We start from the raw sequence: 72,089 nt of genomic DNA on the forward strand, positions 1-72,089 counted from the left end.
CTTGGCTAGGGGTGTGGCAAGTTCTGGAGCACAAGTCTTCAGTGATATTGCTGGAATATTGTCAGGGCCCTAAGCCTTTGCAGTATCCAGTGCCTTCAGCCGTTTCTTGATATCACGTGGAAAAATAAATTTAAAGGCATATCCCCTCATGTGACAGTGTCACATGAGCTGGGACATGTCTATGAATTATATTAACAATTTCTATTGATATTTTAAAACCTTCATGATACTTCATCCCGCCTGGGCTGCTCACCTGCCCGTCAACCTTACAGTTGGACAGGCAGCTCAGTTAATTATTTGATTGGAGTTTAAATAGCCTTAATCGGCATTTGACAGTTTAGCGGGCGGGCAGCCAACTCTGGTACAAACTGAATATCTGAATGATGCGTGCGGTGACGTCGGGACACACACCTGATGTCACCACGCGTCATTTTACGCGTCAGTGAGTGGGGCCCGCCCCCACTCGCCGACTCAAAGATTCTGCCCATTTTGTTTGAAACTGAGGTGGTTCAATCTGAAGCCAGGGTGTTACATTTAAACAAAATAAATTATGAAGGTATCAAGGGGCAAATTGTCTGAAGTGGATTGGGAAAATACTTTAAAAGGTATGACGGTATATAGGCAATGCACAATCTTTAAAAATTATTACACAGTTTACAGCAACTTCATATTCCTTCAAGGCACAAAAACCCAAAAACAAAAGTCAGTCAACTGTGGGAACAAAGTAACTTCAAGGATTGTATAAGATTTAAAAGAAAAAGCCTTTAAGATTGTCAGAAATATTACTGAACCTGAGGATTGGGAGGATTTTAGAATACAGCAAAGGGGGACCTAGAAAATGATATAGAAGGGGAGAATAAGATATCGATGTAAACTAGCAAAAAACATAAAAGTGGACTGTGAAAGCTTCTCTCAGTATGTAAAAAGGTAATGTTTGGCTAAGACAAATGTGGGTTCATTACAGGTAGTCAGGAGAATTTATACTGCGGAATAGAGAAATGGCAGAGAAGCTAAATGATTACTTTGTGTCTGTCTTCACTGAGGAAGATACAGGAAATCTCCCAGATTTAGAGATCCATGGGACTAGGGAGAATGAGAAATTGAAGGAAATTAGTATTAATAAGAAGGTCGTATTGGAGAAATTAATAACACCGAATGTTGTTAAGTCCCCAGAACCTATATTCTACCACTCAGAGTGTTGAAACAGAGTAACTATGGAGATAGTGGATGTATTGATGATCATCTTGCAAAATTCTATAGATTCTGGAATGGTTCCTGCAGATTGGAAGGTAGTAAATATCACCCCACTATTTAAGAAGGGAGGGAGAGAGAAATCAGGGAACTACCGACCTTTTAGCCTTACATCATTAGTAGAGAAAATGCTAGAATCTATTCTAAAGGATGTGATATATGGAGGCTTGGATAATAATGAACTGATTGGGCACAGTCAACATGGATTTATGAATGGGAAAACATGTTTGATGAACCTGTTCGAGTTTTTTGAGGATGTTTCTCACAGAATTGATAAAGGGAAGTCAGTGGAGGATGTATATTTGGACTTTCAAACTGCTTTTGATGAAGTCCCCCACAGAAGTTTGGCTAGCAAAAATTAAAGCACGTGGAATAAGAGGTAATACTGACATGGATTAAAGATTGGTTAACAGGCAGAAAGCAGAGAGTAGGAATAAACATGCCATTCTCACGTTGGTAGGCCGTGACTAGTAGGGTACTGCAAGGATCGCTACTTGGGCTCCAGCTGTGCACAATATATATCATTGTTTTGGATGTGGGAACCAAATGTAATATTTCCAAGTTTGCAGATGGCACAAAGCTAGGTGGGAATGTATGTTGGAAGGAAGATGCAAAGTAGCTTCAAGGGGATTCGAACTGACTTAGTGAGTGGGCAAGAACATGGCATGTGGAATATAATGATGAAAAATGTGAGGTTATCAACTATTTGGTACGAGGAACAGATATGCAGAGTATTTCCTATATGGTGAGAGATTAGAAAGTGTAGGTTTAGAAAGGGACCTGGGTGTCCTTGTCAATAAGTCACGGAAAGCTAATATGCTGTATCAGTAATGGAATATTAGCCTTTGTCAAAGATGATTCAAGTACAGAAGTAGCAAAGTCTTGCTTCAATTGTATAGAACCTTGCTAAGACCGCACCTGGAGTAGTGTGTGCAGTTTTGGTCCACTTACTTTAGGAAGGATATTATTGCCATTGAGGGAGTGCAAAGAAGGGTCACCAGACTTGTTTCCGAGAGGGCAGGACTGTCCTATGAAGAGAGATTGGGGAAATTGGGCCTGTATTCTCTAGAGTTTCGAAGAATGACAGGTGATCTTATTGAAACATACAAGATACTTAAAGAGATAGACAGGATAGATGCAGGTAAGATGTTTTCCCTGGTTGGAGATTCTAGAACCAGGGGACACAATGTCTAAATAAAGGGGAAGCCACTTAAGATCGAGATGAGGAGAATTTTTTTTTACTCCGAAGGTTGTGAGTCTTTGGAATTCTCTGGTGCAAAGGGCTGTGGAAGCTCAGTCACTGAGTATGTTTAAAGCAGAGATAGAGAGATTTCTAAGTACCAATAACATAAAGGGATATGGGGGTAGTGTGGGAAAAAGGCATTGAAGTGGATGATCAGCCATAATTGTGTTAAATGGCAGAGCAGGCTCGATGGGCTGAATGTCCTACTCCTGTTCCTCTATTCTCTCCTCTAATAAATCAAAAAACTGCCATATTAAACAATGAAAATACAATATTTAAGTATTAAGATATATGTTGGAGTAATTTTTCAAAGCTCTCCTGGTGGAAAGTTTCAACTGCCATATATATTTTAGATATCCAGCCATACACTGCACATGGTTTTCTGACCATTTACATTCATCATAGAAAAGTCATGTTCAGCACAAGCTCAAGCTTCTACTATGGAATTGTGGTACAGATCATGGCCTTACTGACAGTCAGCGGATAAGAGTCAAGGGGCTGGATGACCTACTTCTGTTCCAGTGTTCCTATAAGCATAATAACTTATCGAGCGGTTGCCATAGTAAAATGTCCCAAGGCATTTCACAAAGGCGTCAACAGACAAATTTGCACAGAGCCACATAATGAGACATTAGGATAGGAGTGTCTTAAAGGAGGAGAGGGGAGTAAAAAGGCAGAGATGTTTGGGGACAAAAGTTCGCTAGAAGAAGTGTGAGATTAGAAAATCAGCCTGATAATTTAGCCTTATCATATCATGCTTCTGCTCCACTTGAATCCCCTCCCTACCTTCTTTATCCAACTCCATTATTACATTTTTCTATTCCTTTCCCCCGCATGTGGCTGCCTCTTAAAAGTATTTTTACTATTCACCTCAACTATTCCTTGTGATAGTGAGTTCCACCTTCTAACTAGTCTCTGGGTCAAGAGGTTTCTCCTGGCTTAGACTTTTTAGTGATTATCGTATTTATGACCGGTAGTTATGGTTCCCCCCCACCACAAGTGGGAACATTTTTTTTATATCTAACCTATCAAAACGTAGGCAACCTTTCACATTGTCAGGTAGATGCACCATCATATCATTTCTAGGCCCATGGGTCATGAACCTTTTACTTGTATTCTACTGAATGTCTTTTGCGAGGTCAAGAAAGCTGTTAAGCTTAAATTATCAGGAAAAATTTCTGCACGTAATGTTCAGAAAGAAGATAACACTGAATCCCATCTCTACCACCTCTCACCTTCAGCAACAGTCATACAAAGTATAAAATTGCTGACAAACTATCTTAGAATTTCCAACAGAGATTATGCCTCTGCTTTTGAAAGAGTTCTGTAACAATTGGGGTCATTGTCAAAGATTTCTTCTTATCTCAACTGGGAAATGACTAAGCAATAATGGCTGGACATCTCTATTATTTTTATGTGTGAAATTGGTCACAGTCTTTACTTGAAGGAGAAAAAAGCTAACTTTAGTTTCCTAAAAGTAATTGGCCATAGTACACAGCTGGAAGGGTTATCATCAAAAATGCATTAGGGAGGCAAACAGTTCTTGCCAGAGAACTTCCCTCAGCTAATGCACATGTTTCCTGTGTGTCCTGAATAAGGCCTTTGCCCACAGCAAAAATTGAAAGCATTTACAATGTCCTTCAAAGTTCTGTAATTTTCACAAAAGCAAAGCATTCGTTACTTTAGCTTTCTTGGTCGGAGCTGGCTGAAACTTCCCTTCAACGACCCAACATTATAAGATACAATAAAGTGGAAGTATGAAAATAAGAGGCTTGATTTTTGTCTGGCCCTAATATCTCAATGTAAGGCACGTGGTATGATTTTAGCAGAACTTCTGCTTGCTGCATCTGAAAAATGCAGCATTGCAGATTTGTTTTTAATATGTTCTCAGGATATGGATGCTCCTGGCAAGACCATATTTATTTCCTATCTTGTTTGCCAAATGGCTTGCTAGGCCTATTTGGAAATCATCAATAGAGCTGCATAATGTGGGACTGAAGTCAATGTGCAGGTCAAATGGGGTAGGGGTGCCAAGATCCCTTCCTTGAAGGACATTAATGAACAAGCTGGATGTTTACAACAATATAAGGAAATAGCAAGATATGAATTATACACAAATGGACTAAGGTCCATCTAATTCACCTTCCCCCATCCTGGCAGTCACATGATATAATATGATGGAGTTATTTCCTAATTATGACAATCAAACATGATCAATTAATCTACAACAAACTCAGGCATGTAACAGCCCAGGATGATGTAGTTATCTCTCAGAATGACAGCCCATCTAGTGTCCCCTTCCATAATTCATTTGGTGATTGCACATGTGTGAAAATGTGGGCACGGCCAATCTGGCAAATCAGTTGACAAACCAGTTGGATCATCTCAGGCCTGTGTTCTCCTTTGGCCCAATAACCACTCACAGACTCACAATCACTTCATCTGGTCCAATCACTGAGTTTTTAACCAGATACATTAGATTGGGTAGCAGAGTAATACCAGTCAGCCACATTAATTTAAGGTAAGCTTTAAGAAACCTTAAGACATTTCATATTATGAAAGTTGCTGCTGTTCTGCACTGTGCAGTGAGAGCATGTTCTGTAATGATTTTGGATATTGCATCTTCAGTTAACAGATATCAATGATTTAGATCTTGGTGTGCAGCAGACATTTTCAAAGTTTGCGGATGACACAAAACTTGGGAGAATTGTAAACTGTGAGGAGGACAGTGTAGAACTTCAAAAGGACATTGACACATTGGTGGAGTGGGCAGATAGGTGGCAGATGAAGTTCAATGTGGAGAAGTGTGAGGTGAGACACTTTGGTACAAAGAACATGGAAGAGACAATATAAAATAAAGGATACTATCCTAGAGGGTGTGTAGGAGCAGAGAGATCTGGGTATATATGTACATAAGTTATTAAAGGTGGTCAGACAGGTAGAGAGAGCTGTTACTTAAATATATGGTATTCTAGGCTTTGTTCATAGGGGCATAGAGTACAAGAGCAGGGAGGTTATGATGAACTTATTTAAGACACTGGTTAGACCTCAGCTGGAGTAATTTGCACAGTCTTGGGCGCCACACTATGGGAAGGATGTGAATGCATTGGAGAGAGGTCAGAAGAGGTTTATGAGAATGGTTCCGGGATGAGACACTTCAGTTACGAGAAAATATTGGAGAAGTTGGGGCTGTTTTCCTTGGAGAGGAGAAGGCTAAGAGGAGACTTGATAGAAGTTTTCAAAATTGTGAGGAGTCTGGACAGAGTAGATAGAGAGAAACTGTTCCCACTCGTATATGGATCAAGAACCAAAGGGCACAGTTTTAAACTGTTTTACAAAAGAAGCAAATGTGAGGTGAGAAAAAAGTTTTTCACACAGCGAGTAGTTAGGGTTTGAATGCACTGCCTGGAAGTGTGGTGGAGGCAGGTTCAACTGAGGCTTTGAAAAGGCATTGGATGATTATTTAAATAGAAACAATGTGCCGGGTTATGGGAAAAAGGCAGGAGATTGGCACTAAGTTAAAATGCTCAGAGAGCCGGGCAGACACGATGGGCCCAATTGCCTCCTTCTACACCGTAACAATTCTGTGTAGTAAAGTTGTTGCCAGTCATTTATTCTACTCATTATACTTTAAATATAATAAATCGTTTTTAGAGTTATGGGATGATAGGTCAGCTTGGCCAAGTGGAGTGTACATCCTGCGGTATGTGTGAAGTCATGAACGCACCACGTGTCCCTGACAAACATCTGTAGGAAATGTCAGCAGCAACACAAGCTTGAGCTCTGGGTTTCGGAACTTGAGCGGTGGCTGGAGTCACTGTTGTGCACCCGCAAGGCAGAGGACTATATGGATAGCATGTTTAGGGAGGTAGTCACACCACAGGTCAGAAGCATATAGCCAGAGAGGGAATGGGCAACCGCCAGGCAGCCTAAGCAAACCCAGGTAGGTAGTGCAGGAGTCCCCTGAGTCTATCTTGCTTGCTAATTCATTTTTTCATTTTGGATGCTGATGAGGGCAATGGTTCCTCAGGGGAGTGCAGCCAAAGCCAAGCCTTTGGCACCACAGGCAGCTCAGTGTACGGGAGGAGAAGGAAGAAGAATGGAAGGGCAATAGTGATAGGGGATTCCATAGTCAGGGGATCAGACAGGCATTTCTATGGCAGTAAATGTGACTCCAGGATGGTGTGTTGCCTCACTGGTGCCAGACTCAGGGATGTCACGGAGCGGCTGCAGCACATCCTTCGGGGGGAGGGGGATCAGCCAGAAGACATGGTCCACATTGGTACCAACGACATAGGTAGGAAGAGGGATGAGGCCCTGAAAGCAGATTTCAGGGAGTTGGGAAGGAAGTTAAAATGCAGGACCTCAAGAGCAGTAACCTCAGGATGACTCCCAGTGCCACATGCTAGTGATCATAGGAATAGGAAGATTGATTGGTTAAATGCGTAGCTGGAGAACTGGTATAGGAGGGAGGTCATCAGATTTCTGAGGCATTAGGACCTATTCTGGGGCAGGTGGGACCTGTACAAGCTGGATGGGTTACTTCTTAACAGGACTGGGACAGATATACACGCAGGGAGATTTGCTAGTGCTGTTGGGGTGGGTTTAAATTAGCTGGTCAAGGGGGTGGGAACCTGAGGGGTGGCCCAAATTGGAAGAAAGTAAAAGTTGGTAACAAGGAGTAGTAGTGAGACTGGAAGGCAGGAGAAACAAAGCAGAGCGCTGAGTATGCTACAAATGCGGAATGATGTCAAAGAGACAAAGTTAAAGGCACTCTACCTGAACACGTGCAGCATTCACAATAAGGTAGATGATCTAAAGGCACAATAGAGGTAAATGGGTATGATATAATTGCTAATATGGAAACATGGCTGCATGGCGACCAAGGCTGGGAACTGAATATTCAAGGATATTCGACGTTTAGGAAGGACAGTCAAGAAGGGAAAGGAAATGGAGTTGTGCTGATAATAAGGGATGGGATCAATGCAAAAGGAAGGGAGGATCTCAGATCAGAAGAACAATGTGTGGAATTTGTTTAAGTGGAGGTAAGACACTGCAAAGGGCAGCAGGCATGGGTTGTGGTTGTTTATAGGCCATCAAACAATTGTAGTAATGTGGGGCATGGTATCAATCAGGAGATGAGAGAAGCATATAGCATGGGCAATGGACAGTAATCATGGGTGACTTCAATCTGCATATGGACTGAGTAAACCAATTAAACACTAACGCTGTGGAAGACGAATTTCTGGATGTGTTAGGGATGGTTTTCTAGAGCACTATGTTGAGGAGCTGACTAGAGGACAGGCTATTTTAGATCTAGTATTATGTAAAGAAAAGAGCTAATTAATAATCTTGTTATAAAAGAACCTTTAGAGATAACTAACCACAATATAATAGAATTTTACATTATGTTTGAAAGTGAGGTAGTTCACTCTGAAGCAAGGGTGTTAAAGTTGAATAAAGGAAATTTTGAAGGCATGAGGGACAAATTGGCTGAGGTGGATTGGGAAAATACATTAAAAGGTACATAGGCAATGGATAGTTTTCAAAGAACTATTACATAGCTTAAAGCACCTATACATACCTTCAAGGTGCAAAAACCCAAAAAAAGTCGGTTAACCGTGGCTGACAAAGGAAATTAAGGATTGTATAAGATTAAAAGAAAAGGCTTATAAAGTTGTCAGAAGTAATAGTAAACCTGAGGGTTGGGAGGTCTTTAGAATACAGCAAAGGATGGCCAAGAAACTGGTAAAGAAAAGGAAAGGAATATGAATGCAATCTAGCAAAAAAACATGAAAACTGATTGTAAAAGCTTCTATAGACAAGTAAAAAGGAAACATTTGGATAAGCCAAATGTGGGTCCATTGCAGGCAGAGTCAGGAGAATTCATAATGGGGAATAGGAAAATGCTGGAGAAGCTAAATATGTCTGTCTTCACTGAAGAAGATACAGGAAATCTCCTAGATTTAGAGATCCAAGCGACTAGGGAAAATGAGGAATTAAAGGAAATTAGTATAAGTAAGAAGGTCCTATTGAAGAAATTAATGGGACTGAAAGTTGATAAGTCCCCGGGATCTGATAATCCCAGAGTGTTGAAAGAGGTTGCTATAGAGATAGTGGATGCATTGATGATCATTTTCCAAAGTTCTATAGATTCTGGAATGGTTCCTGAAGATTGGAAAAAAGCAAATGTCACTCGACTATTTAAGAAGGGAGGGAGAGGGAAATCAGGGAACTATGGACCTATTAGCCTTACATCAGTGGTAGGGAAAATGCTAGAATCTATTACAAAGGATGTGATTTATGGATACTTGGATAATCATGATCTGATTGGGCATAGTCAGCCTGGGTTTGCGAATGGGAAATCATATTTGATGAACTTGTTGGAGTTTCTTGAGGACGTTACTAACAAAATTCATAGAGAAGAGTCAATGGACATAGTATACTTGGGTTTTCAAAAAGCTTTTAATGAGGTCCCTTGCATGAGGTTGATTAGCAAAGTAAAAGCACATGGGATAAGAGACAATATGCTAGCATGGATTAAGGATTGGCTAACAGGCAGAAAACAGAGATCAGGAATAAACAGGTTATTCTCACGTTGCAGGCTGTGGCAATGGGGTACCGCAAGGAACAGTACTTGGGCCCCAGCTGTTCACAATATATATCATTGATTTGGATGTGGGGACTAAATGAAATATTTAAAAGTTTGCAGATGATACAAAGCTAGACGGGAATGTGTGTTGTGAGGAATATGTAAAGCTGCTACAGGAGGATTTGGACAGACTTAGTGAGTGGGCAAGAACATGGCAGATGGAATATGATGTGGAAAAATGTGAGGTTATCCACCTTGGTAGAAGGGACATATGTGCAGAGTATTTCCTAAATGATAAGAGATTGGAAAGTGTAGATGTACAAAGGGACATGGGTGTCCTTGTCCATAGGTCACTGAAAGCTAATATGCAGGTGCAGCAGGCAATTAGGAAGGCAAATGGAATGTTAGCCTTTATCGCAAGAGGATTTGAGTATAGCAGTAGTGAAGGCTTGAGAGCAAGATGGTGAATTGAAATGGCAAGCAAAAGGAAGGCCGGAGTCATACTTGCGGATTGAGCAAAGGTTTTTCACAAAGTGGTCACTCAATCTGCGTTTAGTCTCCCCAGTGTAGAGGAGACCAGCAGGAACACATGTGCTTATACTGGAAGTTCTGGCGGAGGAGATCCAGACAGAGGAGGAAGGGTGTCCTGGTACCTGCAGTGGGTGGGGAATGTCATATCACCCTGCTCTCCCTCCTGTCCCTCTCTCCTGTAGCAGCTGGTGGGGCTCTTCCAGGCCTTATGTTCTCCTTCCCTTTCTCCTGTAGGTCAAGAGGGGACCTCTCGCAAAATGACAATGGCCAAGTACTCCCTTTTTCCTGGCGAGTCCAAGAAGGTTCCAATAAGGTGGAGCAGCCCAGCGCTTACTGTTTCTAAGTAAAGTTGCCAGAGAATTGCCAGAATAATTGCTGCTGGAGTATTGGCGAAGTCTTAACTACGTGTCTCAGAAAGGCACTTGATGTGTTTCAGAGGTCACCAACTCAAACAACAAGTGAACATGAAACGGTGAGTATCCCGTTAAGTAGAGCTTGAAATGCGCATCAACGCCTTGTTCACTACCAAACAGCTGGTCATGATTAGGACAGTATGTTAGGATAATAGTCACCAAAATGTTGTACAGTCTCTGTAAAGGGCACATGCAGGCAATTTAAGCAGCATTCTGCCTCTTATGGAGCTTCTGGGTGGTAAATCCTCTCATAGACTTCAACTTATTTACCAAGAAGGCATCTTGCGCTAAATATTGGTTAAACTGATGTGTCAGCTCAATGCCCCTTCTTAGACACCACAAAGGATCTTTAGTCCCTAGATGCGCTGCCAAAAATTGGCCCATTTTAATTTCGAGGTGTGTTAAAAAGCAAGTTGCTATTGTTATTGTCCAACACAGCGCATCCTTTTTTAAGTGCTCCAGCACTTTGGCCGGAATTTTCCAACCCCTCATGCCAGTGGCATCTTCCGATTCTGCTAATGTGAATGGAGATTTCAATGGCTCCCTGGCCCCCGCTGCGGGGGGTGGGCAGGGAAATACAGACTTTTATCTCTGATGATAAGTTTCCGTACGTTCTCCATCACTCATGTTAAATTAAAGGATTTGTAGTTACCTGGGTTTACCCCTCCCTCTGTGTTTTATATAATGGAGTGGCATTCACCAATCCAAATATATAGCTGCTAAATATAGAGAGCTTGAAAATTAAAACTAATGCAACTTCACTTTCTGCACATATTTTCTATTTTTAATACTCTAGGTAGAAAATATCAGGTCCTGGAGATTTGTCTCTCTTGAGTCCCATTATTTTCTCCATAAGCAATAATTTATTTATAATAAATTCAATGAGTTCTTTGCCTTGTCTTATTTTTAAGCTCCTGCCTACCACTGAGATTCTGTCCATTTCCTCCATTTTGAAAACAGAAACAAAAGTCTGAATTTTTGCTCCTGAGGCAGGAGTGCCGAGTTGGGAAATTTTCTGGCTTGCCAAACCTGCCTTGGGAAAAAGTGCCCTGAATGGTGGGATCTTTGTTCTGGGCGGTGAGAGTGGGAGTTGTGGTGTGTATACTGGAGTCAGTCCCACTGTCCCGGAACACAGATAGGACGTGGTCGCAGAGGCTACCGAGTGCTGAGGTGGGCTGATTAAAAGGTTTGCCTCAGTTCTCTGGGACCTTTTTCAAGCTGTGTTTTTAAATACTGGAGCATCTGGCCCTCACTCCTCACATCCCCTTATCCCCCCATCCCCCCATACCCTATCCATGCCAACTCATTTCCCCCACCCACTAGGCCTCTCAAAGGCCATATGCCAACATGGTGCCAGCTCATGCCAAATCATGACCCCCCCTCTCATCCTCATGTCCCCTTAAAGCTACGAGGCCAAACTGGTGCCAACTCATGCTAATCCACACCCCCCACCCACCACCTTTTGCCCTTACATCTCTATACCAACTCACCCAATATTCACCGTGCACAGGCCTCAGGAGCCATGCTGGGATGAAATAAAATAAAGTCCTAAATATCTATCATAGACTTAACTATATATTTTTAAAAAATTCTCATTGATAAAAACCCATTCAATACACTTAAATACCCAAACATTTATATTCATAACCCCGCATCAAAGACAGCTAAACCTTTAATAACCTTCTTTGAGCTGTCAATCACTGTCAAAACTGTGAGCTTACAGCCTCCAGCTGTGATAATGATAGGTTTGTGAACAGTCAAGTTGTAACAATGCTATTATTATAGCACTTAGGGTTATGTCAACAAATATCTATTGATACTGCAAGCATTGTTTCTTTCCATCTCACAGACACAGGCAGGCTTACTATTTTAAATAACTTTGCAACTTGACAGTTCCACAGATCTTAGCTGACTTTTTACGAGCATTTATATCTACTCTAAGAACTCGTAACACACACTCTGCGGGATTAGGGCCTCATTCCGGTGAAAATGGGGTCTGCTTAAACTCAAAGCTGTGTTCAAATGGCTTTGCTGAGTTCAGGTTGCCCCCCATGTGTGAGTCATGTCCTGCCTTTGTTTCCCCACCAACGAAAATAGAATCTGGTGGAAAAGCGGGATGGGACTTCCGGATTTGTGTTCTCAATGCCATTTTGGAAATGCCATGGGGGGAGTCTCCACAACTGTGAAAACCCAGACAAAAGTACTCACTTCATTTTGTTCATATAGATTTGCTTCATCTCCCTTTTAATGGGCCCACATTCCCTTTATGACTCTCTTTCTCTGATCATATTTATGAAAAGTGTTGTTGTTAACTTTGATATCCTGTGTAATTTGTTGCTTTATGTATCTTTTTTGCACCTCCTACTACCTTTTTTTGTCTGCTTATTGATTTCTGTAGCTGTCTTGGTTCATTGGATTCCTCCCATCACATACACTTGTGGGGGTCTACCTGCTCAGTTTTCTTCAATGTCCCCACGCTGTCAATGAAAGGTAAGCTTAAGCTTAAAAAAAAACCCTTCCTGTGGAGTCAGCAGGAACAGAAATGCTTCCCCAACTCCACAGACATTCCTGTCCTCTACCCCAACACACCCTTCGCACAACACGCTTCATCTCCCTTCCTGGGATTTACCTGAGGTCTACTGATCCGGGTGGTCTGGAAATGCTTTTCCCTGTCACACAGGGAGGTGTGATAAGAGCCCACAAGCAATTCCTGCTGCCATGAAATTAATAGGTGGAAAATCAAGCAGTGGTGACCTGTAATTTCCTTTTGGGTGCTGGGAGGCATCCTTTGTAGGATTGGCCTTTGTGCATTAAAGATGTCATTGTGATACCGTAATATCAGAAATTCAACACCATTGAGTTTGTTATAGCATTCATCAATATCATTTTAATGACATAGTGCTTGTTTGGTCTCCGTTCAGCATTATCTGAGTTGCTCTTTGTCCCCCTCCCCATTACGATTTATTCCTGTAATGTATTGGTGAAATACATCAAGGACTGGGTTTTATGTTTGGAAATTGGGACTGCTGCCATCCCACATTTGCATAAAATCTAGTATGGTGATATCTGGTCGTGAACCCAATATTAACATGTCAGTTTCCCATAATATGGACAAAAATCAGAATTCCACCTGCCATTATTAAAAAAGCTATTAAAGGACGATTGAGCTTAAAAAGCCAATAGACACAAATATTATGTTGCCCATGGCATAATGCGGTTTATTCATGGTAAACCCAGTTGGTAGGAGTTATGTTGCTTCATCAGGAAGTGTTGCAATGGCGGATATAAAGGCTGTAAGTGGGACTATGGGTGACTTTATTAGAACAGGGCTGGGAGACTTTGTTAGCGCTGTTAATTTTCTTTTTCACTAGATTTCAAATCGCATTAGGGTATTTACTTGGGGAGGTGGGGCGAACAGGAAGTGCTACAAACAACATTGTGCACACAGCATTTGTGCTGTAAATCTCCATCTCCTATGGGAATGAACTATTCCATTGGAGGCTGCTCCTGCAGCGAGGAGAGGAGGAGAAGGATGAGGAGGTGGGCAGCTGGCCAAGAACAGGTGCGTCCCATGGTGCCAGAAGCTGTGCAACCTGCTGCTGAACAAGGGCCTGTAGAGGGGGGAACAACAGCAACAGGCAGGCAGGCAGAAGAGAAACACTATCCTGCTAATAGAATATACTGACCAAGGCTGATATACCTACAAATGTCAGAATGCCAGTGCCTGGGAAGATTCCGTCTCCAGGGAGACAACCTGTGACATGGCGGCTGGTGATATAGCATCAAATTGTGTAGGTGGACACCTGATGCCTGTGGCCTTGAAGGTTCCTGCAGTACTGATTTTTCTTCACCACAGGGTTCTTCCAGGTATCATCTGGAGACCTATGTGGGATATTGCAGCCAGTGACACATCACTGCATCAAAGTTTCCACAGATGCCGTGTTCCTGCATGCTCCCTTTCCTACCTGGGAGCTGAACAGAGGCAGTCAGGAGTCGGGAGCAGCATAAATAGAGCCCGGGGATCGGAGCATGGCCTTTCCTACCTGGGAGCTGAACAGAGGCAGTCGGGGGTTGGGAGCAGCATCTTAGCTGTTGAAGAAACTGAATAAGAAAAAGCTAACTGTGAGATCACAGGAAACTAGTCGGTTGATTGGCCAGTTTGCACTTGGTATAAGAGGCGGTGTGTTAATCGCCAGCTTAGGTCACAGGAGTTAAGGTAGATCTATAAATAAAAAAATCTAAACCTAAAATAAATATAAAATAAAACTGTTAGATCAAGTGTTAAAATAAAATAATTAAAATAAATACCCAAAACACATAGAGTGCAATTAAGAATTGTATAACATTTAGTTTTATTTCTGGGTGGTGCTAGCAATTAGTAAGTGCAGTAAATTGCAGTATACATAGGAATTATTCTAACTTAATTAACAAAGCAACTAACTTAACTAAGTAACATACACAACAATGGCAGGACAGGTGTTATGTTGCAGCTGTGGAATGTGGATATTTTGGATGTCAAGGTGATCCAGGACAAACATATCTTCAGAAAGTGTAAGCAGCTATAAGAATTCCAGATCAGGATTATTGATCTTGAAGCTGAACTGCAGGCATTGCATTGTGCAACATAAGGGAGGGGTAGAAATGCCTGGACACTTTGTTCCAGAAGACGGTCATACCGCTTAGAATGGGGTCAACTGTTTTGATCAGCAGTGAGGGAAAGCAGGATGTGACCATGACTGAGGCAGGTAAAGGGACCAAGCAGACAGAAGTGGAGGAACCTCAGTCTTTGCAATTGAGGTGCTCAAAATATGTGTGGACAAAAGTGAGGTCTGCCAGGTGGATGAGCAGGCTGGCCATGGCACCATGGTACAGGAAGCCACTCAAGTGGGGGAGAAAATAGGAATGGAGTGGTAGTATGGGACAGTATAGTGAGGGGGATTGACAATGTTCTCTGCAGCAAAATGCGAGAGTCCAGACAGCTGTGTTGCCTGCCTGGTGCCAGAGTTCAGGATACCAGCTCAGGGCTGGGGAGGAACTTGGATTGGGGGGTGGAGAGGTTGGGGTCCAGTGTCATGGTCCATGTGGGTACCAATGACATAGGTAGAACTAGGAAAGAGGTTTGGCATAGTCAGTATGAGGAGCTAGGCATCAAACTAAGAAGCAGAACCTCAAAGGTAATAATCTCTGGATTATTACATGATCCACGTGCAAATTGGCACAGGGCAAAATAAGATTAGGGAGATGAATGCGTGGCCCAAAGACTGGTGTGGGAGAAGTGGGTTCTGGGTTATGGGGCACTGGTATCAGTACTGGGGAAAGTGGGGGCTGTACCATTGGGACGCCCTCCACCTGAACCATACGAGGACCAGTGTTCTCGCGAGCCGCATAACTAGGGAGGCAGAGAGGGCTTTAGCCAAGACAACGGGAGAGGGATCAAGCTTGGACCGATGTTGCAAATCATGGGGTAGAGTCAAAGCAGGAGAGCAAAATAGTAATATGGGAAATGAGGGTCAGAGAATAGCAGGAATGGAAAGAGAGAAAAAATCTAAGAATGCATCAACAGTCAAGACTAGATGTTACAAAGAAAGCAATATGTTAAAACTAAAGACTCTGTATCTGAATGTGCAAAGCATTTTTAACAAAGTAAATGAATTGCTTGCGCACATTGAAGTCAATAAATATGATCTGATAGCCACTATGGAGACATGGCTGCAGGATGACAAGAATTGAGTCCTGAATATTGAGGGGTATATGACATTCAGGAAGAATAGGAAGCTAGGTAAAGTTTGAGGAGTAGCACTGTTGGTAAAAGATGGCATTTGTGCAATAGTTTGAGATGACCTTGGTTCAGGGGATCAGGATGTAGAATTGGTTTGGGTGGAGATGACGAATAGTAGGGGAAAGAAGTCACTAGTGGGAGTGGTCTACATGCCCCCTAACCGTAATCACAATGTAGGACAAAGTATGCAAGAAGAAATATTGTGTACTTGTGATAAAGGGACGGCAATAATCATGGATGATTTTAATCTACATATAAACTGGAAAAATCAGATTGGCAGTATTAGCCTGGACGAGGAGTTCATAAAATATTTTTGAGACAGTTTCTTAGAGCAGCACATTCTGAAACCAACCAGAGAGCAGGTTATATTAGACTTGGTATGTGTAAGGATTAATTAATGATCTCAGAGTAAAGGCACCCCTAGGTAGCACTGACCACAATATGATTGAATTTTACCTCCAGCTTGAAGGGAAAAAGAGTGGGTCTAAGACTAGTATTTTAAACTTAAATAAGGGCAACTATGTGGGCATGAAAGCTGAGCTAGCTGAAGTGAACTGGGACACTGGGCTAGAGGATAGATCAACAGAGGAGCAGTGGGAGACATTTAAGGGGATATTTCAAAATATTCAGAAAAAGTATATTCCTTCCATTAAAAAATATTCCAAGGGGAGGACCCACCATCCTTGGTTAACTAAAGAAGTTAAGGAAAGCATCAAAATTAAGGAAAAAGCATATAACTGTGCAAAGATGAGTGGCAGGTCAGACGATTGGTCAGAGTATGAAGAATGGCAGAGAATGACTAAAAGGTTAATCAGGAGGAAGAAGTTAGAGTATGAGATGAAGTTGGCTGGAAATGTAAAAACGGATAGCAAGAGCTTATTCATGTACTTAAAATTAAAAGAATAAGTAAAGTGAGTGTTGCTCCTCTACGGAGTGAGAATGGGAAGTTAACCGTCGATAATAAGGAAATGGCACATGAAATGACCAAATATTTTGCTTCTGTCTTCACGATAAAGGAAACAAAATCCATTCCAGTAATAGCCTAAATCAAGGGGTAGAACGGAGAGGGGGATATGGTGAAATTACAATCACTAGGGAAGACTTACTGAGCAAATGGTTGGAGCTGCGGGCTGACAAGTTTCCGGGTCCTGATGGACTTCATCCTAGGGTCTTAAAAGAGGTGGCTAATGAGGTCATAGACACGTTGGTGTTAATTTTCCAAAATTCACTAGGTCTGGAAAGGTTCCATCAGACTGTAAAATAGCAAATATAACCCCTCTATTCAAGAAGGGAGGGAGGCGGAAAACAGGGTATTATAGGTCAGTTAGCCTGACGCTGTTGTGTGGAAGGTGCTAGAATCGACCATTAAGGAGGTTAAGGACTTAGAGAAACTCAAAATCATCGGGAAGAGTCAGCATGGTTTTGTGAAAGAGATGTTTAAAGAATTTATTGGAGTTCTTTGAAGGAGTAAGTTGCGCCATGGATAAAGGGGAACCTGTAGATGCACTGTATTTGGATTTCAAGGAGGCATTTGATAAGGTGCCACATTAAAGGTTATTGTGGAAAATAAAAGCTCATGGTGCAGGGGGTCACCTATTAGCATGGATAGAAGATGGCTGGCTGAGAGAAAACAGACAGCATACATAAATGGGTTATTTTATGATTGGCAGGATTTAACGATTGGAGTCCCGCAGGGGTCTGTGCTGGGATCTCAACTTTTTACAGTTTATATCAATAACTTAGATGAAGGTAGCGAAGGCATGGTAGCTAAATTTCCAGACGACACAAAGACAGGTAGGAAAGTATATTGTGAAGAGGACCTAAGGAGGCTGCAGATGGATATAGATAGGTTGAGTGAATGGGCAAACATCTAGCAAATGGAGTACAATGTGGGAAATGTGAAGTTGTTCACTTTGGCTGTAAGAATAAAAAAGCGGAGTATTACGTAAATTGAGAATGACAGCAGAATTCTGAGGTGTTCTAGTGCACGAGTCACAAAATGTTAGTCTGCAGGTACAGCAAGTAATTAAGAAGGCTAATGGAATGCTATCCTTCATTATGAGAGGTATTGAACATAAAAGTAAGGTTGTTATGCTTCAGTTATACAGGGCATTGTTGAGGCCACATCTCAAATACTGTGCAGTTTTGGTCTCCTTATTTAATGAACGTTGTTAATGCATTAGAGGTGGTTCAGAGGAGGTCTACTAGATTAATACCTGGAATGAGTCAGTGGTCTTATGAGGATAGGTTGGACAGGCTGGGCTTGTTTCCACCGGAGTTTAGAAGAGTGAGGGATGATTTGATTGAAGTAAATAGAATCCTGAATGATCTTGACAAGGTGGATGCGGAAATGATGTTTCCTCTTGTGGGTTACTCCAGAACTAGGGGGCAGTGTTTTAAAATTAGGGGCCATCCTTTTAGGACAGAGAGGAAGAGATTTTTTTTCTCTCAGAACTCTCTGTCCCAGAAGGCGGTGGAGTGGGGGGGTCATTGAATATCTTTAAGATGGATGTAGGTAGATTCTTGTTAGGCAAGTGAATCAAAGGTTATCGGGAATGTGGAATCAGTAATATAAATAGGTCAGCCATGATTTTATTGAATGGCGGAGCAGGCTCAATGAGACGAATAGGCTACTTCTGTTCCTAGTTCATATGTTTGTAAGAATTTTTCTCATTTATTGAGGACAATGCCCATCAGGCAGAAAGAGCCAGAGGTGTTTGCCAACATTGCCAGATTTCTAAACGTCCAAGTCATAGTAGATTGTACATGTTGCAACTGAAGCACCTATGAACAGCCAGGAGCATTCGTGAACAAGAAAGGATACCATTCCATTAATTTCAGCTTGTAAGAGACCACAGGTAATGGATCATGCAGGTGTGTGAACATTATCCTGGCAGCAGTCACGATGTCTACATACTTAGACACTCCCAAGTTTCAGAGATGCTCACCCTGGTGGAATCTTTGTACAGCTGGCTCCTTGGTGACAATGGATACCCTCTAAGGAGATGGCTTATGACACTAGTCAGGAACCCACGGAGGGAGCCTGAGAAGAGATGCAATGAAAGCCATTCATCCAGCAGGGCCATCATTGAGCAGATCAGTGGATGCACTGCCCACCCTTCTTCTAGATAGTTTGCTGGCTCCCTGTCATGCGGTCGTTAATTGGCTGCAAGACACATTATCGGGCATCTTTAAAGGCAGGGGTGGGAATCAGTGATCCATGCACCTCCGGCCCACTGCCGAGCAGCATAAAATTCAGCCCCAAGTCCCTATCCATCAGCGGGGATTTGAACGCAACAGGCAAGTTACTGGAAAATTGTGGGAGCACTGTCTGCATTTTCCAAAACGCTGCCTGTCGTGTGTGAGCCCCCACATTTGGCATGGGGTGGGGTGGGGTGGGGGTGGGGGTGGGGGGGCCATTAGGAAATTTCAGCCAAAGTTAATCATAACCCTATTTATAAAGCAACTGTTTACTCACATGAAATTTGAGCACTTTGGTGGGATGCTGCTGAATAGAAAGAAAAAGTTAAAAAGGAGATCAAGCTGAAGCCGTTCACGAAGGCAGCTCACCATCACTTACTCAAGGGCAATTAGGAATGGGCAATAAATGCTGGCTTAGCCAGCGATGCCCACATCCCATAAATACATTTTAAAAAAGCAAATTTACCTGGAGTAGCTTAATCGTGGACAGTCTATGTGAATTATGTTGATGAAAACCTATTTGAACGAAGACAAGGCATTTAAGCCCTGGGTGTTGCACTTAACCAAGGCAGATGTTAAATGACCTTTTTAATGTTATTACATACAAAGCAGTTGTATTTTGTGAGTGACCTTATACATTTTCATAAACATTAGCTGATTTCTGAATTTATTTCATGATGACCTTTTCTGGCTGAGTGAAATGTTTGAACTGTTGCGATGCGGTTCACTGGGATCAGGTAAACAACATAAAGCATTGACCTACATTGGCTCCTGGTCCAGTAACAACTCAATTTTAAAAATTCTCATCCTTGTTTTCAAATCTCTCCACAGCTTCACCCCTCTCTATCTCTGTAACCACCGCCAGTCGCACAGCCTTTTGAAGTCTGCGTACTTCCCCGATTTTCTTCAAAATATAAGCAAAATACTGCAGATCCTTGAGATCTGAAATGAGAACAGAGGGCAAAATGGTGCAGTAGCAGGCGGGAAAAAGGACATTTTACCCACCACCCGCAACCGGCTTTTCACGCCATATCGTCCCTATCCTGCCTGATTAATTATGCATTCCCGGGAAACACACCACTGGCAGCGGATGCCCTCCATGTCCACGTGGCACCAAACCCTGCAGCAGCTGGCAGATATAACTGACCAGTTCCCTCAACATGCATAGTCTTCGGCAACACTGGTTCTTGGTCATCTGCAGGAATGAAAGGTGGTATGAATGGAATGACAGGTGCTTGTGCACCACCATCAACTTCAGGGCAGCCCTTGCCCCCTGAACCCCAAACTCGCTTCAACCACAGGGCAATCCTTGCCCCCACCCTACCCCCCAGCTTGCCTCAACTGCAGGGTAGCCCTTGCCACCGCCCCACCCAAGTCGCCTCAACTGCAGGGCAGTCCATGTCCCCCTCCTCCATGTGCCTCAACCTGGATGTCCAACAGGCAGCCCTCACGAGCACTGCGCACGTTACTGTGCACTCACCTCCGACTTCCCCTCGAAGTGCAGCCCGCCAAGTACACACCTTATAAATGCTGTTGCCCAACGTGTTGGTGTACAATCACATAGTTGAGCTCAGATGACCCAGCATGGGGTCTGGCAGGCTTATAATGATGTGCAGATGTATTAAGATGAGGTTTACAATGCCCGACAGCGGGAAACGTGGCCCGCCATTGATGGGAAGACCAGAGAATTGGAAACTGGTTTCAGAATATTGTAAAGCCAATTTTTGGCTTTTTCACCACCTTGTCTGCTCATGCCTGACACCAGCGGGCACAGAAAATTCTACCCAGAAAGTGCTGGTGGGAGGGCTCTTTGCTTCTTCCTTGAGTGGAGCCCCGAGCAATCCCTATCCACCACTGCCCTTCTCCACCTGGGTCAACTTGTTTTCTCATTGAACAATTTATTCTTTAAAGTCTCACTTCTTGCAAATAAAGGGTGTGGCTATGGGTACCTGCAAGGGCTCCAGTTATGCTTGTCTTTTTGTGGGGTGTGCGGAACATTCCTTGTTCCAGTCCTACTCAGGCCCCCTCCCACAACTCTTTTTCCAGTACATCAGTGACTGCATCGGTGCCACTTCATGCTCTCATCTAAAACTGGAAAAATGTATCGATTTTGCTTCCAATTTCCACCCCTCTCTCACCTTCACGTGGTCCATCTCTAACACTTCCCATCCCTTCCTTGACCCCTCTGTCTCCATTTCTGGCGATAGACTTTCCACCAATATTCATTACTAGCCACTGACTCCAACAGCTACCTCAATTATACCTCTTCACAGTCTGCTTCCTGTGTGGGCTCCATTTCATTCTCCCACTTTCTCCATTTTCTTTGCATTTTTTCTGATGATGCCACCTTCCTCAACGGCGCTTCTGACATGTCTTCCTTTTTCCTGAGCTGAGGAGTCCTCCCCCCACTGTGGTTGACAGGGCCTTCAAACATGTCTGACCCATTGCCCACACCTCTTCCCTCATCCCTTCCCCTCTCTCCCAGAACCATGATAGGGCTCCCCTTGTCCTCACTTTTCACTCCACCAGCTTCCACATTCAAAGGATCATCATCTGCCATTTCCGCCAACTCCAGCATGATGCCACCACCAAACACATCTTCCCCTCACCCCACCATCAGCACTCCGTAGGGGCCATTCCCACCATGACACCCTGGTCTACTCCTCCATCACCCCTAACACTCATCCCCTTCCCATGGCACCTTCCCAAGCAATCGGGTAAGACGTAACACCTGCCCCTTTACCTCACCCTTCCTCCACGTCCAAGGCCCCAAACACTCCTTCCATGTGAAGCAGCGGTTTACTTGTACTTCTTTAAATTTAGTCTACTGTTTTTACTGCTCACAATGTGGTGTCCTCTACATTGGAGAGATCAAACCCAGATTGAGTAACTGCTTTGCAAACACCTTCACTCAGCCTGCATGCATGACTCCTGGCTGCTTGCCATTTTAATTCATCATCTAGATCTCACGCTTACATTCCTGTCCTCAACATGCTACAATGTTTCAGCGAAGCCCAACACAAGCTGGAGGAACAGGCCCTCATCTTCCGACTAGGCACCTTATAGCCTTCTGGACTCAACATTGAGTTCAACAGCTTCAGGCCATGAACTCTGTCCTCCATTTTGAATTTCTTTCCCCCAAGTGACAGTGTGTATCTTGTTCTCATGTTTTTGCTTTCAGACAGTGTCAACCGTTATTCTGCTATGAAGACCTATTCTGGACCAATGGTTTTGTCTTTAATACTATCATGACCACTCTCTTTGCTTTGTGTTCCATGACATCTTTGTCATATAATCTCCCCTGCCCTCTAAACTATCCTTGAACAATTTTGCTTCGTCTGCCCCTCTCCTTTTTTTCAACAGCATAAAACCCATCACATTCCTACCTCTCTTCAGTTCTGAAGAAGAGTCATATTGGGCTTGAAACATTGGCATGGATTTTTCCCTCGTCAGGTGGGCTTGGCAGGGACGGGCAGGAGCGGCTGGGAAGCTGCCCATGATTGGGACCAAACTGTGATTTCAGCGCTGCTTGTGCGCCGGGGGTGGGGGGGCGGTGGGGCGGTGGGGGGAGGAGGAGGAGGAGGAAGGTGAGAGCAAACTTCGCGCATGCGTGCAGGTGCACGTTGGGAAAGCTCCCTGAAGCACAGAGCTGCCTCAAGGAGATGAACAGTTTTGAAAATAAAAAATAAAAGTGTTTTGAGGTGTTAAAAAACATGTCCCCTCTGACTCTGTCGCATGAGCATGGACATGTTCTTAATGAAATGTTAAAATTTTTATTTAATTTTTAATTGCTTTTCGAAGCCTCATTCCACCCGTGGATAGGTTTACTAAAAAGTGCAAAGGCTGCATGGCCTTTTCGCCTGCCCGCCAACCGTGAGGTTGGATGGGCAACAAAAAATAACATTTAGTTAAATCTTTAATGGTCTTAATCGGCCTTTTAATTGTCGGCGGGCGCACTGCTGACTCCTGTACGTGCCCGCTGACTGAAATATCGCGCGAGTGCACAATGACATTGGGACACTCCGCCAATATCATTGTGGGTCATTTTACGCTCTGTTGGGTCAGGCGCGCGCCCGCCCGACCAGCGTTATATTCTGGCCATGAACTTTGTTTCTCTCTCCACAGAGGCTGTCAGACCTGCTGAGATTTTTCAGCACTTTCTGTTTTTATTTCTGATTTTCATCACTTCACCATTGGTGGCTCTACCTTCATCTGCCCCGGCCCTAGGTTCTGGAATTCCTTCCCTAAACCTTTCTGCTAAGCTATCTCTTTCTCCTCCTTAAAAACTAACCTCTTTGAACAACCTAGCCTAAGGGACAATCTAACCATCGACCCTTGACATTCAATGGCATTACCATCACTGAGTCCCCTACTATCAACATCCTGGGGTTACCATTGACCAAAAACTGAACTGGACTACCCACATAAATAGCATGGCTTAAAGAGCAGGTCACAGGCTAGGAATTCTGTGCCAAGTAACTCACCTCCTGCCTCCTCAGCCTGTCTACCATCTACAAGACACAAGTCAGGAGTGTGAATAAACACTCCCCACTTGCCTGGATGAGTGCAGCTCCCAGAACACTCAAGAAGCTTGACACCATCCAGCAGCAGGCTTGATTGGTACCACATCCACAAACATTCATTCCTTCCACCACTGACGCACAGCAGCAGCAGTCTGTACCATCTACAAAATGCACTGCAGGGACTCACCAAGGCTCCTTAGATAGTTTCCAAACCTACGACCTCTGCCATCTAGAAGGACAAGGGCGTCAGATGGATGGGAACACCACCATCTGGAAGTTCCCCTCCAAGTCACTCACCATCCTGACTTGGAAATATCTCGCCGTTCCTTCACTGTCGCTGGGTCAAAATCCTGGAACTCCCTTCCTAACAGCACTGTGGGTGTACCTACACCACATGGACTGCAGTGCTTCAAGAAGCCAGCTTACCACCACCTTCTCAAGGGTAACTAGGGTTGGGCAATAAATGCTGGCCCAGCCAACGAAGCTCACATCCCGTGAATGAATAAAAAAAAATCAGGGAGTATAGTCTAAAAATTAGAGCCAAACTGTTTAGGAGTGAAGTTGGGAAACACTTCAATGCTAGACTAATCACTGAAAAAAAAGACATGCTGTCAAAGCTTTTAGTGTTGCACTTATCAGGACAAATGCAAAAAAGCCAAATTTCAAAAGGAACAATAATTTAGACTGCATAATAAAAGAGTGCTTATTGGTTAGAAAGTCCCACTGATCAGTCAAGGGTTTGCCATGGAGAATGCACCAGGGAAGTACTGTCCCCCTAAGCTTTTGTTTAATTCAAAAAATGTGCAATGCCTGGCTATGTTCCTCTTACCTGCAGAGGACAGGTCCATGCATATGAATATATGTAGCTACTAGCCAGCATAAGTGAGCCACATTGAGAGCCCAACTGATAATCTAAAATTGATTGTTTGTGTAATTTTAAACACATTTGTGATTGTTCAGGAAGTGCTGCCCAATTGCAGAACCACACCTAACACTAGACATTATGTCCTGAGTTTTTCAAGTGCTGACTTGTTGAGTAGATCAGTAATCTGCTATTGCGAACAGCTGAAGGGATATGCTGTTTGATATGATCTGCTAGCCATTAGGGTGAATGGCCTACGTACCCGGCATTGCACTGGCACCGATGTTCGTATGCCAAATTACGCACTTGGTAAGTAGAATGTCTTTTTGGCTTGACGGGCAGTATGCTGTTAGTGGAAAATACCACTTGTGTGGCTATTGCATAGCAGCAGCATCAGTAGACTAGCTTAACCTGTTGCTCAAATCTTTGAGATATCTTATCCTTTATCCTTCCAGGGCAATTTGGGGTAGACTGGGCACTGGGCTAAATTAATTTTTAATGTGAGATTGATAGATCTTACTAAGGTATTAAGCGATATGGACCAAAGGCTGATATATGGAGTGAGGTCACAGGTCAGCCATGATTTAATTTAATGGTAAAACAGGCCTGAGGGTCTAAATAGCTAATCCTTGTTCCTATGTAAGTCTTTGGAGTGGAACCGGAACATATGACCTTCTGGCTCAGAAACAGGAGTTGAGCAACAGCTGTATGAAGGATTACCAAAGGATTCAAAACAGTGTTCCCCGCAGAGTTGACCAAGAGAAATCCTTAACCTTTCCCCCACTTTCCGAAGTAGCAGCCCCAAAGCTGCAACTCTATTTTGTTGTTGCAAATCCAAAAATTAAGTAAAAATAAAATTCAGGCACAATCCAATGTTTTGCACGCAAAAACACTCTTCCCTTTAAATCACTGGCAACAGCAACAGTGCTAAAAATCTCCATTCCCATCACTTGGCGAGCTCCCTGCAATCATTTGGAGTACAAGGATCTTGCATGGAGTATACTCATGACCCAGAGTTCTAATTGGGGACATTCACACTGTGGGCGACCGGATGCATAATTCTGCTTCAGAGCATTCCTGCGGAAGCCTCGAGAGCAGACACAATTAAGTTAGCAGCACTTAGTCCTCCGCCAGTTCTGAAGTGGGGCTGAAGCTTTTGTGTCCTTTCTCTTGCAATGTTAGAGCCAATTAAGACCTCTTTGTTGAACAATCATTTCAACCGGCTCTGACTCCTGCTGCCCTTTATGAAAGCACTTTAGTTGTTGTCAATGTTCACTTTGAAGTGGAATTCGAAGAGTGGCTGCAGAGCAAATGCTACTCGTGTGCATTGGTGATGTTTGGTTGTGTTTCATTGCAGAAAGCCAAGGGCAGAAAGGGAGCACAGGACTCTTGACAGCCCTTGGCACCAGATGCCCATGGGAGCGCATCAATTCAGGGCCTGATTGCAAACACAAGCTCTTTAGCTCAGTCTATTGAAGCTAATAACACAGCTCAGACATTTGATAGCGACTTAACATGTAAGGAGGTTAGTCTAACATAGACACTTAACAGTCAGTCAACTGGAAATGAAAACAAATAATAGTCAGGATAATTTCCTAACTTTATGGCCCTGGCAAGGAATCTCGCTCACTGCTAATGTATATTAAAAATTCAGGCGCATGCTGAGTGTGTTTTTCCATGCATTTCAACGAATGGTCAGAAAATCACATGCACAACGATGCTAATTTTCCGAAAAGTAGAAAATGCAGGAAATTCTCATCGGGCATCAGTGGAGAGAGAAACAGAGTTAACGGGCGGAATCATCTCAGATTTGCAATAAGTGCGGATAAAATGACGCCTTACCCGCCAGCCACAATGGCGGGTTTTCACACTGTAAAGCCCCAAACCCGCCACATCATTTACGCATTCCCGGGAAACACGAGCGTTTCCATGGCAGGCGGGCTCTCATTCGCCCACCCACCATCAGCTCGCCACTTCATCAGGCCAGCTGGCATATTTGAAGTCTAGATGCGCGCACACACCTCAGTGCTTCCAGGCTATGACTGCTGCAGGGAAGATGTCCACAAAAGGCAGGTTCAGCGACACGTCACTTGAATGACTTTTGAATGCCATGGAGGCCTGCTGGGATGTCCTCTACCCTCGCTCTGGCCTAGGGATGGGTAGGCTTGGTCAGTGCCAACGCTCTTCAAAAGGGGGCAGTCACCCAGTGCCGCAAGAGGATGAATGATCTCCTCCGTTCTGCTAGGGTAAGTCACTCTTCTCATCACTCTCAACTCAAACACTCATAAATCCATAACACATCCACAGGGCCTTCACTCACTGCCGGTTCAAGGGACATCACCATTCACTCACTCACACTCACCATCATTGTCTTCATCACATCCACGGGACCACCCACACATGCCAGGCATACTTATCATCTTGCCTGGCAGGCGTCCTGCTTACACACTGTCCATCTCTATTCATGCAGGACAAGCTGGAACACACAATGGCGAGAGGTCACAGACCGGTGGAGGAATGCCTGAAATCAAGGTCCTCATGGACTTTGAAAACAGAGCCATCCAGCTGGCCGGTGAGGATCTGGACTGGTCCTGTGCTGATGGTGAGGTCGGTGGTGCTCTGCCAAGTGATGGTCCAGCAGTGCAACTTCCATCAGACAACCATGCTGTGAGTGATGTGTCATCTTTCACAGGTCACCGCCATGCACTAGTTACCTCCCCTTGCTTCCACAGGCACACCTGGGAAACAGCCGACGGAGTCCATGACCCAGAGCCTCCAATCAAGGCCCAAAGAAGCCTCTGAAGAGGAATCTGGAGGCAACCTCCTTGAAGACCTGTCACAGCACAACCAACACCTTCCACTAGTACAGAGACACACGCCTGGGTGGGACCTAGCTTTAAAGTAGTCTCGGGATCACAATCTGGTGAGCACATCACACTGTCTGATCCACAGCAGGCAGAGGCAGGGGCTTCCCAGATGTCCAGCACTGGATGACTGCTGAGGTCAGAACGTTGCTGAGCCCAAGTCAACAAACGAGCCTCTGGACTCGGTCATGTCACAGTTGCTGGCGCTGCAAAGGCAAGCTCAGGAACATCAGGAAGGGATGTCCGCTGCACTCCTCAGATTGCAAGGCACGATGGAGGGTCTGTCTGTCTTCAGTCTGAGGTGATAGCGCCAGCATTGCAATGCACTGAGGTCAACACAGGCAGGATGGCGGCCGCCATGGAGACCTTGGTCCAGGATATTGGTCCTGCACTGCTGCATGGGCTCAGCTCCATCACTGGTGCCACAGTTGGCCTTCAACAGTGTGTACGCAAGAGGATCTCAATCCAGCTACCCCTGCTCCTCAAGGAATCAGCCAGGGGCCCTCAGCTACCCATAAGGAGGAGGATCAGTTGTTGCACACCCTGGAGCCATTCATCCAGGTGACTCCGGGAGTGTCCGGCCCATCTGAATCTCCTCCTCTTGTGAGCTCAGCAGCTCCAGTTCCAAAGGCCGAGGAGGGTGCCACTGCCACACAGCAGGACCATGAAAGCAGGCCCTCCAGAGGACACTCACCAAGTTCATTACGGATAGGGTATAGCAGTCAGCAGGCTGCTTCCACCTCCACTCTGGATGTCCGGGGAGCACCAAGACGTAGCGGCAGGGTTAGGCAAGATAAGACAATGTAATTGCACAGCCTGGGCATGAGTGTTAATCACTTGTTCATAATGCTCACTACTGTCAATAAACTCCCAAGAATGTCTCCCACTTATGGGTCCTTGTTCTGATGAGCAGTGTTCTTGTCACTCAGATGTGAAACCTTTCTGCATAAGATAAAGGCAGGTGTCTCAGTCCAGGGCCTCTTCCCAGTGCTCTGTGCAGCCTTCAGACCAAAGTGATGGTCCAGCCTCACACTCCCTGGGCACATTTCTGATGTCTGCACCTCGGCGATGCTTGTCATTGCTGCCAGAATGTCACGGGCAAGTGTCACAGAGTTCCGTCATTCTCTCTGTATGCTCGCAGGAACCTTTTGAGGTGAGGCTGGCCCCAATCTCTTCAGCATCTGTGACCCAGTGATGCTGTGCTCCTGAAGGGCTCACGTACTGAAGGCAGACAAAGGATCAGATGCTTCTAAAGATTCATGGCTGCGGCTCTATGCAAGCGAGATGGCCTCGGCCAGACAGGAGTCAGACATTCTCAGAGGCTATATGAAGGTCTATGGAACATCCTCACTGCATGTTGTCAACATCCTCCTGCAATCGAGTGACTATTAGGGCCTCCACTATGTCTCCATGACAGGAGCATTCTCACAGAGGGTATTCACGCTGCCATAAGCTAGACTGAAGTCAAACATTTACAGATGCAATGTGAGGATCTATGGAGTCACCTCACTACATGTCATCATCTTCCACAAATCTAGCAGCAAAGAGGGCCTCTCGAGCACACCTGCCTCATCTGGCCAGTGAGAGAGCCTCACCCCAGTCATCGTTGCCTTCGAGGACCTCCTTACGCTCATCCCCATCGGCGTCTTCCTAATCGGAGGAGACCTTCAGCTCCTCCATCTCAGCCAGCTCGTCTTTCCGTTGCAGCGCCAGGTTGTAAAGGGCGCAGCAGACGATGACGATGCATGACACCCTCTGTGGACTGTATTGCAGAGCTCCACAAGACTGGTCCAGGCACCGGAATCTCATCTTAAGCATCCCGATGGTCTGCTCCACCAAGTTGTGAGCTGCAGCATGAACTTCGTTATACCGTTGCTCCGCTGCAATCTGAGGCCATCACATGGGTGTCATCAGCCACGGCCTCTGCGAGTAGCCCTTGTCCTTGAGGAGCCATCCATTATGAAAATATAATAATTTTTATAATGTTATTTGGATTTATTGTCAAGTACGAATAGTGTGTGTGTGTGTGTATGTGTACGCATGTGTACGCATGTGTGCGCGTGTGTCTGTGTGTATGTGTGTGTGTGTGACTTAATTGAATTAAAGACAGCTGGCTTTGATGTGTCAGAAGAGAAGCTCAGTTTGAAATGCTAAATAAGTGATCATGGTTGAAGTTTTAGAATGCGAGGTGTTAAAGGAAAATTTACACCTTGAGATTAACCAGAGTCGTCATGAATATCAAAGAGAGGGTGAAATGTTACACTTAGCCAGAAGAAGCCAAACAGTGTGTTGATTTTTCCCAAGGCTTACTGATAAAATTGGTACTATGAAAGATTTTTATTATTGGATAGATAAAGTCCAAAGACATATTGAAACAATGAGATTTATATTTAAATAGGAGAAACATAAATAGGAGAAACATGTATAAAGGAGATGAGGTTATTTGGAAGGAAAGAAGGCAGTCTAAGGTCTAACAAGTGTGAAAAGCCTCCAGCCTCTATGTATCAAACTGCTGTCTGCAAGAAATGAGGTTAAGAAAACTCACTTTGAACATCCCTGTCCAGTGTATTGTGTGTTGATTTGCCTGGGTCTGTTGAAATCTATTTTGTTTCACTGTTGCCTTACTGAAGATGTAACTGGGAGTTAGATTAATTAGGGGTGCCAGGAGTTGATTTGTAGACCTGTGTACGTGCTCAAAGCTATTTTTTTTATTAATAAAGGTTTAATGTGGTTTTGTAAAAACCCTCAAAGACGAGGTGGACTTATCATTACTGAATTCAAGGCATGCATCTCGAAATAAATATGCAAATTGCAAAAGAGTTGTGGCAGTTATTTCAAGTTTTCCTTTGTGATTGGAGCAGATTAGCATTTACCATCTGCTGTGCCATAACAAAACTGGGGGCTTGTCCATGATATATTTAAAATTCCTTGATTGGCTTGGAGGCAATGAATCTTAAGGTTACGAGTATGAGAGGTCACCTTTGGAGACCTGAAAGGCGCCACTGGCATAGAAATTGAGCTCTCTGGTCACTTTCACAGCCATTGGAAGTGGATGCCCTCCATGTCCCCATGGCATTAAATCCTGCAGTAGCTGGCAGATGTGACCAACCTGTTCCCTAGACATGCACAGTCTTTGGCGACACTGATTGTCGGTCATCTGCAGGATGAAAGGCGGTGTCTATAGACCCTGGGCTTTACTAGGACTGGCCAGTGATGGCTCACTGTGGCTCTTCAGCAGCCTGTGTGGGAGCCCCAGCTGCCCCTTCTTCCTTAGGTTGCTGCTCCTTAGGAGAGGCTCAGTCACTCTCTCCTCTGTCGTCTTCACTCTTTGTAGGCCATCAGGCATACAGCTAGTTCACCAGACTCCATGATCCTGATGTACTCCTTCTGCAGGATGAAAGAGAGAGACACGTGGTTAGTATGGGTGTACTAAGAACCTGTCCTGGTTAAGATTGAAGGCTGCTTAACGCTTCCTGGAGAGTGCCGGTCACCCCTTAGATGGCCAGAGATTAGTGTGCTGCATGGTTGCCTAAAACTCCACCCACCTCTGCCCTACTTCATCCGATTGATGACAACTTTGTCCATTGGACTGCATGTTGTGCGCTCAGCTCAGGCACAGGCATTCTCCTAACCCACACTGCAAGGCTGCACTGTTAGCTTGAACCATCAGGGAGATTGGTCCAAACCGGGATGCTGACATTGCAACGGGCTGTGAGTGCCACCAGTGACCACACCATGGCCAGCTTTAGCAAGGAGATTGTACACTTATGCAGTTGCCCAAATGTTCTGCAGTCCACTAAAACACTCATAGCCTTGCAGTCTGTGCCGGGGGAGGCGGTGGGTGAAAAGTGTTGGGGCACTTGTGGATCCTCCTAAACTGTCTTAGTTGCAGAGGAATCGTCACTTTATACAGGCTTCCCTAATATGTGGCCGTTTCCCTCACCTGCCCTACCCCACCCTGCATACTTGAGCACTATATTCAACCGCAAGGCAGGCCTTGTTCCCCCCACTGTGGCCCTCCCCCAGTCACCTCAATGGCAGGGCTGCCATTGCCCCCCCCCCCATACAAGCCGCCTCAACTGCAAGGCAGCCCTTGCTTCCCTCCCGCCAACAAGTCACCCCAACAGCAGGGTTGCCCTTGACCACGCCCCCCGCCAATGCTCCTCAAATTTGAAGTCCAACAGGCGATCCTGGGAGCGCTGCGCACCTCATTTCTGAGTCCCCATTAAAGTGCAGCCCGCCAGGTGCACGCCTTTTATATGCTTTTATGTAAGATGTCAGCGTGCTTTTCTGCCGACATGGATGGGTGATTCAGCGGTGGCGGGGGGGAGGATGATTCCGGCGTGCTGGCCTAATAATGATATGCAGATGTGTTACATTGAGGCTCCCGACATCCGATGGTGAGAAACGCGGCCAGCCATTGGCGGGCTGAGCGGACGGTCGTGAACTGGTTTCATGCCATCGCGAAACCAATCACACCATATTGTCTGCTCACGCCACCGAACATGCCCGTCACCGGCGGGCACAGAAAATCCCAGCCAATATTTCCGGCTGATCACTTTTCCAGTATTTTCAGTAGCTATTGAATGGGAATACAAAGCTGGAAAGTTACCTCGAATATGCAAATACAGAAGAAAGCAGAAATATATGTGCCCAGGGCTATGATGGTAACTGGGAAAAATAAATCAAATTTTCCGTTACCCGCTGGCTATGAGCAGTCCCCCCCATTGGCATTGTGTAATTGGTAAATGTATTATATGTCTTTAAGCAATAGGGTAGCCTTGAGTTACTACAAATGCGTATCAATGTTTTATTTGCATATGTAAGAGAACAAGTAAACATACAGGGTGGGATTTTCTGGCCACGCCCACTGCCAGGATCATCTGGTCCCACCAAAAGTCAATGGACTATTGGTTGGGCTGCCGCATCCCCCACAATGGGTCCTGCCAGAAAATCCCAGCGACAGTTTCCTGGAGTTACCAGTGTTCGCTGCTTGTCAAATCACACCAGAGGAGGGGAAGAGAAGACATCATCTGATTCACCACCTGATCAGTCACATGATGAATCCATGACTCAGATGCCACACACATACAATCAATGTTCGTCTTGCATCACATCTTTACCATCAAAGAGAAAATATATATTTACTTTTCAGATTTTAAAAACAACACACGCACTTAAAGGAACTCTGAAACTTAACGCAAACAGAACGTCCTCACAAACAGGCACTATTACAACAAATAATCTGTTAGCTGAGGTGGAGGCTGACCATGCCTTTCAGATATGGCAATTGGTTCCTGAGTAGGTATTACAGCTGTTGCTTCTTTCGTGGGAGACTGTGAACAATTCAGAGAGCCACTGTGGACCTGCGTTTCAAAAAGCCCACAATCTCAGGAGTTTTGCTTTCTGGTGCCTCCTTAGGCTGGGAGGAATGTGAAGCAGGTGAGGATCACCATGAAGTAGACAGGCAGGAGTGTGAAGCAGGTCGGAATCAGGGTGAAGATACAGGGAGGAGTGTGCAGCAGGTCAGGATCAGTGTGAGGATACCTGGAGGAGTGTGAAGCAAGTCAAGGTCTCTGCGAGGATACAGGGAGGAATGTGTAGCAGGCCAGGATCACTGGGAGGAGTGTGAAGCACATCAGAATCACTGAATCAAGAGATAGAAAAAAAATCAAACTGTAATATCACAATAAGACCATGCGTTGATTGGCTGGTGAGTACAGTAGCTTTGTTTCCATTTCGCCAAAGTTAGGGAGCTAGTCCAAGCAGCTGGGAAATTTGAAAAAAAAAAAAATTTTTATATGATAAGGGTTAACATTTGAATTACCCTTTAATTATGTCAGCCTGAAAGCTGAGCTAGCTGAAGTTAACTGGGATACTAGGCTAGAGAATAGATCAAAAGAGAAGCACTGCAGACATTTAAGGGGGTATTTCAGAATAAGACCATAAGACGTAGGAACAGAAGTAGGCCATGCGGCCCATCAAGTCTGCTCCGCCATTCAATGAGATCATGGCTGATCTGATAATCCTCACTCAACTTTCCTGCCTTTTCCCCATAATCCTTGATTCCCTTACTGATTAAAAATCTGCCTATCTCAGCCTTGAATATACTTAACAAGCCAGCCTCTACAGCCCTCTGCAGTAAAGAATTCCACAAATTCACTACGCTCTGAGAGAGGAAATTCCTCCTCATCTCTGTCCTAAATGGGTGACCCCTTGCTCTGAGGTTATGCCCCCTGGTCCCAGACTCTCACAAGGAGAAACAACCACTCAGAGTCTACCCTGTCAAGCCCCCTAAGAATCTTATATGTTTCACTAAGGTTGCCTCTCATTCTTCTAACTCCAATGAGTACAGGCCCAACCTACTCAACCTCTCCTCATAAGAAAATCCCTCCATACCCGGGATCAACCTAGTGAACTTTCTCTGGACTGCATCCAATGCCAAAATATCTTTCCTTAGATAAGGGGACCAAAACTATTCTAAGTATTTTAGGTGTGGTCTAACTAGTGCCTTGCATAGTTTTAGCAAGACTTCCCTATTTTTATACACCATTCCATTTGAAATAAAGGCCATCATTCCATTTGCCTTCCCTTTTACCTGCTGAACTTGTATGTTAGCTTTTTGTGATTCATGCACGAAGACCCCCAAATCCCTCTGTGTCACAGCTTTCTGCAGTCTTTCTCCATTTAATTAATATTCAGCTCCTCTATTCCTCCTGCCAAAGTGCATAGCCTCACTATTTCCAACATTATATTCCATCTACCAAGCTTTTGTCTACTCACTTAACCCTGTCTATATCCCTTTGTAGACTCGTTGCGTCATTCTCGCCATTTGCCTTCCCATCTATTTTTGTGTCATCCGCAAACTTGACGATAGTACGTTCACTTCCTTCATCCAAGTCATTAATATATATTGTAAATAATTGTGGCCCCAGCACTGACCTCTGCAGCACTCCACTAGTTACAGGTTGCCATCTTGAAAATGCCCCCCTTATCCCAACTCTCTGTCTTCTATTAGTTAGCCAATCCTCTATCCATGCTAATATACTACCCCCAACATCATGGACTCTTATCTTATTAAGTAGTCTTATGTGCAGTACCTTATCAAACATCTTTTGGAAATCCAAATATATAACATCAACTGGTTCCCCTTTATCTCTCCTGCTTGTTACCTCCTCAAAGAATTCTAATAAATTTGTCAGGCATGATTTCCCCTTCATAAAGCCATGCTGACTCTGCTTGATTATATTATGTATTTCTAAATGCTCTGCTATTACATCCTTGATAATAGACTCTAACATTTTCCCAACAACAGATGTTAAGCTAACTGGCCTATAGTTACCTGTTTTTTGTTTCCCTCCCTTTTTGAATAAGGGTGTTACATTGGCAGCTTTCCAGTCCCCTAGGGCTTTTCCAGAATCTAAGGACTCTTGGAAGGTTACGACCAGAGCATCCATTAACTCTGTAGCTGCTTCCTTTAATATCCTAGGATGCAACCCGTCAGGTCCAGGAGACTTATTGGCCTTTAGTCCCATTAGTTTCCCGAGTACTTTTTCTCCAGTGATAGTTGTTGTATTTATTTCCTCCCCACCTTTTGCCCCTTCATTATTTTGTATTTTTGGAATGCTATTAGTGTCTTCTACCATGAAGACTGATGCAATTATTTATTTAATTCCTCTGCAATTTCCCAGTTACCCATTATTATTTCCCCAGCCTCATTCTCTAAGGGGCCTATGTTCACTTTGGCCTCTCTCTTCCTTTTTATATACTTAAAGAAGCTCTTATTATCTGTTTTTATATTACTTATTAGTTTATCCTCAAAGTTTAATTTCACCCTCTTTATTATTTTTTTGGTCATCTTTTGTTGGTTTTTAGAACTTTCCCAATCCTTTGGCTTACCACTCACCTTTGCCTCATTGCGTGTTTTTTCTTTCAATTTGATACTATTCTTAACTTCCTTGGTTAACTATGGTTGATTTATCCAATTCCTTGAATCCTTCTTCTTCACTGGGATATATCTTTGTTGTGAGTCATGAACAATTTTCTTATGCGTCTGCCATTGTTCATCAACTGTATTTTCTGTTAAACTCCATTCCCAGTCCACTCCAGCCAATTCTGCCCTCATTCCTTTTTAATTACCCTTATTTAAGTTTAACACAGTTGTTTCTGACCCACGTTGCTCACTCTCAAGCTGAATGCTAAATTTGACCATGTTATGGTCACTGTTTCCTAGGGGATCTTTTACTCTGAGATCATTTATTAAACCTGTCTCATTACACGTTACTAGATCCAAAATAGCCTGATCCTTGGTTGGATCCACAACATATTGTTCTAGGAAACTGTCCCAAATATAACCTATGAATTCTTGCTCATGGCAACCTTTGCCAATTTGATTTTCCCAATCTACATGAAGACTACAGCCACTATGATGAATGCACTGCCTTTTTTACATGCACTCATTATGTCCTTTGTCTCTGTTTTATTCTATGTCCTACAGTATAGCTACTGTTAGAGAGTCTATTGAATCCTCCCGCCAGTGTCATCTTCCCTTTGTTATTTCTTACCTCCGCCCATATGGATTCTACATCTTCTGATCCAAGATCATTTCTTGCTATCCTACTTATTCCACCTCATACTAACAAAACCACCCCACTACCCTTTCCTTCCTGTCTGTCATTTCGAAAAGTCACATACCCTTGAATATTTAGCTCCTACCTTTGATCTCCTTGCAACCATGTAGACTCATAGACATTAACAGCACAGTGGGAGACCATTCGGCCAATTGTGACCATGCCAGTCAAAAAAGATCTGACCACACTCATCCCATTTTCCAGTGTTTGGCCCATTGCAAATATTTAAATACTTCTGAAATGTTATGAAAGTTTCTGACTCAACCATCCTTTCAGGCAGTGAGTTCCAGACTCCCACCACCCATTGGGTGAAAAAAATTTTCCTCAACTCCCATCTTAGCCTTCGACCTATTACGTAAAATCTATGCCCCCTGGCTATTGACCCCTCCTAAAATCTATGCCCCCTGGCTATTGACCCTTCTACCAATGGAAAAAGTGCTTTCCTATCCACTCTATTTATGTCCCTCATAATCTTATACACCTCTATCAGGTCCCCTCTCAACCTTCACTGCTCCAAGAAAAACAACCCCAGCCTAGTCAATTTTTCCTCATAGCTCAGAGCATCCAGCCCAGGCAGCATCCTAGTAGATCCCATCTGCACCCTCTCCAGTGCAATCACATCCTTCCTATAATGTGGTGACCAGAACTGCATGCAGTACTCCAGTTTTGGCCTAACCAGCATTTTATACAGTTCCAGCATAACCTCCCTGCTCTTGTATTCTATGCCTCGGCTAATAAAGGCAAGTATCTCATATGCCTTCTTAACAATCTTATCTACCTAACCTGCTATTCTCAGGGATCTATGGATATGCACACCAAGGTCCCTCAGTTCTTCAGTACACTCCAGGGTCCTGCCATTCATAGTGTAATCCCTTGCCTTGTTTGCCCTCCCTAAGTGCATTACCTCACACTTTTCTGGGTTGAAGTCCCTGTCTCTGTAATGACTATAAGATCATATCCATTAACATCTATTTTGTGCCACTAATTCATTTATTTCTTTCTGAATGCTATGTGGATTCAAGTAAAGAGCCATTAATTTTGCCTTTTTACCATTTTTTCCCCCTTTGACCCTATTTGCTGCTGGTTTTTTTTATGTCTGTACACTCTGTCCCTTCCTGTCACACCCTGGGTATCATTATCTAAATAGCTGCCCTGCAAGGCTGGCATATCCTTTTGCCTTGTAAGCCTATGTATCCCCTCTCCAGAACCCTCCCCCCTCTATTTAGTTTAAAGTCGTCTCTACAGCTCTAGTTATTCGATTCTCCAGGACACTGGTCCCAGCATGGTTCAAGTGCAGTCTGTCCCACTGGAGCAACTCCCTTCTACCTCAGTACTGGTGCTAGTGTCCATGAAAAGAAACCCATTCCTCCCACACCAATCTTTGAGCCACACATTAAACTCCTTGACTTTATTCACCTATGCCAGTTTGCCTGTGGCTCAGGTAGTAATCCCTTGGAGGTTCTGCTTTTAATTTAGCTTCTAACTGTTCATATTCTTTCACCAGAACCTCCTTTCTAGTCCTATCAATGTTGTTGGTACCAACGTGAATGACGACAACTGGATCCCTCCCCTCCCACTCCAAGTTCCTCTCCAGCCCTGAGGAGATGTCCTTAATGCTGGCACTGGGCAGGCAACACAGCCTTTGGGACTCACGCTCACAGCTACAGAGAACAGTATGTATCCCCCTAATTATGCTGTCCCCTACCACTACTATGTTCCTATTTCCCCCCTCCCATTTGAATGGCTCTGTGTACCACAGTTTTGTGGTCAGTTCGCTCATCATCCCTGTAGTCCCTGCTCTTGTCCACACAGCTTACAAAATCCTCGTCACTGCTGGACAATTGCAAGGGCTGAGGTTCCTCGAATGCTACCCCAGGGTCCCCATACCGGTCTCACCCGAAGTCACACCCTCCTATCCCTGATCACAGACCAAATTTGAATTACCTAATCTGAGGGGTGTGATTGCCTCATGGAGCAGAGTGTCAGGTAACATTCCCCCTCCCTGATGTGGTGCAATGTCTGCAGCTCGGCCTCCAGCTCAACTTGGATCTGAAGTTCCTCGAGCTGCAAACACTATAGATGTGTTCACTCTGGATCACCTTTGTTTCCAGCAGCACCCACATGCTGCAGCAGCAACACATCACCCGTCCTGCCATCACTATTGTATTTTAATTAATTAATTAATTACTCTAGTACCCCTGCTCTTTACACTTGCAGAATTGCCCTGCGTGTTACACTTTATTGTAATTTTGTTTTTACACCAGTGTCGATGTATACTTAACAAGCTATTTTAAAGAAAAAGAGATAAAAAAGATTAGAAACCTAAACACAAATTAAAGACCTTACTTTTACTTTAAAGACTAGAAATACTCACCAATCCTACTCACCAATCAGCTGCTTTCCCTGCACTCGTGTCACATTGAGGTTTGTGACATCGCACCGCCGCTGGTCTCACTGCAGGTAGACCTCTCGATCTGCACCTTTTACCCTCTTCCGCTCACCTGTCACTCAAAATGTACTATTTTGAGCCTTAGGAATAGAATAAAGCTTAAGCACTTACCAGATGCTTATCAGTTAACCAGCTTCTTCTCCTGTAGCAGAGCAAGAAACAATTCCTGGAGGCTGAAAAAGTTTAGGCAAAAGTATAAACTCCCGGTTCTCCTCTTGCTGTTTCAAACTGTGAAACTCTTGGCTCTCCTTTCACTGTTTCAAACTTCAATTTATTGAGTGCTTTGAAGGAGTAACATGTGCGGTGGATAGATAATCAGAATAAATATTTCCTTTATATAGGTATACGAAAAATTCTAAAGGGAGGACCCACCATCTGTGGATAACTAAAGTAATCAGGGAAAGTATCAAACTTAAAGAAAAAGCAAAGGTGAGCGGCAGGTCATATGATTAGTCAGAATATAAAGAATGGCAAAGAATAACTAAAAGGTTAATCAGGAGAAAGAAATTGGAATATGAGAGGAAGCTAGCAGGAAATGTAAAAATGGATGGCAAGAGTTTCTACAGGTATTTAGACAGGAAAAGAGTAGGTAAAGTGAGTGTTGGTCCTCTAGAGAGTGAGAATGGAGAGTTAATAGTAGATAATAAGGAAATGGCCAATGAAATGCACAAATATTCTGCTCCTGTCTTCGCTATAGAAGATACAAAAACATTCCAGTAATAGCTGTAAATCGGGAGGTGGAGGGGAGAGAGGAAATTGGTGAAATTACAATCACTAGGGAAGCAGCACTGACCAAACTGATGGAGCTGTGGGCTGACAAGTCTCCGGGTCCAGATGGACTTCATCCTAGGGTCTTAAAAGAGGTGGCTTATGAGGTAGTAGATGCATTGGTGTTAATTTTTCAAAATTCTTTAGATTCTGGAAAGGTTCCATCAGACTGAAAAGTAGCAAATATAACTCCTTCTATTCAACAAGGGAGGGAGGGAGAAAACAGGAAACTATAGGCCAGTTAGCTTGACGTCTGTCCTGGTGAAGCTATTAGAGTCGATTATTAAATACGTTATAGCTGGGCATTTAGAAAAGCTCAAGGTAATTGGAAAGAATCAGCATGGTTTTATGAAAGGGAAATCATGTTTAAACAATTTATTGGAGATCTTTGAAAGAATAACATATGTGGTGGATAGAGGGGAGCCTCTAGACGTACTGTACTTGGATCTCCAGGAAGCATTTGATAAGCTGCTACATCAAAGGTTATTGCAGAGAATAAAAGGACATAAGGAGTTTGCAGATGGATATAGATGAGTTGAGTGATTGGGCAAAAATCTGGCAGTTGGAGTATAATGTGGGAAAATGTGAAGTTGTTAAGTTTGTCAGGAGGAATAAAAAAGCAAAGTCTTACTTAAAAGTAGAAAGACTGCAGAATTCTAAGGTGCAGAGGGATCTAGGTGTTCTCGTATATGAGTCACAAAAAGCTAGTGTGCAGGTACAGCACCCAATCAAGAAAGCTAATGGAATGCTAGCCTTTATTTTGAGAGGAATTGAAATAAAAGTAAGGATGTTATGCTTCAGTTATACAGGGCATTGGCGAGACCGCATCTCGAATACTGTGCGCAGTTTTGGGCTCCTTATTTAACGAAGGATGTAAATGCTTTGGAAGCGGTTCAGGCGAGGTTTACTAGATTGGAATGAGTGGGTTGTCTTATGAGGAGAGGTTAGACAGGCTGGGCTTGTTTCTACTGGAGTTTAGAAGAGTGAGGGGTGATTTGATAGAAGTATATATTATCCTAAATGGTCTTGACAAGGTGGACGTGGAAAGGATGTATCCTCTTGTGGATGAGTCCAGAACTAGGGGGCACTGTTTTAAAGTTAGGGGTCGCCCTTTTAGGACAGAGATGAGGAGAATTTCTTTCTCCCAGGGGGTTGTGCGACTTTGGAATTCTCTGCCTCAGACAGTGGTGGAGTAGGGGTCTCTGAATATTTTTAAGGCAGAGGTAGATAGATTCTTGTTAGGCAAGGGAATCAAAGGTTACCGGAGGGCAGGGTAGATGGGAACGTGGAACTCGAAACACAAACAGGTCAGCCATCAGGGCTTGAGGGGCCGAATGGCCTACTTCTGTTCCTATTCTGTTTGTTCGTCAGTTTGTATTTTCCCAATATTTAAGTGACAGCAGCACAAGAGAACTGAGTAGCTGGTGAGCCTTTCTTTTAAGTAATAAGTTTAATTATCTACTATGTAGAGAAATGGCAGGGCTCCAATCCCTGGAGTGCACATGCTGTTCAATGTGGGAGCTCCAAAACATTTCCTGCATCCTGCATAACCATACTTGCAGGAAGTGTTGTTAGCTGCAGCAGCATCAGCGGGCTTCGGAACTTGAGAAGCAGGTGGCATAGTTTTGTGGAAAGTACATTTATAGATGTGGTCACTCCACAACTTAATAATATGCAGGACAGAGGGAATGGGAGAGAATCAAGTAGAAACTGGCAGGTAGCACAGAGGAACCCTAAGTGCATCTCACATACCAACCAGTATTCAATTATTTTCATTATTTATTAATGGGATATGGGAGCCACTAGCTAGGCCAATATTTATCGCCCATACCTAATTGCCCTTGTGCAGAGGGCATTTTAAGAGTCAATCACATTGCTGTGGGTCTGGAGTCATATGGAGGTCAGACCAGGGAAGGACAGCAGATTTCCTTCCTTAAAGGACATTAGTGAGCCAGTTGGGTTTTTATGAAGCAATGGTTTCATGGTCATCATGCAGCCTCAACCTTTGAAGAAGGCTGAGCTACAATCTCATGATGTGGTAATGTTTCCTTATTTAGAGAACTCCTGTGAGTCAAACAAATATCACACTTTGCCTTGTATTGTTTAAGCTTTATTACCATTTTGGGACAGTAGAATCTGCCAGTATCTCTATGGATCAACATCCAGTGCTGATGTGTGTTGGCTGACTACTGCCATAATTCCCTATGCAATGCAGCTGGCAAGTTGCTATCCTTTGAATATCAAAATGCCTTGGACAGTTAGTTCATTTTAAAAAATTCATTCACTGGATGTGGGCTTCGCTGGCTGGGCCAGCATTTATTGCCCATCCCTAGTTGCCCTTGAGAAGGTGGTGGTGAGCTGCCTTCTTGAAGCGCTGTAGCCCACGCGGTGCGGGTGCACCCACAGTGCTGTTAGGAAGGGAGTTCCAGGATTTTGACCCAGCGACAGTGGAGGAACGGCGATATAGTTCCAAGTCAGGATGGGGAGTGGCTTAGAAGGGAACTTCCAAGTGGTAGTGACCCCATGGGCAAAATTCTCCCATCCCACCTGCAGTGGGTTTCGTGCAGGTGGGAATGGAGAATCCAGTGGGGCACAAAAAAATCGGAAACCCACTGTCGTAAAAACAGGTCGCAATTCTCCCAACGCTGTTTTCATGGCGGGTCGGTTATCCCGCCGACTACTGGCGCGAATGCCATTTGCATTCATTAGCATGTCATGAATGCCCATTAAAACAGCTGCTCGACACAATCTTGTCACGCCTTCCAATCTTCTGTCACACCAACAGGAAAATATGTTACCTCAAACTCATTTGAAAAGGGGTGGCGTGCAGAGGTCAGACTTCAGTTCGCTGGTAAATTCGAGGTGAGTAGAACATACCTGCCGTAGCGGTGCACCAATCTTGTTGTGATGAACGCCACTGTTCCAGGGCTGTAGGTTTGGACTGCTCCATCTCTTTGCTTTCATTGCCCCGAGGAAGACCATTGTGCTGTGGTACTCATGCAGGCCTCCACTTTCAGAGACTAACACTTCAACTGGGGATGGGCTGTGAGGCGCGGGGTAGGGCTGACAAACACGACGGGGTCAAAGGGGAGGGAAGGCTGTGGAATGGCAGTCGGGGGAAGCGCGAATATGAGGGAGGTCTTTCTGGGATCACCCTCTAACCTCTTGTCACTGGAGTGAGCAGGAGTCTGTTTGGAAAGAAAGGAAGAAGACCTCCTTGCGGTGAAAGCCACTGAAAGCCAATAGCTTTATTGGCACTGTTAAAGGGCTACTCAGAACTCAGTCACTTCACATCACAGTCGCTGCATCTCAAGAGTAACACATAGGAATGTAGAATATGTGAATGCAGGCAATAGTAAGGGAGACACAGCTGTATCATATATGGCATCCCATCAATGAAGGCCTGTTATATGTTTACCACATGTGACACTCCTAATGGGCCAAAGGGCATCCACTCATTGATCATGAACAACTGATTGGTCATTAATATGCCACATCAGATATTGCAGCACAGAGCTAGGTTGGGTCACTCATCTCACTTAAACTTTAGCTTCCCATGCAGGGCTCAAGATATTACATTTCTGCAGTGCCATCTTGGTCACCTCGATGTGTGTGCTAGTGTCTCAGGGACAAGGTGGCATCAACCACCTGCAAGTAGGGCAGGAAAACCTATGGACCCTCACAGTCTCCAAATGTGTCATCTTCTGAGTCTTGATTTCTTGCCCCTTGAATCATTAATGTCTTCAACGTTTCCTTTCAGAGAAAAGGCAAAAGCCGATATGGATCCAGGGCTGAATGCTGCCTTTGTCAGGGTCCTAATGCAATGGAGGAGTTGAAGGAGAGAGAGGCGACTCCACATACAGCTTCAGCAGGAGGGACATGGTCAAGCGGAGCCAGAGCATGAAGAGGAAGGTCAGGAGAAAAGAACCAGACGATGGGGGTGACTCACTAGACCTAGGGTTCATTGTCCAAGAGTCTCTTATTTACAAATGAGTTACAATTCCTTGCACGTCTACTCTTGTGCCAATCTCTGGTCCATCAGATATGCTACATTCTTCGTGAAGACCTGGGGCTATGTGGAGTTGGAAGGTATCCCCTGCCAGTGGCTTTGAAGGTGACCGCTGCACTCAATTTCTTGGCCTCTGGTTCTTTTCAAGGATCAACAGGGGACCTGTGCAGCATCTCTCAGTCCAAAACACATCGATGCATAAAGAAGGTCACAGATGCCCTTTACAGGAAGGCTCATCATTATTTCAAGTTTGCTCTGGACGAAAATAACCAGGCTGCAAGATTCACCAGCTCTGCTGCCATCTCAGGCTTCCCTAGAGTGCAGGTTGCAATAGACTGCACCCAGGAACCTTTTCAGGCTCCATGGCAGCAGGCCCTAATGTTTATAGTCTTTATAAGGTTCACGATCTGGCTATGCAAAGATGTGACCACCTGTCAGATTATGAACTGGAGGAGGCTGAGTGCTCATCAGAGGATGAAGATCCAGAGGCCTTGGAACCTCATGAGGCTGTGAAGGTCAGTATGAGCGTGATCACACCATGGGGGAAGAAAGAAGTGGGAGACATGTTTGTGATAAGTTCATCGCTGACAGGTTCCAGGAAGAATAAAGTCAAGTCAGGGAATATGGCCACATCTCTCCTAGCCCTCAATGCCATCTTCTTTCCACTCAGGGGATGTCCACCCACTTGCCACGAGAATGAATCCTGCATTCACACTTGCCTCATGAATTGCCAGGCCATGATCTTTGCTTTGGTCAACGGGGCTCTGTGAGTGAGCTCACTCTGGGAGCTGAGACCCCACTGAGGAAAAAGAACAATATGAGAGAAGACTTGAAGCCTTCGCCGCCATCCAATGATGCCAATGCTGCTGCGACTGAGATGTGGATCTCCTCCTCCTATGCACGTCTTTTCTTCTGCCGCTACCACTGAGGAGACACAAACTGCTAGAATATCAATGCAGATGAGCTGCCCTCACCAAATGGTGTTCCCTGAGGAAGATGGGTGAGAAAATCTTACATCACACACTTCAAATAAAGGCTTAAGCACATCTCCCTGATGTCACACAAGGGGTGCAGATACTGGTTCAACAGAGGTTGACATCAGAAGAATGTTAATCTCACAGTGGGACACTATCATCGAGAAGGCTAAACCTTGAAATAAGGGGACTCCAAAGTACAAAGTCATAGTGCCATCAGTTGCCCAAAACATACACATAACCATCGAATGTATTAACAAAATTGCAATTTAGTTACATGTCTAGAATACCTGTGACCCAAAAGTGACATCAATTTTTCTTAACTTTCCTAACTCTTGCAGTACCCCTGGGTGTAGCCCCGACATCTGCATCAGAGGTGGAGGCAGCCTGCTGACTGCTATGTCCTGATGTCTGTGATGACCTTGGCGAACGTCCTCTGGTGGCCAGAAGCCTGGAGGGCCCCGGCCTGATAAGGGTCACTTGCTCAGGGGCAGAAGTGCCCTCAGTGGCCTGCGATACTGGAGAGTATGTGGTCACAGGCAGAGGGGGCTGTGAGTGGCTGTACATCCTTGGAGCGTACTGTGAGGAGGACCTCCTGGGTGTACGGCTGACAGTCATCCTCCTTGTGGGTGCCTGAGGGCCACACCCTGACTCCTGCAGGAGATGGTACACCTGAAGGGGGGTCAAGGTGCCTCACCTCCATGTCACCTATATCCTGATGATGTCCATGGTGTGTAGTCATGGAGTGCAGGGCCAAGCACAAATCCGGCAAGACCTATTGGACCAAGGCCCCCAAGGTGGTCGCCAGCCTTCCCATGGTGACCTCAAGGTGCTCACATGTTGGAGCCACAACATCAGACAGAAACAGATGGACTCCTCCATTATTCGATACAGTCTGCTGAGTGACTGCCGAATCTCCTCCTGATGTTCTGCCGCCTGTCATTACATCTCCAGCATTGAGTTGGCAGCCACTTCTAGAGGGTCATCATTTGGCTCGGACTGAGTGGGTGGCTGGTTTCCAGCAGCCCTCCGAGTGCCGGAGACCTAGGCTGTTCCTACCTTCGACTGTTGCAGGGATATATCAGTGAGGTGTTTTGAAAGTCCATGTACACCACATCAACAGCATTACCCCCATTGACCTTTTCTGTTACCTCTTCAAAAAACTCCAGCAAGTTAGTTAAACACGATTTCCCCTTGAGAAATCCATTCTGGCTCCTTATCAACCCATATTTTTCCATGTGACTACTAATTCTATCTCAAATAATTGTTTCTAGAATCTTGCCCACCACTGGATGTTAAACTGGCTGGTCTGTAATTGCTGGGCTTATCCTTACAACCATTTTTGAACAAGGGCGTAATGTTTGCAATTCTCCAGTCCTCTGGCAGCACCCCTGAGTCGAGGGAAGACTGAAAGATTATGGCCAGTGCCCCTGAAATTTCTACTCTCATTTCCTTCAATATCCTTGGATGCATCTCATCCAGTCCTTTAAGTACTGACAGTCTATTCAACACTTCCTCCTTATCAATTTTGAACCTTTCTAGTGACAGAATTTCCTCGTCTGCCACCATGGCCTGATTAGCATCTACCTCCTTGGTAAATACGGATGCAAAGTATTCATTTAATACCTCAGCCATGGCTCCTTCCTCCATGTGTAAATTCCCTTTTAAGTCCCTAATCATCCCTACTCCTCCTTTTACCACCCTTTTACTATTTATATGCGTATAGAAGACTTTGGGATTCCTCTTTATGTTGGCTGCCAGTCTTTTCTCATAATCGCTCTTTGTTTCTCTAATATGCTTTTTTACCTCCTCTCTGAACCTTCTGTATTCCTTTCGGTTCTCAATTGTATTTTCTACCTGACACCTGTCATAAGCAAACTTTTTCTTTTTTTATCTTAATTTCTATCTTCTTTATCATCCAGGGCACTCTGGATTTGTTTGCCCTACCTTTTGATGGAATATACCTTGACTGTGTCCAAACCAACTCTTTTTTGAAGGTAGCCCATTGTTCAGCTACAGTTTCTCCTGCCAATCTTTCATTCCAGTCTATCTGGCCCAACTCCGTTTTTGCCCCATCGAAGTTGGCTCTCATTCAGTTAATTTTTCTTACTCTGGATTGCCTATTGTCCTTTTCTTTCATCATTCTAAAATGTACAATACAATGATCACTGTTTCCTAAATTATCCCACAATGACACTTGATCTACTTGGCCCACCTCATTTCCAAGAACCAGGTCCAATAGTGCGTCTTTTCTTGTTGGATTGGGCACATACTGTTGTAGAAAATTTTCCGGAACACAACCTAGGAACTTTTGCCACTCTCCATCCTCTACACGACCACTGTCCCATTACATTTGGGTAATTAAATCTCCCCATTATAACTAATCTATAATGCCTCCATCTCTCTGTAATTTCCCTACAGATTTGTTCTTCTATGTCCTTCTCACTAGTCAGTGGTCTATAGACTACACCGAGCAAAGTAATTGCACCCTTTTTGTTCCTTAGCTCTAGCCAAATTGTTTCGGTCCTTGAACCCTCTGGGACATCCTCTTTCCCCAGCACTGCAATGCTCTCCTTAACCAATACTGCCACCCCTCCTCCTTTCCTTCCTTTCCTATCTCTTCTGAACACCTTGTTCCCTGGAATATTTAAAACCCAGTTCTGCCCTTCCTTGAGCCAGGTCTCTGTTATCACCACAACATCATATTTCCACATGGCAATCTGCATCTGTAACTCCCCAATTTTATTTACTATATTCTGTGCATTCACATACATGCTTAGTTTAAACCCTGATTTAGATTTTGTTACTTTCTCCCTCACCCTGACTTCACCTATTAACATACTATTATGTATACTAGTGCTATCTGTCACTCCCACTATTTTTGGTGCACCCTGGTATTCCTCTCTAATGTTTTCTCTTGGTTCCCACATCACTGCCGAGTTAGTTTAAAGCTCTCCCAAAAGCACTAGCAAAATGCCCCACAAGGAACTCAGTCCCAGCTCAGGTGAAACCCATCTGGCTTGTACAGGTGCCATCTCCCTCAGAGCCAGTCCCAGTGTCACAGGAAACTAAAGCCTTCCCTCCTGCACCATCTTTCCAGTCACACAGTCATATGCCTTATCCTCCTATTTCTGTACTTACTGGCAAGTGACACTGGGAGTATTCCAGAGATTACTACATTTGGGGTTCAGCTTGCTAATTTTCTAGCTAGCTCCCTAAATTCTGATTGCAGGACCACATCCCCCTTCCTACCTAAGGCATTGGTACCAATCTGGAACATGACCTCTGGCTGATCACCCTCTCCCAGAAGAATGTCCTGCAGCTGCTCTGTGACATCCTTGATCCTGGAACCCGGGAGGCAACATACCATCCTGGAGTCACGTCTACAGCCACAGAAACACCTGTTCTGTTCCCCTAACCAATGAATCCCCTATCACTATAGCTCTTCCTTTCTTCTTCCTCCCCTCCTGTACAGCCAAGCCACTAGTGGTGCTACAGAATTGGTTCTGACTGCACTGCCCTGAAGAACCAGCGCCTTCACCAGCTTCCAAAATGGAAAACCAATTTGTGAGCGGGACCCCAGGGGACTCCTGCATTACCTGCCCACTTCTCTTGGACTGCCTGGTAGTCACCCATTCCCTCACTGTCTCCAGGCCCTTAAGTTGCTGTGTGACCACCTCTCTGAACGTGCTATCCACATAGCTCTCAGCCTTGCGGATGCACCACAGTGACTCCAGCCACCGTTCGAGCTCTGAAACCCAGAGCTCAAGTTTCTGCAGCTGGCAGCGCTTCCTGCACATGTGGCCGTCTAGGACACCAGTAGCATCCATGACTTTGCACATATTACAGGACACACATTCCACTCAACTGAGCTGCTCTGCCATGACTTAACTCTACTTCCCTTCTGTTAACTCTATTCTATTTTGGATTATTTATATTATTTTGTTATATTGGCCCTAAATTTCCCTTATTCCTGGTGCTTCTCAGTTAAACCCAAGTACAGCTACTAGCTGAAAAATATTGCACTTTTCTAATTTACTCACAAGATCCTACTTACCAAGGCTGCCATTCTTCTTGATGAGGGAATGCAGAAAAGGAAAGGAGCACTTCCTCACCGAACTCCCTCAGTCACCTCTGCTCTCAAACTCTCGCCATTTCTCGTGCTGTTTTTATAGCTCCTCTGCTCCACTCTAGGTGCTGCTGATTGCCTGGTATGGGGTCCTCCTCTCATACTCCCCTCTAGTTGCTACTGACTGCCTGTCCCTGGGTCCTCCTCTCACACTCTCCTGTCGGTGCTGCTGACTGCCTGGCTTGGTGTCCTCCTCTCGCACTCTCCTCTTAGTTTCATTTTGGGAGAATTTGGCGCCATGTATCCGCTGCCTTGTCCTTCTAGATGGTAGCAGTCGTGGGTTTGGAAGGTTCCTTGGTGACTTTCTGCAGTGCATCTTGTAGATGGCACACACTGCTGCTACTGTTCGTCGGTAGTGGAGGGAGTGAACGTTTGTGGAAGAGGTGCCAATCAAGCAGGCTTATTTGTCCTGGATGGTGTCAAGCCTCTTGAGTGTTGTGGAAGCCACACCATTCCAGGCAAGTGGGGAGTATTCCATCACACTCCTGACTTGTGCCTTGTAGATGGTGGACAGGCTTTGGGGAGTCAGGAGGTGAAAATCAATGTAAGGATGGAAACATTCCGCTTCCTCTGACTTGAATCTAGGCCAGCCCTACATGACAATAACTCAGATGTTTGCGAAGCAGGTTATCTCCCACAGAATAATTCAGTTGCCTGTGAATATCCAACTGGAAGTAATTTGTGACGGTCAATTTCTTGTAGCTCAAGTGTAAAATCACAGGTGTTGACACCTGGCAGGCATGCTTTGCACAGTTTATCTGCTCGGACCATCTTTTCCACTTCCTTGGAAGATGATTGGAGACAAACAGCTTTCGGAATTTTAACAGCATTCTTTCAAGCCTTTTAGGCATGCTGTTTAGCGGCTTGAGAACTATTGATTCCAATAGACTATGATCCATTTCAATATTCACCGCTTTCTACCACAGATGTAATCTTCAAATTTCTCACAGGGAACCATGATCACTTGGAGTTATTTTGCAGCCTGTGAGTATTTTGACACTGTTGAAGTTTCCTCAAGCAACTCACCACCATTTAAAGGCACCTCGGCATCAATGGGCCTTCATCTTCATTCTGCAGCCTCAGAAGTGGCCACCGCTAGCATTGGTAATGGAATAGCCCCAAACATTACATTGCTGTAGTGTTTCCATCCCTCCCTCCTCCTCAAACCTAAAAAAAAAAGAGGAAGAGGCAGTGCCTTCAGGAGTGCACCAGACCTGCGAGGGACACTCGTCTGAAAGTGGATTTTAAAGAAAAAGCAGCTGATTGGTGAGTAAATCCTGGGAGCAGACTCGGAGGGTGGAGCACTGGAACGGTGAGTATAAATCTAGCTTACCTCGGGGATTCGCGGCCTTGTCTCCAGGGAGCAGACTCGGTGGAAGGAGCACTGGAGCGGTGAGTATAAATCTAGCTTACCTCGGGGATTCACGGCCTTGTCTCCAGGGAGCAGACTCAGAGGGAGGAGCACCGGAGTGGTGACCTCGGGGCACAGAGTAACTGAAGCCAAAACTGAAAAAGTGATGTCACAGGAAAGCTGTGACCTGATTGGTTGGTAGGAAATCTGCACCAAATTTGAAAAAAAAACACTGCAAAGCTAATTAATAAATGAATTATCTAAGTAGAGATGGCTGGGCAGGTGATGTGCTGTAGCTGTATGATGTGGGAGCTGGCAGATCCCATTGCGAGCCGCAGTGACCACATCTGCAGCAAGTGTTGGTTGCTGGAGGAACTCCGGCTCAGAATTGATGAGCTGGAGTTCGAGCTCCGGACGCTGCGGCACATCTGGGAGGGGGAGAGTTACCTGGATGCTTTGTGTAAGGAGGCGGTCACACCTAGTAGATTAAGTACCTCAAGTCCGGTCGGTGGTCAGGGTCAGCAGGGTGTGACTGCAAGTGAGGTAGGTAGAGGGATCCTGTGTTCAGGAACAGAGGAGCCTCAGCTCTTGACCTTGTCCAACAGGTACGAGGTACTTGCTCCCTGTGTGGATGAGGAAGAGGGCTGTAGGGAGTATGAGCTGTATGAGCCAGCTGACCACGGCACCGTGGCACAGGAGGCCATTCAAGAGGGGGGAGCAAAAAGACAAGTGGTAGTTGTAGGGGATTCTATAATTAGGGGAATTGATAGCTTCCTTTGTTAGCAGGATCGAGAGTCCCGCATGGTATGTTGCTTGCCCAGTGTCAGGGTGAGAGATATCTCTGACCGGCTTGAAAGGATATTGGAGACGGAGGAGGAGGATCCAGTTGTTGTGGTCCACGTTGAGACAAATAACATAGGTAAGACTAGGAAAGAGGACCTGTTTGGGGATTATCAGGAACTAGGAACTAAATTAAAAAACAGGTCCTCAAGGGTTATAATCTCCAGATTACTACCCGAGCCACGTGCAAATTGGCATAGGGACACGAGAATAAGGGAAGTAAACACATGGCTAAAGGAGTGGTGCGGGAAAGAGGGGTTCCATTTCGTGGGGCACTGGCATCAGTATTGGAACAGGAGGGATCTGCACTGTTGGCACAGTCTCCACCAGAACCGATCTGGGACCAATGTTCTAGAGAAAAGGGTAAATCGGGTGGTCAACAGGACTTTAAACTAGAAAGTGGTGGGGGAGGGAAGGGTAAAACTCCAAGAAGTATGACTAATGGGAAACAAAACAGGAGGTTAGCGTGGATGGGGTGGGGGTGGATTCAATTTCATGGAAAATTAGCCAAAGAAATAGCCCAAGAGAGGCTATTAAAGTCTCCAGAACACAGAACAGGACAGAGTGTTTGGAAAGGGCTAGGAATCTAACTTCAAGCACATCAGATAAAGGGATAACAATGAGAAAGGGGACAGGAAATACAGGACTGAAGGTGTTGTATCTGAATGCACCCAGTATACGAAATAAGGTAAATGAGCTTGTGGCGCAGATTGAAATTGGCAGGTATGATGTGGTGGGCATCACGGAGACATGGCTGCAAGGGGATCAGGACTGGGAGCTAAGTATCGAAGGATATACATCCTATCGAAAGGATAGGCAGGTTGGCAGAGGGGGTGGGGTTGCTTTGTTAGTAAGAAATGAAATTAAATCGATAGCAAGAAATGATGTAGGGTCAGATGATGTAGAATATGTGTGGGTAGAGTTGAGGAACCGCAAAGGTTAAAAAAACATAATGGGAGTTATGTACAGGCCTCTGAACAGTAGTCAGGATATGGGGCACAAGATACATCAGGAGATAGAAAAGGTGTGTAAGAAAGGCAAGGTTACAGTGATCATGGGGGATTTCAATATGCAGGTAGACTGGGAAAATCAGGTTGGTGGTGGATCCCAAGAAAAGGAATTTGTGGAATGTCTACGAGATGGCTTTTTGGAGCAGCTTGTGGTGGAGCCCACTAGGGAACAGGCAATTCTAGATTTAGTGATGTGTAATGAGGCAGATTTGATAAGGGAACTTAAGGTGAAGGAACCCTTAGGAGGAAGTGACCATAATATGATAGAATTTACCCTGCAATTTGAGAGGAAAAAGCTGGAATCAGATGTAACGGTATTACAGTTGAATAAAGGCAACTACAGAGGCATGAGGGAGGAACTGGCCAGAATTGACTGGGAGATGAGCCTAGCAGGAAAGACAGTGGAACAGCAATGGCAGGAGTTTCTGGGAGTAATTTGGGAGACACAGCAAAAATTCATCCCTAGGAAGAAGAAGCATACTAAAGGAACGACGCGGCAACCATGGCTGACAAGGGAAGTCAAGGACAGCATAAAAGCTAAAGAACAAGCACACAATGCAGCGAAGAGCAGTGGGAAACCAGGGGATTGGGGAGCCTGCAAAGACCAACAGAGGACAACTAAAAAAGAAATAAGGAGGGAGAAGATTAAATATGAGGGTAAACTAGCCAGTAATATAAAAGAAGATTGCAAGAGATTTTTTAGATATATAAAGGGTAAGAGAGAGGCAAAAGTGGACATTGGGCCACTGGAAAATGACACTGGAGAAGTAGTAGTGGGGAACAAAGAATTGGCGGAGGGACTGAATAGGTACTTTGCGTCAGTCTTCGCAGTGGAAGACACGAGTGACATTCCCAAAGTTCAAGAGAGTTGGGGGGCAGAGGTGAGTATGATGGCCATTACCAAGGAGAAGGTGCTAGGAAAACTGAAAGGTCTGAAGGTGTATAAATCACCTGGACCAGGTGGATTACACCACAGAGTTCTGAAGGAGACAGCTGAAGAGATAGTGGAGGCGTTAGTGGTGATCTTTCAGGAATCACTGGAGTCAGGGAGGGTCCCAGAGGACTGGAAAATCACTAATGTAACCCCCCTGATTAAGAAGGGAGTGAGGCAATAGACGGGAAATTACAGGCTGATTAGCCTGACCTCGGTCGTTGGTAAGATTTTAGAGTCCATTTTTAAGGATGAGATTTCAGAATACTTGGAAATGCATGGTAAAATCGGGCAAAGTCAGCATGGTTTCATCAAGGGGAGGTCATGCCTGACAAATCTGTTAGAATTCTTTGAGAAGGTAACGAGTAGGTGAGACAAAGGAGAGCCAATGGATGTTATCTACTTGGACTTCCAGAAGGCCTTTGACAAGGTGCCGCACAGGAGGCCGCTCAGTAAGATAAGAGCCCATGGTGTTAGAGGCAAGGTACTAGCATGGATAGAAGATTGGCTGTCTGGCAGGAGGCAGAGAGTGGGGATAAGGGGGTCCTTCTCAGGATGGCAGCCAGTGACTAGTGGAGTTCCACAGGGGTCATTGTTGGGAACACAACTTTTCATTTTATACATTAATGATCTAGATGAAGGAACTGAGGGCATTCTGGCTAAGTTTGCAGATGATACAAAGATAGGTGGAGGGACAGGTAGTATTGAGGAGGCGGTGAGGCTGCAGAAGGATTTGGACAGGTTAGGAGAATGGGCAAAGAAGTGGCAGATGGAATACAACATGAGCAAGTGTGAGGTCATGCACTTTGGTAGGAAGAATAGAGGCATAAACTATTTTCTAAATGGGGAGAGAATTCAGAAGTCTGGAGTGCAAAGGGACTTGGAGTCCTTGTCCAGGATTCTCTTAAGGTTAACTTGCAGGTTGAGTCGGTAGTTAGGAAGGCAAATGCAATGTTGGCATTTATTTCGAGAGGACTAGAATATAAAAGCAGGGATGTGCTGCTGAGGCTTTATAAGGCTCTGGTCAGACCACATTTAGAATATTGTGAGCAATTTTGGGCCCCGTATCTCAGGAAGGATGTGCTGGCCCTGGAGAGGGTCCAGAGGAGGTTCACGAGAATGATCCCAGGAATGAAAGGCTTAACATACGAGGAACGTTTGAGGACTCTGGGTCTATACTCAGTGGAGTTTAGAAGGATGAGGAGGTATCTGATTGAAACTTACAGAATACTGAAAGGCCTGGATAGAGTGGACGTGGGGAAGATGTTTCCATTAGTAGGAGAGACTAGGACCCGAGGGCACAGCCTCAGAGTAAAGGAAGACCTTTTAGAACAGAGATGAGGAGAAACTTCTTTAGCCAGAGAGTGGTGAATCTATGGAATTCATTGTCACAGAAGGCTGTGGAGGCCAGGTCATTGAGTGTAGTTAAGACCGAGATAGATAGGTTCTTGATTGGTAAGGGGATCAAAGGTTATGGGGAGAAGGCGGGAGAATGGGGTTGAGAAACTTATCAGCCATGATTGAATGGCGGAGCAGACTCGATGGGCCGATTGGCCTAATTTCTGCTCCTATGTCTTATGGTCTAATGGTCTTGTTAACAGTGCTATCAAGCAGCACTTAGCCACAATAAACTTCGCATCGATGCTCAGTTTGGATTCTGCCAAGGCCACGCAGTTCCAGACTCCATTTCAGCTTTAGTGCAAATGTGGACAAAAGAGCTGAATTTCAGAGGTGAGGTGAGAGTGATTGCCCATGACATCAAGGCAGCATTTGACCTAGTATGACAAAAAGGAGTCCTTGCAAGATGGGAAACAAGGGGAAAACCCTCCGCTAGTTGGAATCATACCGAATGCAAAGGAAGATGGTTGTGGTTGTAGGAAGCCAATCATCTCAGCCCCCGAACAATGCGGCAGGGCTTCCTCAGGGTAGTGTCTTAGGCCCAACCACATTCAAGTGCCTTATCAATAACCTCTCTTCTATCATAAGATCAGAAGTGGGGATGCTGGATGTTGTCCAGTGTTCAGTTACATTGGCAACTGGTCAGATAAGCAATCTGCGCCCATATGCAGCAGAGCCTGGACAACATTCAGGCATGGGCTGATAAGTGGCAAATAACATTTGCACCACATAAGTTCCGGGCAATAACCACCTCCAACAAGAGGGAATCTACCATCCCCTTGACATTCAATGGCATTACCATCACTGAATTCCCCCACCATCAACATCCACATTAACATCAACATTGACCAGAAACTTAACTAGACCAGCCATATAAATACTTTGGCTACAAGAGCAGATTGACTAGTGTTTGCTGCTTACTGACCCACACCAGAGGAGGGAAAGAGAACAAAAAAAAACACCTGGCTCATCATCTGATGGGTCACATGACAAATTGCATGATTCAGATGCCACGTATGGGCAACCAACTCATATCACAGTAAAGCACAACACCCATCCTCATCTACATGCCTCTGTTGAAACTCTGACTGTGTGGACCTTTACATTTCAAACTAGGTCAACGAGCCATAGTGGTAAGGTGTTCCCTGATTTTTCTTCTCCACAGTAATATTGTCCTTTTTTAATTCATTGATGGGATATGAGCATCACTGGCTAGGCCAGCATTTATTGTCCATCCCTACTTGCCCTTGTGGTGAGATGCCTTCTTGAACGACTACAGTCCATATGGTGTAGGTACACCCACAGTGCTGTTAGGAAGGGAGTTCCAGTCTGACCTGCTATCAATTGGTTGGATGTTTGTAATCAGATGGTTATCCTCCAAATCAAAATTTTAGCCAAATCTGAGAATTAAGTTTAGAGATCTAGCAGAAGAGACAATGATAAATGGGGCTGAATTGTTGTTCACTCTTCATTTAGCTGTTTTATAAATTGTAAACCCTCTCTACTCTCCCTGAGGAGCTCTAACCTGTATAAAATAAGCTACTAGGTTTATAAGAGCAGTATGAAACATATATCTCAATAAATTAAGACGGGAATGTTCATATGGCTTTAAAACACTGTTATAAAACACCCACTGACTAACTAGTGATGTGTAAAAGAAAACAATTCAGGTTCCTTCTTTAAAGGCTTGTAAGGTATTACATGCAGTACTGGTGCTCTTCAGCTGAAATTGCTATGTACTTAGTGTTCTCGCCTGATGGGAATACTGAGTAGCTACTGGCATCTTTCACTTTAGAAAACTGGTGGCTATAAATGCAAAGGTTAATCAGGCTGTATTCAGGAAAAGCACTTTAAGGAACACAATATTTGCTATTACATAAGGTACATGAGTAATTTGAGGCATGACATGTGATAAGTGTAGCATGAATGGGAGGAAAAGGACTTTGCACCTATGATTCCCTAAGTTCTGAACCATTGGGACTTTCCATGTGTTGTTTCTGGGTCTGTTGTTGACTAACTGGAAGAATTATAGTGGATTACATAGAATACACAGCAGTGGCGATCCACTCATCCCAATCAGTTCATCAGTGTATCTCCATTTAAATCTCCTCCCATCCTTTCTCAACAAACTCGATCCACATCTACATAACCCTACTCCCTCCTCCATTGTTTGCTTATCTAGCTTCCCCTTAAATGCATCTATATGATTTTCCCCAACTACTTCCTGTGATATTGAGTTCCACACCTCACCACAATCTAGGTAAAGAAGTTGAGATACTGCTTGCTATGATCAGTCAACAGTACCATGCGACAAGCAGAATGGTCCTTGGTCCTTAACAAAAACAGAATTACCTGGAAAAACTCAGCAGGTCTGGCAGCATCGGCGGAGAAGAAAAGAGTTGACGTTTCGAGTCCCCATGACCCTTCAACAGAACTAAGTAAAAATAGGAGAGGGGTGAAATATAAGCTGGTTTAAGGTGTGGGGTGGTGGGGGGGGAGAGAGAGAATTTGGGGGGGTGGGGTGGCGGTGGTTGTAGGGACAAGCAAGCAGTGATAGGAGCAGATAATCAAAAGATGTCACAGATAAAGGAATAAAGAGGTGTTGAAGGTGGTGATATTATCTAAAGGAATGTGTTAATTAAGAATGGATGGCAGGACACTCAAGGTACAGCTGTAGTGGGGGTGGGGTGGAAAGACTGACAGGGCATTACAGGTATAGATTTAAAAATAATGGAAATAGGTAGGAAAAGAAAAATCTATGTAAATTATTGGAAAAAACAAAAGGGAGGGGGAAGAAACGGAAAGGGGGTGGGGATGGACGAGGCAGTTCAAGATCTAAAGTTGTTGAATTCAATATTCAGTCCGGAAGGCTGTTACGTGCCTAGTCGGAAGATGAGGTGCTGTTCCTCCAGGTTGCGTTGGGCTTCACTGGAACAATGCAGCAAGCCATGAATTACTTAAATTAGAATCTATAGGCAGGCCAGTGCAAATCAGTAAATCAACAATTAACAGTTAAACCAGATGAACCTTGCACAGCCTTAAGGGCCTGCAAACAGCAGAAAGGCCTTGGAGCCAGACTGTAGTCAGGGGATGGCAATAACATAGATTAAGTGTGCTCTTCAACAGATAGGGGAAGGACAGATGGTCCCAGCTTAGATAAGAAGGCAGGCCTCTGCCTGGGTGAAGGTAGGGTAAGATGATGCATGTACCTTTGTACCAGAGACTTGTCTGTTTAATGTAAACCTATATGTTGACAAGATCAGAATCTGGAGGATGTTCTTGTACGTGACCAATAATGTATAAATATGGTGAACACTTGTAGTTTAGCAGAGTACTGTCTCAAGTTGCATTGAGATGGTGCCCTTCTTGCAATTGCTCGCATAAACAATCGTAACCTGTACCTGAGTCTCCTGTGGTGCATTCATCAAAGGCACCACAACACAGGGGAGACTGGATTGGATAGGATTGTTTTCCTTAGAGCAGAGAAGGCTGAGGGAGGACCTGATAGAGGTACACAAAATTACGAGACAGGCAGCGATGAGAGGAGAGTGTGAGAGGAGGACCCGTTTCTACCTCTTGGAGTGGAAGTGTGACATCAAAGGAGAACTGGTAGGTTATTGGTGCGTATCTCTTCTGTGTCTCATTTGATTGGCTGAGTGGTTTAAATCAGGGAACATTTTTACAGCTGAAGAGTACAGTTAAGAAATTCACTTTTAAAATATTTAACATCCAAATAAATTAAATAAATAGAATAGAGATGGCTGGGCAGGCAATGTGTTGCAGCTGTAGTATGTGGGACAGGGTGGATGCTGGTGTGACCCACAGTGACCACATCTGCAGCAAGTGTTGGCTGCTCGAGGAGCTTCAGCTCAGAGTTGTTGAGCTGGAGTCTGAGCTGCAGACATTGCGATATATCAGGGAGGGGGAGAGTTACCTGGTCACTGTGGTTCAGGAGACAGTCACACCCCTTAGATAAATCACATCAAATTTGGTCCGTGGTCAGGGACAGGAGGGTGTGACTGCGAGTGAGACAGAATGGGATCCAAAATTTAGCTTTGGAGGAGCCTCAGCCAGCGCCCTTATTCAATAGGTTTGAGATTCTTGCTCCCGGTGTGGACGAAGGCACAGGCTGCAGGGAGGATGAGTGAACTGACCGCAGCAGAGTGTCATTCAAGTCGGGGGAGAAAAGGGAAATGTAGTGGTAATAGGGGGTAGCATAGTTATGGGAATAGATACTGTTCTCTGCATCAAAGACAGAGAGTCCTGAAGGCTGTGTTGCCTACCTGGTGCCAAAGTTAAGGATATTTCTTCTGGGCTGGAGAGGAACTTGGAGTGGGAGGGGAAAGATCCAGTTGCCATGTAGGTACCAATGACATAGGTAGAGCTAGGAAAGAGGTTCTGCTGAGGGACTATGAGCAGCTCAGGGCCAAATTAAAAAGCAGAACCACAAAGTTAATAATCTCTGGATTATTACTTGAGCCACGTGCAAATTGACATAGGGCGAATGAGATTAGAGAGGTAAATGAGCGGATCAAAGATTGGTATGGGAGAAATGGGTTCTGCTTCATGGGGCACTGGCACCGGTACTGGGGAAAGAGAGAGCTGTTCCGTTGGGACAGGCTTCATTTGAACCAGAGAATTGTGGAGGCTAGATCACTGAAAGTATTTAAAGAGGAGCTAGAAAGATTTTTGAAATATTGGGGAGTTGAGGGCTACGAAGAACTGGCACAAAAAAGAAGTTGCGGCCTGGGGCAGATCAGCCATGATCTTATTGAGGGGCCACATGGCCTACTCCTGCTCCTATTTCTTATGTTCTTATGACCCAAAGAAATAATTAATTTAGACCTGCGATGCATCCCCTTACAGAGTAGGGGCAGATGGCTCTGAACGGCCCATTAGTTACATCTCAAGAACACTCAAGTGTTGCAGAACTAGGATACTCACAAACAGAGAGAGAAGGCTTATTCATCGTATTTGGCGTTAAGACATTCCACCAATTCATCCATGGTCACCACTTTATCATTGTATCTGACCACAAGCCACTACTAGGCTTGTTCGGGGAAGAAGAGGCAACACGCCAAATTGCCTCTGCATGCATGTAAAGGTGGGCACTGACTCTACCTGCTTAGGAATATATTTTTATCCCATGGCCAGGAAGCCAGATTGCAAATGCCGATGCGTTGAGCCGATTACCTCTAAAAGACAGCAACGTGAACGTCCCAATTCCTCAAGAACTTGTCTTGTTATTAAGCTTTTTGGGTGTACAGGTCCACAGGTCACTGAAAGTGGCAACGCAGGTGGATAAGGTAGTCACGAAGGCATATGGCATGCTTGCCTTCATTGGCAGGGGTATTGAGTATAAAAGCTGGGAAGTCATGCTGCAGCTGTATAGAACCTTGGTTAGGCCACACTTGGAATATTGCGTGCAATTCTGGTCGCCACATTACCAGAAGGATATGGAGGCATTGGAGAGGGCGCAAAGAAGGTTTACCATGATGCTGCCTGGTCTGGAGGTTATTAGCTATGAGGAGAGGTTGGAGAAACTCAGATTGTTCTCACTAAAGCGACAGAGGTTGAGGGGCGACTTGATAGAAGTTTATAAAATTATGGGTGGCATGGACAGAGTAGATAGTCAGAAGCTTTTTCCCAGGGTGGAAGAGTCAATTACTAGGGGATATAGATTTAAGGTGAGAGGAGAAAACTATAGAGGAGATGTGCGGGGCAAGTTTTTTACGCAGAGGGTAGTGAGTGTCTGGAATTCGCTGATAGAGGAGGTGGTGGAAGCAGGTACGATAGTGGTGTTTAAGAGGCAGCTTGACAAATACATGAATAGGATGGGAATAGAGGGATACGGACCCCGGAAGTGCAAAATGTTTTAGTTGACAGGCAATATGATCGGCGCAGGCTTGGAGGGCCAAAGAGCCTGTTCCTGTGTTGTATTTTTCTTTGTTCTTTGTTCTTTTCTGGATTCGTCACCAGTACATTCCAAGCAAATAAGAGAGGGAACAGACCGCGATCCAGTTTTGTCTCACGTAAGGGAACAAATCTTGCAGGGATGGTCTAATGAACCAAAGTCGGCCAAAATTAAGACCTATTTTAATAGGAGATACAAGCTCACCTACTAGGATGGCGTCTTACTGAGCGGAGTGACGGCCATTGTGCCTCCGAGAGGAAGAAAGCCATTATTGACTGAATAGCATAGTGCTCACTTTGGTACCTCTAGAATGAAAATGTTGGTGCGCAGCGACTTATGGTGGCCAGGGATGGATACAGAAATCAAAAACTTAGTCAAGAGCTGCATACAGTACCAACAGGTACAGAAATTGTCCCCTTCTGCTCCATTTCATCCCTGGCAATGGCCAGGAAGGCCATGGGCCCACCTCCACATTGTCTATGTGGGGCCTTTTTTGGGCACAACATTCATCTTGATTATAGATACTCACTCTAAGTGGATGGATGTATATGAGCTCAGATCACCCTCATCTGCCGCTACCATAGTCAAATTGCATCAGAGTTTTGCAATACGCGGTTTACCAGAGATAATAGTGTCTGATAATGGAACAGCATTCACCGGCGGGAAATTCCAAAGATTTACAAGTCTCAATGGCATAACACATGTTAAGACCTCGTCGTACCCCCCTGCATCCAATGGTTTGGCTGAGAGGACAGTTCAGACCTTCAAGTGCGGAATGGAAAAACTGGATGGAGCCCGATTGCAACTAAATTGTCACGACTCCTTCTCAGCGATAGGACTACCCCATGACCACCGGTATTGCCCCCGCACAGTTATTGATAAAGAGATGTCTCAGGACATGTTTGAGTCTCATAAGGCCGAATTTAGAGGGGAAGGTAGAGAAGTCAGGAGGTCCAGAAAAATGGACACAATTGCCACAGTCATGAAAGAAACTTCACTGCTGGAGACATAGTTTTTGCAAAGAACTTTGGAGATGGGCCCAAATGGCTATCAGGTGAAGTTAGTGCAGTGACAGGACCTCTTTCCTACCACATATCGATCGAATGTCAGATAATCAGGAGACATGTAGACCACCTCAGAAAAAGGAAACAGATCTACAAGAAAGGATGCGTCAAGAATTCCTGTTGGTGTCTACACCACATGTGGAATGAACTCCATTTGGTTTGAAAGTGCCTGTAGGATCCGTTGAGCCTGAGAGAATTTTTCAAAATTCACTAGATTCTGGAAAGTTTGCATCAGATTGGAAAAAAGCAAATGTAACTCCTCTATTCAAGAAAGGAGGGAGATAGAAAGCAGGAAACTACAAGCCAGTTAGCTTAACATCTGTTGTAGAGAATTTGCTGGAACCTATTATTAAAGAGGTTATAACGGAGCACTTAGAAAATCTCAGTGCAATCCAACAGAGTCAATATGGTTTTGTGAAAGGTAAATCATGTTTGACTAATTTATTGGAGTTTTTTTGAGGAAATAATGAGCAACATGAGTAAAGGGGAACCTGTGGATGTGCCATACTTAGATTTCTAGAAGACATTTGATGAGATGTCACATCAAATATTACTACAAATAGTCACTTAGCAGTACAGGATGTGAGTTTTTCTGAAAAAAATAGACATGTCGAAGCTTTTCATCTTGTACTCAGCAGGAAATGTTGCAGGAATATCAATATGAGGGGAAGGAACAATTAAACCACATGACAAGAGAGTGTTGATTGGTTGGCAAGTGGACTTGATTAGTAGGGGCATTGCCATGGAGAATGCACCAATTGATGGTGACTGACAGTTAACTGCCAAGCATTGTTTGAAATTTAAAACAGGCAGCATGACCCTGATTGGTCAAGGCACTGCCCTGAGAAATGAACCAGCGAATGGCTGACATTTATTTTGTTTTGCTGAAACAGGCACAATGTGTGTACATGTTCTTTCTGTCTGCAAAGAGCCGTGAGGACGAACCCTGTCATATATATCAGGTGGCAGCACATCGCTCTTATACAAGTCCAACAAGCGTTTTTTAAAAACTTACTTTCAAGCAAATCTGTCCGGTTATGCTGAGCGGCAGGTCCAATGGATATAAAATTGGACTCGCCATTCAGAATGGCATGTATTTTGTTGATATAGTTATGCTTGTTAAGGATGACAATACCTGTCCCTTTGTCAGGTTTACTCATATGTATGTCCATGTTGGTCTTATGGCCTCACAACGCTATAAGATATTCTCGTCGCCTATGAAAGACAGACAGGTCATTCGGAATCCCGTAATATACACGAGCTAGATCAGCTGGGCGTGCTTTCAAGGATTCAGCGTCTTCAGTGGGAGGTGGTTTGTGGCGGGATAGTTAGGAGTAGATGGAATGACACCTAACCTGCTATACTTCGCATATTTCCGATATGGCTGGTGGGCAGTGTTAAAATCCATCCTATATACTATGCTGTCATGCTCTTGCCCTCAGAACCTTTCAGCTGTGCATTTTTGAAACAACTGGCAGTTAACATTTTATTTAAAATTTAAGTATGAATTCTGAAAGAAAAAGACTTGCGCAGACGCAATCCATTGAACTTATATAGGAGACTCCAGCTGGCTAGATATCCTAAAGCATTCTATTTCTAATTCACTGTAATCAGTGAGCTTCCTTCTTGAGCTAACAACATGGTACTTATTTTCCTGAAAGCTAGAGACAGGTGGTTATCTGTGGCCAATTAAAAATTGACGCTTGACCAGACTTTAACAGGACCAATTATTGTTATGGTGTATGCATGAAACTGAAGATGACAGGGTTGTCTGCACACATCTAAATTTCCAAGGTCGTAGAGAACCTAAATATCAGTAATGTAAAGAAAGGGAGCTGTCAAAGAAGTGTTTGAACCCAAGGGACATTGAATTTAGATAAATACCTATTATTTACATTATTAATTTTGATTGCGTGGGATCGATTTGTGAGTTAGAAATAAAATTATTTTACTGCAGGATCAGCAAAATTTATGCCTCAAAATCTGTGCAGTAGAATTTACTATACCCACATCTATCAAAAGCTTTGGGTATAATCAATTAATTTGTCCTGTTCAAGTCTGGTTCAGAATCAATTTATAATTCAATCTTTCTGACTGTCAGGAAAATAAGTATTGCGCTGTTAGCTCAAGGAGGATGCACAGTGATTACACTAAGTTCCATGTAGAATACTTCAGGATACCATGTCAGGTGGCAGCTACTGTATAATAGACTGCATTTGCGGAATTATTTTTCATTTAGAATTAATATTTACATTTTAAATAAAGTAATGAAAAGGGAATTTGATAAAAGCTTGAAGGGAAAAATAAAATCAGGGCGACGAGGAAAACATAGGGGCAGGATTTTTCATGCAGCGCGGGTGGAGGGGGCAAGCCCGACACGCCGATGTGTAAAATGACGCCCGATGACGTCAGGCATGCATCCCGACGTCATCGCGCAGTCCTGCGATATTTCGTTCGGCGGTCGCACGCCAGAGTCGGCTGTGCGCCCGCCAATATGCAAACAGCCCATTCAGGCCATGAACAAAGTAATTGATGTAATTGTTAACACTGCCCATCCACCTTATGGTTGGCGGGCAGGCGAAAAGGCCAAGCGGCCTTCGCGTATTTTAGGAAACCTCATCCATGAGCGGGATGAGGTTTCCTAAAGATTTTACTGAATAAATAAAAACTTTTCCCTAAAAATAAGAACATGTCCCAACTCATGTGATACGCTCACACGAGGGGACGTGTTTAAATAAGTTTTTGTCCATTTATTTAATTATTTCAATGCCCATTCAATCTCCCTGAGGCAGCTCCGGGCCTCAGGGAGATTGAAGTGCTCTTTTGCATGCATGCACTGGCCCCAACTCTCCCTTCTCCCACCACCACCCCCCCCCCCACCCCTGCCCACACAGGTAGAGCTGCGCTACCGCTGATGTATTACGCATTACGCTGGGCAGGCCTTAATTGGCCCGTCTGTGTAAAATGATGGAGCAGAGCCGATTGCGGGTGGTGATTGGCTCTGCAACCACCCCCGCTCACTCCCGCCGAGCCCGCCCACTGCCTGAAAGATTCAGGCCCAGGAGTCTAGAACTAATTGGATAGCACTTTCAAAGAGCCGGCAAAGGCATAATAAGCCAAATGGTTTCCTTCTGTTCTGTTTGGTTCTATTCTGCTTCTTCTTGTCGTGACACTACACCTTCCCCAGCCGCTGTTCCACATGGGCTCTAGCTCCAGAGTTGAAGGCCTTCAGATATTCAGGGATGTATAAATCTGGAAGTAAAGTTAATTCCAGGACATGTTTCATCATTTGGGATGCCTCTCCACAGTCACAGTAGACAGAATCCATTTGGCTGTATCCCCACTTCTCTATTAGGACCTAGTAGCGGCCAACACCAATCCTGAGATGGTTAAGACACAGCTAAGGAGGCCACGTTTCATTTGTTCCTGGTGTAAGGGGCTCCTCTGGGTCATTAGACAACTTGTGTGGCCTTGTCTGTAGATATCTTAACCAATCAGCAAAGGAAAAGCTGTGTGAGTTACTGACTGGCGGCTCGACAATATGAAAGATGTATCATTGTTGTTGGCTCTTTCTGCGGGAGGTGAAGAGTAAAGGCACTGGTCTGTTCTGCCTGTTCTACTTTTGAGGTAGCTTGCCTCCTTTTGGTGGGTAGAACAATAACAGCAAAGAGGTATAGGATTGGGCAGGTGTATTCAGCTGATGAGTAGCACAGGGAAAGGTCCATTGTTTGTAATGTTCTCAGGTCAGTTCCAAACTTAGGCCATGATTTTCACCTCATCAGGCGGGCATGGCGGGCAGACCCAGGAGAGGCCGTGATACTGATCATGCCTGTGATCAGGCCCTGACCGGCGATTTCACACTGGCCGGCCAATTAAGGCCCACCCAGCGTGAAACATGGCTCCGCACTGGCGGGGAAGAGCCTTGCGAGGGCAGGGTCCTGTCGGTCGCTGGGTCCAATGGCGACCCGGCAACCAGTTTAAAAATGGCCCAGGCAGCCCCTGGAAGGCTGCCAGGGAAGGGCTTCTGTCTGCCGTTCTAACGGTGGACTCGAATACGGCTGCAAATGCCAGGCGGGAGAGCAGATCGGGTGGGCACTCTGCACCCCCCTGCTTTTCTGATGAGTGCCTCGCTGTCCTCCCGGAGGAGGGGCTGCCAGGAGGGATACCCTTATCCCCGGAGATGGGAGGAGGAGGCCACCGCACTTCACTAAAAAGGCATGGGAGGCAGTGGCAGCCCAGGACCACCGGACGCCATTTTCACCTGCGTCACACCCACTCTCTGAAGCAGGCACCAGCGTAGATACCAACACCTCGGTGGGCATTAAATCGGCGGCTAGTATCTCGGTGCACATTGATGAGGGCACTTCACATTTGCTTGAGGTGCAGGCAGAGGCAGAGAATGCCCAGGGCGCTGGCAGCTGGAGGACTGTTGGGGACCAGGTCGATGCTCAGTCGAAGCCTCTGGAGTCGTCCATTAGGCGGCAGATGCTAGATGTCCATCGTGATGTGCGGGAGGAGACCCATGAGGGTCTGCGCGCCATGGTCTCCATGATGGAGGAGTCCATGCAGAGCGCACTGCCCGCTCCATTGAGAGAGTGGCGACTGTCATGGAGAGGCAGCTCCAGGGACAGAATGAAGGGTTCCTGGGGTTGCGCTCAGACCTGCAAACCCTCACATAGGCACTGACCTCAGGTGGTCAGTGTCAGTGTGGGAGATGAATGAGGCATCCAGTATCCCAGCTAGCTGCAGCTACATCAATGGTGCGCGGGGAGATCCAGAGTGACTTCATGTTGGCACATGAGCTGCCTGTCATCTCTGTGGGCTCCTCTCAGGGCACTCTGCATGATGACAGCAGCTCCTCTGCCCCTCCGCCAATGACCATGGCATCTGATGAGGCTGTGGTGATTGGGGAGATGCCAGCCATGGCACTGGCTGCTCCCTCCCAGGCAGGGCCAGCACAGACTCCGCTGGCCAGAGGATGACTGCCAAGGTCATCAGGGCCAACATGACAGCACAGTCAACAGACTATCTCCAATGCCGGTGCCAGTGAGGTGGGGGGAGCACCTGGACACAGCACTCACAAACGTAAGTTAACAGCACGATGGGCACAAGAGGGGCAAGTCACGGGTGAATTTATATTCATTTCTGTACACTTTACCCATGCTGGTCAGGGATTGAAGACCAGAAATGTTTATATAAATAGTTTTGAACACTCACAAGGAGATAAAAAAAATATTTTTGTTGTCATGGCCTGTGTATGCTTCACCTTTTTATTTTATTGCTGCAGGGTGTTATGACACAGCAGTTGGTAAAGGGTGTTAATTAAAATCCCAGAGGGGAACTTTAAACAACTGTCATAACCTATATTTTCAATTGGTATGTTTGAGATGCAACTCTGAATTCAGAAATGAAACCATCAAGCTTCCAGAGGTTTGTTTTATATAAATTAAGTTAAACATTTATTAATTTAACAAGGAATTAAACACATCCACATGTCTACAAATTACTACCATGATAACGTTTAAACAAATCCCCAAATTAATCACTCCATGTAAATCTCCACCAAGGCAACAATAATGCACAGACTTAAACAGACACCAGGCAAAGAACATGTTATCTTTTGAATTCAAAATGAGGTTCCTTCCAATGTGTTCCCTTTGCAGACAGTTGTAGGGCTTACAGGCTGCTTAGATATTACATGCCTCTGATTTACCCACACAAAACTCTTTTCTGACACACCTAGCCTACCCTTTAAATATAAATTCTCATTGTATCACCAGGGCCTTTGAACTCCACCCCTTCTAACAATAAAACCCCTTTCAGAGTACCAGTTTTATTAATAATATAAACATATTGCTTGGCGCCTCCGAGCTTGGTGCAAGATTTCACCCCCAGTCTTTGAATGATTTAATCAACAAAATGCAAGTGTCGCCTCCACCTTACTGTTTAACATCTCAAAACTACTATACACCAAAGCACCCAGACCAGCTGACTTTAATCCAATTAGAACATATACTCGCATCCACAGACACAGATCCTACTACAAGTCCAATTTAAAATAATTTCTCATAACATTATATACATTAATTCCATCATGACAATACAGTATGTATTGTTGGACTTAAGTGGCTCTGAACTTAATTGCACAGGCACTGAGTGTTCTTTGTGTTGAAATGAAAGGGTCCTTTCAGACATCTGGGATGGAGGAGGCAGCCCTGGCATGAATTTGAAGCTGATCTTTGGTAGCTTAGGTGAAGGAGCATTGGATCAAGGTGTCTCTGCCTCCCTGAAGATTACTGAGGTCTGTCCCTCAGTGTTCTCCTCACCTTATCTTCAGACTCACTACTGGACTCATCATCTGTGGCCTGTGTAGATGCATCACGATCCCCTTCCTCCAGTGGATCCCCCCTTGTCAGTGCCAGATTGTGGAAAGTGCAGCACGCAACCATAATCAGTGACACCCGCTCTAGGGGGGTATTGTAGTGCACCCACTGAATAGCCCAAGCATCGGAAGCACACCTATGGTTCTCTCTACCACTGCCCTTGTGGAAGCATGACTCATATTGTAACGCTTCTCTGCCTCTGTTCTTGGGTGGTGGAAAGGCATCATGAGCCACCTCTTCAATGGATAGTCCTTGTCACCCAGCAGCCATCCATCCAGTCAGGCTGGAGCACTGAAAAGCCTGGGCACCTGGGAGTGTCTGAAGATATATGCGTCATGGGAGCTGCCAGGGTACCTTGCACAGACTTGCAGAATCTGCATCATGTGGTCACACACTATCTGCACGTTCATGGAGTGGAAGCCCTTCCTGTTGATGGAGGCACCCAGCTGACCCACTGGCGCCTTGATGGCCACATGTGTGCAGTCGATTGCACCCTGGATGTGGGGGAACCCAGCAATCGCTGGAAAGCCTCTGGCTCGCTCATTCTGGCTGTCCTCGTCCATATGGTAAAGAATGAAGGTCAGTGTCCCGCCTGTCACCAGGTTGACGCGTCTGTGGACAGCTGATTAGGAGACTCCACACAGATCCCCCATTGACCCCTGGAAAGAGCTGCAGGCCTAGAGGTTGAGGGCCACTATGACCTTCAGAGCCACTGGCATGGGGTGTCCGCCCACACTGTCGGAGCTGATCTCAGGCCCAATCGTCTGGCAAATGGAAGTCACGGTCTCCATTGAGAGGCGGAGCCTCCTTCGGCATTGCACTTCGGACATATTGAGGTAGCTGCATCACCGCCTGTAAACCCTGGCAGCAGGATAGTGACGTCTTCTGCAGCCCCTTCCACCTTGGACTACCTGCTGCCCCTGTGCCCCTTGTTCCTGCGCCTCCTCCCACAGGTCCCTCCCCTGGAAGCTGCTTTGGGACACTTGGCCTCCTCTCCCCTCTGTGACTCTCTTCCTCCTCAGAGGAGGTGCCTTCAGCAGAGACCACAATCCCCGTTACCAGGGTAATGGAAAGCTGTCTGATACCTGGAAGTGTCCACACGGTCTGAATCCGCTGGGAGCCTGGCAGACATCAATGAGTCCTGAAATGAAGCCTGGAAATGCTAACAATGAAGCCGCGAACAGAGTTGAAGCTGCCAAGTACCAATAAGCAACCAGCTGCAAACTATCTCCAAAACTTCACCACTCACACTGGCAATGCTGCTGCTGACCTTTTTTATCCTGCCGTTGTGGATGCGGTTTGAGAAAATGTCAGCTGGCCGCCTGCCCAATTTGCCCGTGTGACGAGCATAAGATCGCACGGGCAACGAAAAATCACAGTCAAATGGACTGTTAAGGGCCTTAAGTGGCCTGTTAATTAATGGCGGGCGCTGCTCTGGCACCCGCGCATGCCCGCTGAGTGAAATATCGCATGAGTGCACGATGACGTCTGGACGCTCACCCGACATCTGCGTGCTATTTTATTGCCGATTGGGTCGGGTGTGTGCCCGCCCGGGGGGGGGGGCAAAAACTTCTGCCCATAGAGTTGGCCAGCTTCTTTGAAGATATGTTTCTGTCTGCCATTTCAGCTTTTACTTTAATGACTTTGGCTGGAATTTTATGGCCTGTCGCTGCGGGGACGCGGCCATAAAATGTGGCAAGCCATCGTAAACTCCTTTGACTCTGGCGGGAAAGTAAAGTCCGGCTGCCGTAAAATGACGCCTATTGTCTTTGAAGTTTTAGAGTGTAATCTAACATTATTGGCTTAAAATTGTGTGCCAGTGTGCTCTCATACCAGCGTCTGTTAAGTTCTCACATTGCGCCTCTATACCTAAGATGAAAAGAATAATTAACTACCAGCAATATCAAAATGCACAGTTCAATTTTTAAGATGCGTTTACCACGACTGCTTTGAAGTATATGTGCATTCTAAGTTTTGGTCTGAAGGCGATGTCGGGCTAACTTTGTGGAGTGGCCAAGGCAAAAATCCTGGTCGACACAAAACTATGTGTCCCGGCCAGATGACAAGAATGAAAATATATATATTTCGATATACATATATCTACGTCAACCTGACTACTTGATAAAATTATTATTTTTGTTTTAAAAATAGACCAGGCTTTACCCTGACTCGCCCTGGCCATTACCAGAGGAATTTCTAACCTTCGGAAACCCTCTTATTTTACCACATCTCGAGTTTGCTGTGGATTGGGGTTGGGGGAAACCTGCCACCACTTGTAAAGGGGGAAATCAGAAATCAAAACCACCTTTCTGTTTACAGACAGATAGCGAGAGGACAAATCAGGTTTGTTTAAACTAACCACCCTCCTGTCCGTAATATGACAATAAAGATGAAGGGGTTGAACTTCCACAGGGGTTCACCCAAATGGCTGTCTCACCTTTGGCGGAAAATCCACAGAAACCCTGGAGAACTGTATCGTTTTTACTGTGGAAAAACATGTAGACTTTGGGGGGATTTTAATTCTTGAGTATGTCAAATGATGGAACGAATGGACCTGCTTTTGTGGACAGATGATTTGAATTAGTTAGAGAACACAAAAGGACATATGTGCAAAGGATGTAAGCATTCGGCCACGTTAGAAATAAGTGCTGGGGTTTTCTGGCCCTGTTGTGGTGTGGCCTGCCGGGACAGAATCGGCGGCCCAGCCAAAAGCCCATTGACTTTCGGCGGGACTGAACGATCCCGGCAATGGGCAGGGCTGGAAAATCCTGCCCGGGGTGTTATTCTTTTGTCCCCTGTGGATCATTGACCTTTGGGATATGTTGTTGGCTGATGCAAAGAAAGTAGGTTCACTCCAAGCATTTTATTTATTTAAAACGGACACTGATTCTGGATAAGTTTTATTTTGTCACATACAATAGGCAGGGTGGGATGTTGGGTAATTTATCTCAGGAGGAATGCTAATAATGGACCACATGTAATCCCTGATCCTTTGCTGCTTTAACTGGCACAATCACAGTTAAATTGATGTTATGCCCCTCATTAACAAGGCGCCTAAGGTCTGTTCAGGGTAGTCACTTTGGGGTGCCTGAATGTGGTCAATGGCCATTATGACCTTGAATGTATTTCAGATGTCCTTGGGACATAGCCCCATGAAATTGGTAGTATTTGGTATCATGCAGACCAAATTCTCTCCCAAACAATTAAACTTATTATACTTGCAAATCTTATAAATGCAGCACAAAGAGTTCAGTGAAGAAATCAGATGATTTCGGCCTCAGGAGCTATTCTATAAAGAAAGGCTAAAGCAAATAAATGTACTTTTTGTGGAAAAATGAAAACCTAGGGGAGAAAGGTAACGAGTTACGGTTGAGTTAAGTCAGGTTTTGAACTTAAGCATTGATCATTAGGCTAGAAGGGTATCAGTAAAAAATCCACAAGCCTTAAGAAAGGATAGTTAAAAAAATAATTACTTTCTTCCCCCAAATTCCCAGAGATGAGAATGGATTTTAGGTCAACTGATACATTTAAAACTAAGCTGGATTGATATTTGTTGAGAAGGAAAATTGGATGTCCTAGATATAGTTATATAGTTCATATTTTTTTCAGGTAAGTTAGGAAAAGGATTGGAGTGTTCCTTAAAAAAAAAACATGTGTTATGGAAAGGAATGAACACATGAAATCTGGATTTACAATAAATTTGTTTAATTTAGAATCAGTGTTAAACTTACAAAATTTTGTAACTGAGGCCTGGTGACAAATGTACTCAACACTTTAGGAAACAAAAATTCTTCTGTTTGGAGAGACATATGTCATGCCCAGTAAAGGCATGTCATATTTATAATTTTACACATGGGCAGCACTCATGTGGATGTGTCTGGAACTATATTTTATTTATTTAAAATGGACACTGATGAACTGTTAAGATGGCTGCCAAGAGGGCATGTGACCTTTGCTTAATGAACACAGGTGACCAAGCATCTGGAAACTTCTGAATTGAATAACCATGGGTGGGGCCTACACCTGGAATGAACAAACCAAAATGGATAGTATCTGGAATTCATGCCACCATTGTTCCAAGCAAACAGAGTCCACAGACTCCTGTAATATATGTATTGCTGAAAAAAAGAGACATGTCTAAACTTTTTGTTTTGCACTCATCAGGACACTCGCAAGAATACCAATATAAGGGGGGGGGAGGGGGGAAACAATTTATACTGTATGTGAAGAGAGTGCTGATTGGTTGTCAAGTGATGTTACCACGGAGAATGCACCACTGAGGGTAACTGACAGTTAACTGCCAAGCATTGTTTGAAATTTAAACCAGGCAGTTTGACCTGATTGGTCAAGGCATTGCACTGAGGAATGAGTCAGCAGATCGCTGTCACTTATTTTGTTTAGCTGAAACAGGCGCAGTCTGTGTACATGTTCTTTCTGTCTGCAAAGAACAGGGGCCCTCTGTATTAATTTATGTAGTAGATGTCATCTCAAAACACATTAAACCCAAAGTGATTCCAGCAAAGAAGCCGCTTGTCACTAATGCAGCTGCATTGGGGTTAGGTCTCAGGCATTCTGACTCCTGTTCTTTTAAATTTCCTGTATTACACCAGTGACCACATTTCAAAAATGCACTTCATTGGTTGGAACAGGCTTCGCAGCATCACGAAGCCATGAATGAGAGTTCTGATGAAAGATTTTTGACCTGAAACATTCTGCCGGTGTCTAGTGTGCTCACTGAAAAAGTGGTAAGACACCTGCACTGACCCTTAGGAAGAAGCACCCCCCAACCCCTCCCCCAATACCTTCTGCTCATCAGGCACTTAAGAGGACAGCAATGGGCCTTCTTCCCGACTGAGAACCCAAGGAGAGGACATCCCGCTCTCTTAGAGCTGCCAGCCAAACAGAGGTCAGCAGCTCTTGGACTCGGCAGCGGCACATAGGAGGCCTTGGCTGCTGCTGGAACAACATCCCCTGGAATCC

This window comes from Cetorhinus maximus, chromosome 5, assembly GCF_964194155.1.
Source record: "Cetorhinus maximus chromosome 5, sCetMax3.hap1.1, whole genome shotgun sequence".
Taxonomy (NCBI): Eukaryota; Metazoa; Chordata; class Chondrichthyes; order Lamniformes; family Cetorhinidae; genus Cetorhinus; species Cetorhinus maximus.